This window comes from Tamandua tetradactyla, chromosome 1, assembly GCF_023851605.1.
Source record: "Tamandua tetradactyla isolate mTamTet1 chromosome 1, mTamTet1.pri, whole genome shotgun sequence".
Lineage (NCBI taxonomy): Eukaryota > Metazoa > Chordata > Mammalia > Pilosa > Myrmecophagidae > Tamandua > Tamandua tetradactyla.
Window position 1 is genome coordinate 201,545,551 of NC_135327.1, and position 72,089 is coordinate 201,617,639.

Genomic DNA, 72,089 nt, shown 5'->3' on the forward strand with positions numbered 1-72,089 from the left:
TGATAGAGGTGTTTTGTTTTTTTTTTCTCAGGCTGACATGGGGAAGGAAGTTTCTCCTCTGTTCTTCTTCTCCCTTCTCTCAGCCAGCCAGGGCCACCCCTCTAGGCCCAGAGGTCAAGTGCACAATTCCTACCAGGATGTTTAGGGTAGAGTCTCTTAGAGGAGAAGAGAAATGACTAAGGGTAGCATTTCAACTACTGTGCCAAGCAAAATGAGGGAGAGGCTTCACTCAACCTGCAAGTCTTTTTATGTCCTGTGAATTATCAGGATAGCCCTGAGGAGAACAGTGAATAAATGAAAATGGCTCAGTGGTAGGTGACATCGATAAGAGAGGAAACAAGAGCCCAGAGAACATTTCCATTGAAAATTGCAATCCCTGTTTCTGCTTCGTGGCTTTTGGTGGCTATTTTTTTTTTGTTTATGTAAGAAACACTGTCTCCTTCAAATTTTTGCCTACTAATGATGCCCATCACATTTTGGAACCTGAATTCTGAAATGCAGGCCTTTAACAATCTGTCTAATGTGATATACGAGAATATATTTTATCATAAAAGCTGGGTCCATTTGTAACTGACAAGGGCATAGAGACAATACTCTCTGCACCTATATTTAGCAGGAAATTAAATCGGTTTTTCTGAGCACTTACTAATTTTTTACTGTACATTGTAGAGGCTAAAGTTGGCTTTAGTTCCACAAGATTTGGATCACAAGTATGAAAGTCATCATCTAATACTCAATCTACTTTTTGATTTTTTAAGAAAGGATTATTCAGAATTACTTGACCAGAGTAAGGCTGTGGATGTACTGTGTACAGATTTTTCCAAGTTCTTTAAAAAACAAAGTAAACAAATACACGTGCACTTATGAGAAAAAGAGATAAATGTGGCTTGCAGAACTGCCCAGGTCAGTGCATTTGGATAAGGTTGGAAATCCGCAGAATGACCAATGGGTTATTATCAGCCTAGAGAGAGCTCCAGTGTAGAGCTCCAGGACTGTTCTCTCCAATACTTTTCTTTTGTGATGAATGCTGCTAGTAGCATACATGATGCCCATTCTATCCATTTTCCTTATGATTAAAATTCTGATTTTTTTGTGAAGAATAATGTTCTCTGCTACACACTCAATTTTCTAGCATCCCTTTCAGATCTAAACAATAGCATATGGGCAGAATGACCTGAGGCAGATGTGCTTTCCTCAAATATAAAGGAAAATTCTCACCAGGAGAGAGCCCATTACTTCTTACCATTTCACTTGTCTTTGTCCTTGGGTTGAGGCTGTAAAGCTTGGGCATACAGTGTTTATTTGTATCAATAGGACAATGCTCCTAAAACTAAAAACGACCATTGAAGATGGTTGCACAGAAAAAATTGAAACACTAAGTTCCCTGATCACCTCATTGCTCAGCCTTACCTATCACCACATCTCTTTTTGTGAGACAAAATTTTTAAAGTCAATGCCAGACAAAGTTTTTGTTATTTGTAGCCAAACCAAATTTTAACTGATTTGTTTCATAAATTGAATAAAGATATAGAATGCCCATATCTAAATCTTGAATAATATGGAGTTGGGGGGGTAGAAGATTGTGGTACAGGATGGATCCAGGATGCCATTAAAAAGGAAAACTGACAATTCACTAGGCTAGAACATAAGAATAAGCCTAGCAAGATGATGCATGAAAGGAATACATAGAATATACTGAACTTAGTTCCAAAAATTCCAGCTCTACTAGTATAAGAAGCAAGAGCTGTAGCTAAACAGCAACAGTGAAAAAGACTTCAGTGTTTTAGGTGTCTGCATTCAATGATTCAACAGTGTGGTGCAAATGCCAAAACGCTAATTCCATCCTAGGCTGCAGGAATGAAAACACAGTGATCAGCATAAGGCCATCAATGTGAGTTTTGTTCTGACCAGTCAGGCCACAGTGGGACATTGTGCACTTCTTTGAGCATCATAATTTAGGAGATACAGGCTATGGTGATCACCTAGTGGGCAGTGGCCAGAATGGTGAAGAAGTCTAAGTTTATACTGAGTGAGAACTCAGGGGACACCAAGGACTCTTGTGTGGAAGAGTAGCTGCATTCATTTTGTATGGCCTTATTGGGCAGAACTATGGCCAATAAGTGGAGATTAAAAAGAGGCAAACTGAGCTCAAGAAGGGGAAGAACTTTCTATCAGCAAGAGTTTTCAAATAAACTTGGAATATGTCATTGGTAACAGAGACCAGCAGGAGTTAGAAACAGGGTAAGATAATGGGTAATTGGAGCTGAAGGGATACAGACTATGCAACAGGACTAGATACAAAAACTCAAAAATGGACAGCACAATAATACCTAATTGTAATGTAATTATGTTAAAACACTGAATGAAGCTGCATCTGAGCTATAGTTTTTTTTGTTTCTTTGTTTGTTTGTGTCTTTTGTTTTTTTTCTTTTTCCTTTTATATATATATATTTTTTATTTTTATTATTATTATTTTTATTTTTATTTTTTCTCTATATTAACATTCTATATCTTTTTCTGTTGTTTTGCTAGTTCTTTTCCTAAATCGATGCAAATGTACTAAGAAATGATGATCATACATCTATGTGATGATATTAAGAATTACTGATTGCATATGTAGAATGGAATGATTTCTAAATGTTGTGTTAATTTCTTTTTTTTTTTAATTAAAAAAAAAAAAAGAGTTTTCCAAAATGAGAATGGGCTGCTTCAAGAAGTTGCATGTTTCTCATTGCTGGAGGCAGTTGAGGACAGACCATGTGATCCCATGTTGAGGGTGTTATGGAGGGAAATTCAGGCAAGAAATGAACGATGATACAGTGACTTCCAAAATCTAAGCCAAAGAATATGAGTGAACGCCAGATGCTAGGTCTGTGGGCTGCTAAGTGAGGAAGTATCATCAATTAATTATTTATGAGATTCGCTTAGATGCTGGGCCCTCTACTGGGTATGATTAGAAATACAAAGAAATACTAAACTTGATTCAATCCAATGGCATATCATACATAACAAGCTTAATTGTTCCTAGAAGTCAGAGGAAGGTTATTGCTGGGCTGGACGTAAGAAAAGAAAGACTTTTTGATAAGATCTGGGCTTGAAGAATGACTTGGTCCCACATAGAAAGAAAAGAAAGGAGAAGGCCTGCTCATAGGAGGAGAAGAGCAAAAACAAGAGAGGCCAGGCTGGACAGATGGTGTGGTATGTAGTCTATGTTGGCTGAGCATTTGCTGTTGTCCTGGAAAATCAGTTTGGGAAGGTAGGTTGGGGCCAAACTCTGAAAGGCCTCAAGTCCCAGATGCAGGTCAACAGTGTGAAAACAGTAAAGGGTTGTTAAATACTAAAGGTTCTCAGAGCATTTTCTCAGGGAAGAAAATAGACTTATCAAACTTAGAGTCCAGCAAAAGCTGGGATAATCTCCATGGTCAAAGTTAGGAGTGATCATTGTTTTCAAAATTTACAAAAGGGAATAAGGAGGAAGATGTGAGCAAGATTTAGAAAAATTTTATAGCAGTTCAGTTAAAGTATAATATCCATACCATACAATTCACCTGTTGTTAATGTACAATTCAATGATTTGTAACAAATTTATAGAGTTTTTTGCAATCATTTCTACAATCCAGTTTCAGGACACCTCCATCATCCCCCAAAGATCCCGAGTGCCTACTTGCAGTCGGTCCCTATTCCTACCCCCAGCTTAATCTGCTTTCTGTTTCCATAGATTTACCTTTTCTGGACATTCACATAAATTGGATCATACGATATGTGATCTTTTGCATGTGTCTTCTTTTACCTATCATAATGCTTTTGAGATGCATCCATGTTGTAGCATTTATCAATAATTTATTCTTTTTTATTGTTGAATAGTGATGTGTTATATGAATATACCACATTTTGTTTATCCGTTCATCAGTGGATGGGCATCTGGATTGGTTTCCAGTTTTGAGCTATTATGAAAAATGATGCCATAAACATTTGTGTACAAATCTTTGTGTGGACATATTTTCATTTTTCTTGAGTAGATACCTAGAAGTGCATAAACTGGGTTTTGATCAGCAAGAAGTGTTTGAAGGGGTGATGAGGTTGGAAAGGATGTAAATGGGAGAGGAATATAAGCCCCCACTGTGGAGGAGCACCCTCCAGTGATGGAGAGGGGGAGGCACAGGTTGGGGACGGGACAGCAAGGACATTGCAAGGCTAATGAGGTTGACTGGCTGGGGCGGAGCCTAATATCAGGCGAACCGCGGAAACCAAGAGCAGGTACTTGGTTTGATGGTATGAGATGTAAAGACTGTGTAGGTTCTTAAACAAAGATGTTGTATGATGAGAACAGTATTATAGGACAAGAAATTTGATACTGGGCATGGTGGAGTGAATGAGTTGACAAATAAGACAGAGACTAGTTAGGTGTTCACAACAGCAGAGGCACAAGAGAAAGAATTTAAGTCTAGTAGTAGAGACTGGAAAAGGAAGGATAAATCTGCAGCCAAGAGAGAGTGTGTTGAGAAAACTTGATGTGGAACTGTGGCTAAAATTAGAAAAATATTAAAATTGAATTAGTGGTAACTTAATGTTACATTCTAACTAAAAATAGTTTCCTTGCCTACAGAAAAGCACTTTTTGTTTCTTTAAAATTTTCTCTTTTACATATTACACTTGAAGACTTCTCAGAAATATCTATAAAGTGACAAAATATGAATAAACTGCTAAATTGGCAGAATAAAATCCACAAGGGTCCCTTGTGATTCTGACACCACATAGACAGTAAATGACTAAAAATTCTAAATGAGCACAGAAAACGTCTGTCATGTCAAAGATATCAATTCTAACAGTCTAATATATATACTTAATTAAAATAATGAAACCATCTGTCCAAAAGCTTCTTGCAACTTTAATTAGTTGTCTCAGTTACATTATGCAGCAAAGAGAAAGGCCTTAGTTGATTTCTTTTGAGCAGATTTGAAAAACAGGAAAGTGATACAAAAGCATTGCTTTTGGTGATGTTTGAGAAGAGAACACAATACCAATTTTGTTTTCTTATTGGATGCCTCTGCAGCTCCACTTCAGAAGAAAAATCGAGCTGTAGCCTTTATCATGCCTATCTGAGCAAACAGGTCTTAAGCTGGCATTAGAAGTTGTACTTGAATTATATTTGGTGGTTATATTTAAGGAACATTATTTCTTTAAAACAGTTTTTATTTTGAAATAAGTCCAAACTTCAGGTAGTTGTAAAAATAATACAAAGCCAGTACTGCAAACTCCAATACATCCCGTACCCAGATGCTCAGATTTGCCAACTTTTAACATTTTGCTGCTTGTGTTATATTGTCCTCTCCCTCTTCCTCCATATATCACTCTCTCTCTATCACTCTATCTATCTTAGTCCATCATCAATCTATATATCATCAATCATTTATTTTGTAAACATTTGAGAGTAGAATGTGTATATCATGCTCCTTGAACACTTAATGCTTCCATGTAGATTTCCTAAGAGTAATGATAATTTTTTGTAACTTCATTTAGCAAGTTCAAGAAACTTAACACTAATATAAAGCATGCAATCTATATTCCATTTTTTTTCAGTTCTCACTATAATTCCTTTTGGGAATTTTCTTCCGCATTATTAGATCTTATTTAAGATCATGCATCACATTTAATTGTCTTTGTCTCTTTAGTTTCTCTCTCTCTTTTGCTTTTAAATTGTAGAAACATGTATACACCCAAAATTTTCCCATTGTAGCCACTCCCAAGCGTACAATTCAGTGGGCTTAATCGCATTCACAGTGTTGTGTATCTTCACCACCATATACTATCTAAACCTTTCCATCACTCCAAACAGAAGACCCTTCTCCCATTATAGCATTAACTCCCCATTCCTTTACAACCCACCCCTGGTTATTTGGGTTCTACTTTCTGTCGCTATGAATTTGCATATTCTAATTATTTCAAATAAGACTAATCACACAATTTTGGTCCTTTTGGCTCTGACTTATTTCAGTTAACATGATGTCTTCAAGGGAACATTATTATCTCGTTTACGTAGATCTTTTTTAAAAATCACCGAATGACTTATAACAGAGATTCATCTTTCATTCAGGGAAACTTTCTATAAATCCACTGAAAAAGTGAGGCAAGCTCTCTAGCTCCCTTGCTGTTTAAAGTACAATTAAGATAAAGTGGTATAGTGGAAAGAAAAATGCAAAATAAACTACTATGGGCATTGGGAGATCTGGGTTCTCCAATAGATTGTCTATGTAGTTATGTAGCTTTGAATAAATCATTTTACCTCCTTGGGTCTTAGGTTTCTCATATGTAAAAAGGAAGAGGTTGAACTAAAGGATCTCTAAGGCCCTATTCAGCTTTAAACATATTAGGAGACTGACTTCTAATGGAAATGAATGAAAAAACAATATGGAGCTTGCATATACTTGCAAGATATTCAGAACGATTAAAACGATAGAACAAAGTTGAAATCAGGCTGTTTAGGGTGAGGAAAAGGCGGAAGTAGAATAATAAATACGCACAATGCCAACGTCTAGGCTGCTATTGCCATGTGTTACAACTGAAATTAGCTTTTCAGTGAGTTCTGACATTACAACATGACCTAGGACTGGAAATCTGAGTCCCATGAAACAGGTCACCATGTAAGAAAATGGAAATAGTTACTGCAGCTCCTTTCCTGGCATTTTATGGAATTATATTGTTTCAAGCCAAATTGGCATCCAAGGATTATTCTCCTCCATAAGTTTGGTATTGGAAAATTCCACCAGCCAGTTTCAGTTTTCTATTTGTGTAAATAATCTATTTGCTTTTTGTCAAAGGTACTGATATTCATTTTTTTCCCCCCATTTGTTGGGGTATTTATCATCCTTTCTGGTTTCAGGACAGTAGCAATAGCTCATAACTATTCTTAGTCCAGTACATAAAGATGATGTGATTCTTCAACTTTGCCACCCTAGGACGGACTGGAAATGTGTGATGAATGACAGCTGACGCGTGTTGTGCAAGTCAAATGTTATATAATTAACCCATAATGCCATACTTATATAATATCTTGTTTTTGAAAAATTCTGAATAATAAATCTGTGCTAGATTAGCTATTTTGAGTAAATTCTTTTTACTTTTCATGGATCCAAAATAATCCGTGTTTTCCCATTTTGCCAGAAGTGAATTAGCTTTTGACATGAATGCCTGACTAATGAATATAGAATTAAGCCTCAGAGGACAAATTGTTAAATTAGGCTAAAATGATGAACTTCTTACATGATATCTGTATCCATATTATATCTTATTAGATATTATCTACAATAACCCTCTGTTTTTTTTTTAGGATGCTGGAAGCAGTAACTGAATATAAATAAGGTAAACAAAAGGGGAATAAAAAAAGAGAAAAAAGCACATGATTTAATATGCAGATTGAATCTAAGCAAATGAATGTCTAGTCATGGATTTTCTGTATGGGTAAGTTTATCAGGAATGTAATTAACTGACTGAACAGAAGACATAGCATGTTCATTTATTTCACAAATACCAGACTGAATGTGAATTAATAATGTACTAACATACTTTTAACATCCAAATAATTTGGAAGTAATTGACTCTTTGGATAATAAGTTCCTGTGGGGGTCTTCTGGATCTCTTGAGATATCTTAATAAACATCAATTAGCATTGCACAGGTTTACAGTTGTAGATGAAAGTGATCTTCATTAGTTCTCTCTGTTTGCTGGAATTTTAGCTAAATTGAGTTGACTGCACCCACGGAGTAAGCAAACAGGGGTGTGCCCTCTCTTAATGGGACTCACCATATATCAATTACACTGGTTGCTCCCAGTTAAAAATACGTCGCATCACTCATTGTACTTTCGCCAATGAGGCTTTCTGGATAAATCAAGTCTTTATCCTTCTGACTTTCCTTATTGTCTTTTTCACAACTCTTTGTCCCCATACTTTTTGGCGCTTTATTTTTATTTGGATAACTTTGCATTATGCAAAGATTTATCTCACCAGCAAAGTGTAAACACTTTCTCGGAAATTATTTTGTGGGTAATCCTGGCCATGTAATAAATACTAAATAGAATGCTTATTGAGCTTTATTGAAACCGAGCAACAAGTTATTTTCCACATATGGAGGTTTGTTCTAGCAAGATGGAAAGGATGCCCTTTCTGTATTAGTTAGTAATTGTATTTGGCTATGTGTAACAGACCTTACTGCGGCATTTTAACCAAATCGGACCATAATGGTCAGGTGGTAGGTGCCCCAGGGCTTGGGTGGCAGTTCTGCCTGCTGGTCACACAATGCATTCTCCACCTCCCGACTGCAGATGAGGAATCAAAGGTGGTAGTGGATGCTTGTGATCACTATTAGGGGTTTTTCTTTCCAGGGAGCTGTGAGAAATGTGGACCATAATGCCCCTGAACCTGGGACATGTTGCTCCCAACCTGTGTCAGAGGCTTGCCCGAGGCTTCGCCTGAAAGTGCCCAGGAGGGAGCCATGAGGCCCTGTTTCCCCAAGACCAGAAAATACCGTGACTGCTTAGTCACTGACAGCGCTTCTTCCAAGCCAGACAGAGCTAGGAGAAATGCATCACAGAGAAAATAGGATTTCAGGAGCCCAGAACAACCAACCTTGAGCAAGGAGGATTAAAGAAGTGCCTGCCAAGTTTGAGCAGGCTGCCCCTCGAGTGTGGGAGTGGCCTATCATATGAGCAGGGATGGGTCACATTCACTAGGTTCAACCATCGCCCACTATCCCCCTGCTTAGGCTAGTTCATTTTGAGTCATTCAATTATCAAGAAGAAAAAGGACTTATTGAGTTTGGCCAGTGACTTCACTAAGCTTGAGAATACCAAGGAACTTACAGTCCAGCGGAGGGACAGACATTAGACAAAATAATTAATAAATAAGCAAACAATTACAAAATATGCTAAGGGTTAAGGTTAAGAGGAAGATGGTAACGGGAAGGTAACTAAAAAGGGGTTCCCTGGGTTGATATTATTTAAGCTGATACCACAAAGGACTCAGCCTTAAATAGGGAGAAGTTTGGGAGGGGTGAAGAGAACATCTGGGAAGATGAGAATGGGTTATGGTGAGCATTCCAGAAGTCTTAACTCCATCTCTTAACAATAGTCTTATTCTGGGAAACCAACCTCCACCAGGGAGTGCCTGGTAAAAGACCAAACTTACATCCAAAATCTGGCTGAGCTGGGGCTGCCAGGAAATGGGAAAAACATATTCTTTCTCTACTTCCCCCTAGTTACACCATTTTCCTCCTGCTGATAGTAGTTTGCATTCATTGGTGACATGGCAACTTTTGTTTTATAACAATATCTTTGTCCTGGAAAATCATGTTATATTGAACAGAAGGGCCAACACTGATGGGAGGAAGAAAGCCAGGGGAGGACAGAGGTATAGGGACTCATTTGGCCTTGTGGATGGGGTTGGGGCTTCTGCAACAGAATGAACTGACCTCCATTAGCCTTCTTGTGAAATTTTGGACAAAGACTAATGACTGAAAAGGGACTTTGAGACCCTCTAGGGACAAAGATAGATCTGGTTTTGGGCCTGAGGACAAACGTGGCCCAGGGACCTGTGAGACAGAAATGGCAGCCTTGGAGGGGATGCTGAATTCTCAGAAGGACTGAGACCCTGGGGCCACTGGACACGTTACCAGGGAAGAACGAATGCTGATGGCAGCAGAAGCACATGAAGAAGCTTAGGGAACAGGCTGTAGAGGCTGCATTTCAGACTGAGCAACTCCTGGGGGATTCTTTAAGGGACTACGATTCTGACACTAAGCCTGGTAGGGGTTGAGTACCATGATTTTTTACTACTTGTGTAGGTTTAGTGCTTATTACATGCCCAGCACTGCACACAAAATGGCTTCTAAACTGAGGAGGTTGGGTTCGGACCCTGACAAGTGTCATTATTGCTTGATGCAGATGGGGACATTGAGGCACATTTGATAAGAAAACTGTCCAAGGGTGCATTGCTTGTAAGGCAAAGCCACAACCAGAATCCCAGGTCTTCCTTTTTTACTGGATTGCTTTTTGGAAAACCAGATTATAGCAAGTTTCTTCTTTTTTGGCAGGAATTACTATTTCACTATTTTTGATGCAGTTGATCTTACACCTCATGAATTAATCATCCTTTTCAGTTCACAGCACAGTGTCATCATTTATGTGTGCAATGCTCCTCTCTTTATCATCTATCAATCTATCATCTATCCATCCATATCTATCTATGTATCTCTATCTATCTATCTATCTATCTATCTATCTATCTATCTATCTATCTATCATCTATCTATCTATCTATATCTAACTATCTATCATCTATCTATCTATATCTATCTATCTATATCTATCTATCTATCTATCTATCTATCTATCTATCTATCTATCTATCTATCATCATGTATCATCTAATTATCCTTTCCTTTTATCCCAAGGCCTCACTCCTCTTCCATGTCCCCACTAAAGAAATAATTATATTTACTTTGAAGGTAGTCAGTTCCTTTTGCAATCCTAGTTCCAGAAGGTGGTTGTTTTCATATTTACTGAAAAGGTCTTAGAATTCTTAGAAAGCTTTGTTTGTTTAATATGGTAATTTCATGCCACTTTTACCTTATTAAGGAGACAATGTGCTGACTTTCCCCCCAGCCTGGGTGTTGAAGCCCATGGCGTGATTTGAGGGATGCTGAGAGCCGTCCATAGCATCCTCTGCGCGCTGTTGTCCATACTGACTCACAGGCTATTGGACTTTTCTTTGGGCTGGAGGCTCAGCTGAGAGCAGGCTGCTCACATTTCATTGCTCCAGGAGAAGGCAAGGCAAGGGCCATCTCCGTGGGTCTTTAAGGACCCAGGGTGAATTGCTCTTATTTCCCCTCTTTTTCTTCCCCCTATCTCCAGGATCTTTCCAAATCCCTTTGGCTCCTGCATTTATGTATAATCCTCTTATAACTACTTCCTTGAAGAAAAAGTGAGATCAGGAGAGGTACCATACAGTATGATGGGGGCAATGTGGAAGAAGAGGGACACAAAGCAAACTTGGGCGAGGGCGATGGGGGATGGAGTTGCTGGTCTGTGTGTCTATGAGCCTCAGGCCTTGCTAGTATCAGCTGGAGTCCTACCACACATGGCTGTGCCTAAGAATCATCTGCAGAGAATTGCACATGTTGGGATTCCCAGGTCCAACAGAATGTCTGAATGGAAACTGGAGCATTGCATTTGGAAAAAGCTCTTTAGATGAATCCAGTGAGGTCTCAGAGGGGTTTGCAAACCAAAGACTTAAGTGACGAGTTTAGAGATGTTGCCGTGCAGTATCTTAGGGTTGGCTTTTGAGAAATTGAGCCCTTCCTCTAGAATACATATGTATGGGTGGGTATATAGTTAATGCTAAAATTAAAAAAAAAAAACAAAAAACTAGAGCCAGATACACAAGAAAATTGGTCTCACTATTTAATAATTTGTTTCGTCTCATCACTCATCTTATTCATCAAGTCATTTGAATATTTTATGATGGTGTTTCAAATACAGATATACCCTCAGAGGCTGAAAATTTGTTCTCCTTAAAGTAACAGCTGCAACATTCACTGCAGGTTTACTGTAGATCAGGCTGTTTCCTCACTCCCTTCCTGGGAGGTTGGTATTGCTGTGACCTATTTTACACAAGGGCAAACTATGTTGCCAAGCTAAGTATCTTGCCCAAAGGCAAAGAGTTGGTAGCTTGTTGGGCTGGGGTTCAAATTCTCCTCCAAACTCTCCTCTCTTCTCTAAGGGTTATTGTGGTAGACTGGCCAAGAAGATCATGTGGAACTTCACTGGAACCCATGTATATCCTCTTGATATATATTTTTAAGTATACTTGCTAAAAAGTCAGCCATATTATATTACACAATAAGTCAATCAATTGCTTTTGAAATTTTAACTTAATTTCAATTCTCAGAAGATATCTTCTAAGAATACAAGTACAAGTATCCTCTTCTTTTTGTGTTTTCTGAAATGGAGTCAAACAATATAAAACTAAAATTACTTAAATAAGGGTCATCTTTATAGTGTAGAGAGAGTTTGTTGTATACACATATACACACTGAATTGTGAATGTGTTTGTAAATAAATAAAAAATAAATATAAATATAGGTGTGTGTATAAATACATATATGTGCCTATAAATATATGTCTATATAAAAATATATATATATATATATATATATATATGCATTTACAAGAAAATCACTAACCTTTGTCTAGCCTAAGTTGCCCTCATCACTGCACATAGGACATAAATGTAGGTCCCACGTTTTGTGGGAGAAATGTAGTATTGCAACGACTCCCATCTCACTCCATCAGACACAAGTAACAACACTCCAGCCTAAGCAAGTTATGTTAAGCATAACTGTCACTTTCCCAAAGTCTTCATCGGTGCAGATACAACTGGGCAACTTAGAAATAGTTCTATTCCCAATCCAAGATTCTTAAGGTGAGATTCATTAGCAGTGCTTGGACATGCTTGTTGGAGGCAAATGCTTTGTCTAGGTATATTTTTGTTGCTGGAAGCTAAGACAAACTTACATGAAACAGTCAGCTCTGACGAAGGAAGAAGTTGGATGATTGTAACCTGAGGGGCTCAGCTCAGCGAGTGCCAGTGGCACCAGCCCTGTGGGGGAGGGGAATCTCAGTCTTGGCCAGAATTATGGAGAATGGTTCATGGAGGAGTAGTGTGGAATTGATGGGAGTCTTGAAAAGGGTAGGAATTTCATATCGTTTTGAATATCAACTTTAAAAAGTTATGCTTAGCTCTAGTTTAACCTGCAGTGTTGAGCTCAGTCATGCTGACTGTAGTTGTGGAAAAAACTACAGGAAACAAAATTAGAAATGACATGAGTTAGGAGGCTGTTACAATAATCCAGGTGGGAAATGATCCTGTCTTGGAGGTAGAAGTGGGTGGGGTGCTAGAAAGTGGTCAGATTTTGGACATAGTGTCCTTGGAGAGTAGAATTGGCAGGATTTCCTGATGGAACACATCTCTCCCATGAGTGCTTGCACCTCACTGCTTGACGAATCTCAAGTTTGCCAACCTAACACATAGTGGCCTATGCTGGTTTGAAAGGATATGTGTACCCTAGAAAAGCCATTGCTTTAATCCTAATCCCATTTTGTAAATGCAGCCATTTCTTCTAATCCCTATTCAGCACTGTATGTTTAAAACTGTAATTAGATCAACTCCTTGGAGATGTGATTTAATCAAGAGTGGTTGTTAAACTGGATTAGGTGTAGGCATGTCTCCATCCATTTGGGAGAGTCTTGATTAGTTTACTGGAATCCTATAAAAGAGAACAACAAGAGAGAAAGCCAAGAGATTCAAAGAGAGCAGAGCAGAACAACATAGCCACGAGAAGCAGAGTCCACCAGTCAGTGACCTTTGGAGATGAAGAAGGAAAATGCTTCCTGGGAAGCTTCATGAAATAGGAAGCCAGGAGAGAAAGCTAGCAGATGATGTTGTGTTTGCCATGTGCCCTTCCAGCTGAGAGAGAAACCCTGTCTGTGTTCGCTATGTGCCTTCTCACTTGAGAGAGAAAAACCCTGAACTTCACCGGCCTTCTTGAACCAAGGTATCTTTCTCTGGATGCCTTTGATTGGACATTTCTATGGACTTGTTTGATAGGGACATTTTCTCAGTCTTAGAAACTGTAAACTAGAAACTCATTAAATTTCCCTTTTTAAAAGCCATTCCATTCTGGGATATTGCATTCTGGCAGCCAGCAAGCTAGAATATGGCCCAAAGGAAGAAATGATCAGTGTTCCAATGATAGTTCATCCAGCCTGCTCTCGTGGTCTGGGGAACATGTCATCATTTTCATTTGTACATCTGACTCGCTTTTAGACTGTAGACCTCTTGAGGTCAGGGAATACATCTTATGTGTTGTTTTCACTGATTGCATACCTCCCTGGAGATTAACAAGCATTGGTACCCATTTCTAAAGGCCCAAAGTTGTCTTGGGGATGCTTGATTAATTGATTGATCCACCCTCAATTGTCATTTCTTCTGTATTTTTTTTTTTTTCTAGAGACAATCTTATGGAGGAGCAGTAAAGAAACAAACAAAAATCTTTGGGAGTGAGTGTATAGAACTTCTTACATTTGGAGTGAGAAGAGCCAAGTATGAAAAGGAGTGGGGATATTGAAAATTCAACCTTCCCACTAATAACTTACTTTGGAAGAGGTGACTTAAGGTTTCTCTCACCAGAAAGGGACTTAACAGCTCTAGACTTTGGGCCATATCAAGTTCTTTAAGGTGCCTTGCTGAGAAAAGATCATGAGTCAGAATTAATCAGAGAAACAATCAGGGATTCCTGCCTAAGCCACAGCCCTTGCCCTGTGCCTAGGCAGGGCTGACCTTGAGGAAAGCCCCTTTCTGTACCTTGTGGGGTTGAGGTAGAATTTTTACTATTTAAAAATGTGTTAAGAGCAAACACATGATAACTTTGGCGGTGATAATAATTATATGGACAGATTCTTTATCTATAGTTCAACTTTTCACCTACTACAGAGTTCAGCAAATAACTAAGGAAAAAAGGAACAGAGAAAGGGACAGAAAGCAGGAGGGAGGTATAGAGGGAAAGACAGGAAAACGAAGAAGCAGACATATAACTTCTAAAGAGTCCAATAATGGAGGCTCATGTTAAGCCTTAGTCATCAATAAACGGCGATATTTCTTGTACTCTGTTATAGAAACAAAGCAAATTTAGAGTGCATTTTTTTTTGTATGCTGTGGTGGGGGTCACATTTCATTTTTTTCTTTGTGACTATCCCTTATTGCAGCACCATTTGTTGAGCTGTATTTTGGGGAAGTGCATGGGCCGGGCATCGAACCCAGATTTTCCTGCATGGTAGGCAAGAATTCTACCACTGAACTGCCCTTGCACCCTCTAGACTGCATTTTATAATACGCAGTTTTTTAGAGCACATTTTTTGTATCTCCCACATATTAAAGACCGAAGAACTTATTGCGACTTACAGGGCACCCCTTAACTTGCTTCACCCTCACCCTTCCCTTTGCTCCCTCCACCCCAGCCACGCTGGTCTCCTCCTTGCTGTTCTTTTGAGAAGACAAGCATACTCCTGCCTCAAGTGTTTAGGCTTCCTCTTCCCTCTGCCTGCAGTGCTCTTCTCCGGAGATATCTGGACCTATGTATCCATGACAGCCCCTGGGTCTTTGCTCAAATATTTAGTAATCAGAGAGACCCTTCTTGCCACTATAGAATATCCCTTGACTTGGCACTAACCATGCTTTATCTTTCTCAGTAACACACACCACTTTCTGAAATACAATAAATTTGTTTCTTGCCTGTGTTCTCCCACTGGAATGTAAACTCCATGAGGGCTGAGAACACCTTATTTTGTAAACTACTATACACGCAGGACCTGGTACAAAGCAGGGCACATAACAGATGGTCGGTAAATTTTGTTAAATGATTGAACGTAATGATTAGTAACTTGTCACGATGCAGAGGGTCAATCATGGCCAAGTCAGATTATTGGTCTGCTCCATTTCTCAAATAGAACCTTTTCATGCAGTTTTTGGTAAATGGATCATGGTGATACCTACAGAATAAGTTCCTTTTTAAAACAGGTCTGCATGCCTCAGTTGCTGAGGCTGTGTGGCCAATGGAAGGAAAGAAGCAGAGCAATCCTAGGAGGGCCTAGGGTGTCTGGGTCTACTGCTTACTGCTTTGAGATATTAGTAGTATCACTTAATTTCTCGAGACTCAGCATTCTCACAGGTAACACTGAGCATGAGCTGTCTTTATTAGAACACTGGTTTGAGAATGAAAGGAAAGAATGTGTTTTACCAAAGGAGTTTGGCAAATATATTAGATGTGATACAAAAAGGTATTGTACTATTGCTGGGTACTGATGCATCTCATTGTCTGCCCACCTGCCTCACAGTCTGGTATGTTTTGCCTTACAAGTGCTTTCTAGAAGTACCCCAGAATGCCTCAGGCAGACTGTCAGACATTGGAACAGATGAGGTAAAGGAGAACTTCGATTTCCAGGAAATGTTTGAAAAAAAAGCCATTTTCATGAGGATTGTTTTGAGGGAATAATTTAGACCACCGTTTAATTAATGTCGCTTATATAAATTGCTTTGCTACAAAACACATCGCCATATACCAGAGATAATGGATGAGTAGCTCTTTAGAATCTAATTTTCCAAGTAACGTACCTAGAAAATCCTTTGGGGACCTGGATGTTAAAGAAACCTTAAGAGGCTCATCATGATATCACAGTTGTTGTATTTAGCTCTCTACTGTCAGAGGTCACTTGTTAAACACATATTGAACAATTTCTATGTTCAGATATTTTGTCACAAAGGATTAATGAAGCTAAGTACAAAAGAGAAATAAAGATAGTGCAATATTATTAAGCATGTTAACATTTATTTAGAAGTCTTTTTGATAAAGCACTGTTTTTTAGCCCTTAGGACAACACCAGGAGATAGACGCCATGCTTGATTGTTTGCAAAAGTAACATTCTCACTGTTTAGGCATCCTTGGGTAGTCCTCTCCCACAGTGAGGCTGAGCTTGGCCACATGATTCTCTTTGACCAATGAGACAATAGCAAATGTAACATGAATAGAGACTTAAAGAATACTTGGACATTGGGCTGATCCTCTCTTGCTGTCTTTGGAACCTTAAAGCCATATGTGAATGAGCATGATCTATCTCACTGGAAGCTGAGAGGCCATTAGCTAGAATAGTCCTAGCTAATATACAGCCAGCCCCCAGCCAACAACCAGTTGACACTAGATATAAAGTAAAGCCTTCTAGATCATCCAGCTTCCAGCTGACCATAGACACATGATTGAGTTCAACAGATGAAAGAACTGTCCAGCTGAGCCCACCTCAAATTGCTAGTTCATTCAATTGTCAACAAAACTTGATTTTTAAGTCACTATCTTTTGGGGTGGCTCACTATGCATTCTACTGATAAAAAGTCTGAGACCTTTTGAACTTAACTGTCTGTCTTAGTTTCCCAGTTGCTATAATAAATACCATACAAATGTGGGCTTAAACATTGGTAATTTATTGGCTTATGGTTTTGAGGCTAGGAGAAGTACACAATGGTGGTGTCAGCAAGGGGGAGGCTTTTCCCCCAAAGAATGTAATGTTATGGTGGGCTGCAAATCCTTGGGGTTCCTTGGCTTTCCAGTCATAAGGTAATGAATGTCCTCTCTTTTGTCTTCTGGGTTCCCACAGACTTCCAGCTCATAGCTTATCTTGCTGCTTTTTTCCCCTCTGTTTGAATTTCATTCTGCTTATGAAGGACTCCAGTAATCTGTATTAAAGTCCAACCTGACTCAGTTGGCTACACTTTAACTGAAAATAACATCTTCAAAAGGCCCTATTTACAATAGATTTTCAACCACAGGAATGGATTAAAATGAAGAACATTTGTTTTTCCCCCGAGGGACCATAATTCAATGTACCACACCTTTTATTTGGGAAAGCAGAAAGTAAACAGCTACACGATAACATGATAAGTCCTTTAACTCTTGGGGAAGCTGTGAGAGGAGATAGGAAGGAGAATCTAGAATGCTAAAACCTAATACTCTCCAGGTAAATGGTTCTGTGAGAAGATTGGGAATTTCCTGTGGGATTGAGATAAACCCAGCCTCTCGTTTAATTGATTTGGTCATAAAAGCAAATAAGTATAATTCTTTATCTACGTGGTTTTAAAGGCAGAGCTGACTATTAACTGTCTTGAAAAGAGGTAGATAGAAGTCCAACAATTTATTGAGTGTTTAATGTGATCAAAGTGCTGTGGTGGGTTTTTGAGAATACATGGAATTAAGGAGATATGACGTGGTCTGCTCTCAGTAGAAGGTGAAGTGGGCTAAGGGACAAATGGGAAATAGAGACCAAGTCTGATCAAGGTGATCATGTCCACTAAGATGCCACATGGGATATTATAATGGTGGGTGCTCTTCAGGAAGATTCAGTCTTAACCAATAACCTATAGAAGGATGTGAGAACTATGTTAATGCTTAATCAGTAAGTACATTTTTTTTTTTGTTCACTGACTATGTACCTCACTCTGTGCTGATAGCTGTGGGGTACCAACAAGAGGGTGAGCCAATGCCCACTTTGAGGGTCTCATGGTTTTCAGCCCCATTTAGGAGGAAATGGCGGATGTGGGACCAATGTGAGCACAGCCCAGTGTTGTGCTGTGTGGTGAATGAGAGATGATATTGGTCTGCATGATGTATGAGGGACTGTGACATGGGCTGACCTGGGAAAGATGGGTAGAATTTAGAAGAAGAAGTTAGAGAAGAGAGGCTTTTCTAGGATAAGAAAGCAACACTAAAACAACCACCACAACAACCACTGAGCCAACTCTAGAGGTATCAACAGATCAGGGAATGTACTAGGGCCCTATTGTTTTTTCTTTTATTTGTTTATGGGCCCTATTTTCATAAGTACATAAGGCATGTGCTTTTAAGAAGTGACAGAAACCCACTCACCTCAGAGTAGTTCCAAAGTTCTTGTGCTTGAAGAGTCCAGGGTACACAGAATTTCCCCAAATTGATTTTTTCCCTTTTCCTCTCTTGCCTTTGATTTCTTCTATACTTGATGTGTTTGCAGGCAAATTTTTCCTGTGGTGAAAAAGCCTGCAGTTCCAGGTCTTCAGAAGCCATACAACTTTAAACTTCAGTATGAGAAAGGATCCCTTTTTTTCTGGGATCCCTCTAAAACCAAGACAAAGGACTCTGATGGGCCCTCCTTGGGTGGCATGCCCATCTCTGGCACCATCACCATGTCTGTGAAGATGGGCTGCACTTATTGGCCAGCCTGGAAAATATACCTCCTTGTGAAGTGTGTGTGTGTGTGTGTGTGTGTGTGTGTGTGTGTGTGTGTGTGTGTGTGTGGTGGGGTGGGGTGGGGACTCCCTGGGCTTCCCTAATTGTCAGACCTACAGGAATCACATAGTATTGAGATGATCCCTTCCAAAACCAGGGATGTGAACCAGACAAAAAGTTAAAGCTGCCTCCTCTGAGGGGGAGTAATTTTGGTTAGGTGGGTAAGACTGGATCATGGAGTCTGAGAAGGGAGGTAAGACTGTTTGGACACAGCATGAAAGGGAGCTCCTCGGCATGGAGCAGAAGAAGGAGGTCAGAAGGAAGCAGCTTGTGAAGTCTTTGTGTCTACCTGGTCAGCAAGGCTGTATGTTAGCACTCCTAGGAGCAACTGCAATTTGAAAGATCAAAGAAGAGGAGGGCAATACCTATGAGAAAAGAAGGTTGTTGAAAGAGGAATTTCAAGCTTATGGTGGGTTAGGCCGATTGTATTAATGGTCCCAGTTCTTCAACCCTCCCAGTAGTTACCTCCTCTGTCATGTGACCTTGTAGTGCCACCCCCCCCCAACTCTGGGTTTGATCATGTTACTTGCTTTGTCCAGTGGGATATTAGCAAACTTGGCACAAGCAGAGGCTTGAAAAGTGCTTGTACATTTCCCCTTGTGCTCCTTCTCCTCTGCTATGGTCATGAGAACATGCCAGGGCTAGACAGCTGGGGTCTGAGATAGGTGGACTAGTGCTGAGTCTCATTGGTTGTCCCAGCTGAGGGCATCCTTTGTTAGCCACCAGTCAGTCAATCCTTGACATATGAGCAAGTCCAGCCAAGATGAACAGAGTCTTCTAAATGACCCACAGCAAAGGCAGGAGACAGCCCCACCAAAATGAGCTGAACCTGACAGATCTGTGACCTAAATAAATATTTCTTGTTGAATGCCACTGAAATTTTGTGTGGTTGTTTGTTTTGCTGCATTATTGCAGCAAAGGCTAACTTTTATACTGGCAGCCTTCAAATCATGCTGCCTTTTCTACCTGGATATCAATTTGGAATTTCAATCCTAGAGGATACTTTTAATGTTTAAAATCTTTCAAATGCCCTGATTGAGGGAAACAGTTTTCCTTCACAGATGAAGAATAATTGGGAATAGTAGGCTGGTTACCTTTTCATGATCAATTTCATTTTTTGATATCTCCAACACATATTTGACCTGTTAGAAGTGTACTTTGAAAAATTTGGATTTGGTGGCAGCAGCAAGTTGTAGAAAGAGCACTGACCTAGCAGTCTGGGAACATGAGTCTTAGTTGTGGTTTGTTTTGTTGTTATTTTTGTTTCATTCCGGAAAGTGTTGGATTGGATTTAATAGCCTGTAAAGTATCAATAGTGGTAGGTAGATGATACAGAAGGTCGATTTTTTATACTCTCCAGAAGAATTTGAACTGTTAAGAGATATGGCCTAGCTCCAGGTTATATCTAACAACCCTACTCCCAAAAAAGAAAATTAGTTCAGAGAGTAGGAATTTGTGACTTTCCCTCCTACTTTAGGCTTGAATAACTTCTAGCACAGTGCCTGGCAAATAAGAAGGCACAAGAAAATGCTAATTACTTACCTCTCTACCTCTCTGTTTAAAAGAAAATTATTCATCCTATAGCTTGAAACGCTGCTTGTCTGTGATCTCCATAGTTTGTCTCCTAAGGTTTATTAAAGTTTAATTTGTGGCAAAGTTCATTTATCCATTCACAAAACATTTATGGAGTGCCAGTTCTCTGAATAGCACAGAGTCCAATGGAAGAGAGATGTGAAAGCACGTGTTTGCCATACAGCAAGGCCCACGCTGTCAGAAATACGGAAATCAAGTGATGTATGAACACATCGTGTGTCTGGGGCCATTCACTCTCGAGGGACTTCATAGGCTTCCCATGGGTGGTAATATCCGCATAGATCTTGACGGGTGAAGATGAGTTTGCTAGGTGTCCAGGAGATGGAAGGGCATCAGAAGCCAAAGGACATGCAGATTTGATGGCCTGGAGGTGTGAAGGGGCACGGTGAGGGAGGGAATGGCCAGACAGGTTGATCCGGGTGTGGAGGGGTTCTCCCTTTTCCCGCTGCTCATGGAGAGACAGAGTGTATAAAAGCAGATTTGGAAAATGGTTGTCTGGAAATCTTTACCCACAAAGGGACTTAGGCCCTAGGTCTCCAGGTACAGAGGTGCAGGCATTAATGAAGCCTGGGAGAGGGGAGAAGCGTCACAGGGCAGACACTGCACGTAGGGAATGGGCTGCAAGGGAGGGAAGAGGAGAGTCAGGAAGATGCATGGGTCAGGTGTAGAATGTGTAGGGCTCGAACGAAGTGGGGATGGACTCACAAAAGGTCAGCCTGCTGAATATTATTTTTTCTGAAAAGCCTCCTAATGCAAAGTTTAGTGAGGAAAAGATGTTTTTCCATATCTAAAGTTAGGAGAATCATCACAGAGCTATATTCTTAGGGCTGAAAGATACACCCAGAAAGGACCTGCAGGCAAAGAAAGAATAGGGAAAACAGTTCTTCTGTGTCACATGCTCTCTATATGGTGTCTTATTTAATTTTTTATAAAAACCATGAGGCTGGAAATATTATTCCTGATTGAAGTTCATGAGGGTTATGTACCTTTCCCAGGATTACAAGCTCATTAGATAATACTGGAGCTTGAACTCTCATTCCAGTCTCCACAATTTTAGTTCTGTGGTCTCTCTTATTCACCAGGCTGCTATGATTATATATTAAAAATTTAATAAAGGGAGAAATCTCCCTGATCTTCAAATGATTGACATTCACTTTGGAATATGTCTTTATTATTAAAAACTTTTTTTAGGTTTAAAATTGATTAGATGATTTTAGCAGGTCATATGTTTCTCTGAACCAAGTAGAGACATTATTTGTGATTATCAGTAATTATTTTCTTATTAGTGAAGATTTCATTCTTTCCTATCTTGTAGCCTAGGAGAAATAAATCTTCCAATTATCTTCACTTTCAGGTCTTTTTTTTTTTTTTTCAAAATATCTCTAATTATCACTCTTGCTACAAGTATAATCAACTTGCATAAATTAGATTCTATTCTTAGCCTTGGTTTAGCTATCCCCCCATCTTTTCTCTAGCACTTTGTATGTTATGGTGACAAATCCTAAGCTAACACATCTACTTGACACACAACCCAAACCGAAAGGACCCAACCAAAATAATATATTTATATAGAATGTGACTCAGAACAGTCGAAACACACAGAAAAACAGATTACTTACTCTTCCTTATCAAACAGGCCCCTCTCCCCTATCATTCTCCTATAGAGTTATGCTAATTATCCTGACTCGCGTGTATTTCTCTTTCTGCTAACTGCTGACCCCAGTAATCATTATGATTGAGAAACCTGAATTCATTAATTTCTTTATTCACTCAGCATTTACTAAGTACCTAGATATGCCAGGCTCTGTTTCCAGGGGCATGGTGGATAAGAGGGTAGAAGGAGAGTCATTCCCTCCTAGGGTACTCGGTGTCAGTTCTGGGAAAACACTTAACCCCGTCCAAATGATTGACAGCAGTGTAAGGCAGCATGCCGTCCAGTGCTAAGTAGCGTGTACTGTAAATACAATGGGAGTGACAGGAGGACACAGATGCTGAGTCTGTGGTGCTGTGGGGCAAAGGAGGGAAGGGGACAGCACGGTCCTCTGCGGTCAGGGAGGGCACCTTTTGAGCTGAGTCTGCAAGGGTGGGGAGACACCCAAAGGTGGGGGCTCACCTGGAAGATATGATTTTTGTTATTGCAAAAAGAACCAGCATGACGTGGCCCAGTTCTATCACCTCTGATGTCTGTGGCGTTGTGTTCCACCTCAAGATGAAAACCACTGAGCACTACTTAGGGCTACGTGCAGAGTTCACTGATCTAGTAGCAGCATGTACTTCAATATGTAGAACATATGAACCAAACTGAACTGCTCCATAGATCCTTTGTTCTTAAATGTCCTTTGGAGGCTGGTTTCAGAATATTACTATTGAATTAAATGTGTTTAGAATTGGTCTTATGGAAAAATGAAGCAATTATAAGATTGTCATCACTAATAAAATGAATTACCATCAGGTATGTAGCACCTACTGTGTGCTCAAACCTCTGCAATGTCCATTACAGACACTACAGCTAATCCTTTTCACAGCCTTGAAGGGAGTTATGTTTATCTCTGTTTTATATTCCGGACTGCTGAGGCCCTCGGGGCTTAAGCAAATTTGGAGAGTGGATTTGAACACAGATCTGTCCCTTCTCCACAGCGAGCTCTGTTCATCATGCCGCCTTGACACAAGGCTGCTGCCTAATGCTCCCTCCCCACCCCCACCCCACCTTTTTGCGGTTAAACACTTTAGGAGAAGGATGAGGTGTTCTGGGGGGAGGGGTGTGCTTCACTGGCTGTAGCAGGAAGGCTAAGACATGGCTCACTGCTGCTGGCTGGGCCACACTGCCCTTAATTAGGAGCTGCCTAAGGAAGCCGCCGGACCCATCAGCTGGTTACGGCTTACAGGACAGCACAGCATCAATTACATCTCAAAAAGGATTTTTGTAGCTGGAAGGCATTTATCACGATTTAAATGGTTGGTCTTAAATTAGGCTTTCCAGCAGATTAGTTCATTCAGCTATTTGGGGGCACATTTTGCAACCAGCTCAGCTTAGTGACTTTATCCGTTTGCAGTCCCTAATGTCTGATATTATATAAGGACGAGGAATACAGTCAGCTGCTTCTACCCTAGAATATTTTTTATTTAAGCTGTGCCCAATGTTGGCCATTGGAATCTCTGCCTGGAAGCCCAGTCTTGAGGCTCCTACTCAAGGAGCCAATGGCCTTTCAGGCCATTTCAGGTGCCTGGTTTCTATGGTGACCATCTCCGTCACCCTTTCCTCTGTGTTCTTGAACAGAGTTCTTGCCTCATGTATGTATCCCTATTGCAGCGTTGCAGAACTTCTCGTGTGCCTGAGCCTCTCTCCCACCAGAGGGTGATGCAGCTAAAATGAGGGCAATAAAGTGTCAGACCCCAGCACTGAGCAGCACCTGATGGCTCAAAGGATGTTTGAATGGATGAATGTTCAAGCCGTGTTGTGGCACTTACGAAGACAGGACGTTCTTTAACTGAAGAACACACTGGTTCTAAAGCCATTTCTCTTGCCCTCTCCCCTCCTAAGGGTGAGATTTTTATCATAACTCTCACTACTTGGAAATTCCCCTTATTAAGATGGCTATTTAAAATGTGTAAGCCATGCCGTAATATTTGCAACATGGATCCGTCTGCAGAGCCCCAGACTCTAAAGTAATTGCTTGCAGGGCATTTTCACCTGGTTGTCACAGGACAGGTACAACCAAACTTAGTCTCTCTTTCCTCTCTGCTTCCGTTTCTTCTTTCCTGCCTCCATGCTCTCACCACAAATCACCTTCTCCTCTCCTCTCCACATTAATATCTGCACTCCTCTTTGCCTGCTCATTGCCCCAGCCAGAAACCTAAGACACCCTGGGCTCCTCCCTCTCCCTCAGTTCCTATGCCCAGCCCATTACCAAATCCAATGGAGCCTACCCTTTTGGAATCTGCTCTATTCTACCCTCCTCTCAGGGCCACCACCACTTCTCACCCAGCCTTTGGTTGTAGCCACAAATGTGTCCTCCTGTCACTTTTCTTGTCCCTCTGTCTCCATCCTTCACTGTGTATCCAGAAGGAGCTTCTAAAATGTGGCTTGTGTATTGTTCTTTCCTACTTAGGGTCCATCTACAACTTCCCTTTGCCTTCAGGTTTCACTTCTGTCTCTTGGCCTGGATTAGAGACCCTCGTGACGGGCTGTCCTTTTGGGCTTCCCACCCATGCGTCCCTGGTTTCAGGCTTAGTGCCTCCTCAGTTTCCAAAATGGTTGTGCTTTTCCTCCTTTTGAAATTCTGTCATTTTCTGACCTTCCATCTGACTCAAACTTTCTCCTTGGAGAACAGCCTCAGCCTCTTTTACTGAATCACTGATTAAAGTTACTAGGGGATTGTTAGCATTTTGAGGTAAAAAACAAACCTTACTTGGTTTGTATCCCCAATGCATATCCTTATCCCTTGGACAGAGAAGGAACCAAAGTCTTATTTAAAATAATTCCCAGGCATTCTACTATTAAAACTTAATTCAATCCTATAGAATATTAATAAAACCGGCTTTTCTAACTCATCATCCTAAGACCTATCTCAACACAATGTTGCACCCAAAAGAGACTCAAGTACGACTCCAAGAATCAGAAAAGAGTAATTTAGATCTAATTTTCTTATTGTATAAGAGTTTTCTTGAAGGTGCTCTGAAGGCAGAATCCTGCCACGTTAATACGCAGCAAGACTGACAGTGGAGGCTGAGCAAGCTGGCTTTGGAATCAGGTTCCTGGGTGTGAATTCAGACTTGGTTACTTTCTGCTGGACCTATGGCAGTATTTAAACTCTACCTCAGTTTTCTCATATGTATAATGGGGATAATACAAGTAGCTACCTCATAGTGTTGCTACGAGGATTAAAATGAAATCATGCAAAGCTCTTAGAACAGCTTTGGTAGAGTCACATGATTTTAACTCAGTTTCCTCATAGATACGTTTTCCTTTGTTAACAAAGAAATGTTGCTTTCTTTTCCTTTTTGAAAATTTGGTAAAAGAATCGCCTGTTTGAACTGAAATTTTGTGTCTTGTTTTTTGGCAGAACTCAATATTACCAAATATCCATTGTGTAGAAATGTTTGTCATCACAGATTCATACTCAAATGTAGCTTCAGGAAAAAGTTTTCTGTTTTGTTTTCTTGAGAGCAATTTTTATGTTTTCTTTTGGTTATAAAATAAAAGTTATGCCACTGGCCAAGTTTCTCTTTTTGCTTTAGCTGTCAGAAAACCCAATGCTTGATATACTATCAACTCACCTACGTCCCTTGCAACATCTGATTCTTGTCTTTGTTTGGTTCCAGGTTCACATTCTGGAGGTGCATTTGTCTTATTGTCCTCTAGTGAAATATTAAAAGCAGAATTATCTCAGGTAAGATGATAGATCCCCCTTCATCTCACACAGGAAGATATTTGCTTTAAGTCCCCACTTTAACATTCTAATCTCAAACACAGAAACCTACGCAAGTTTCTTCAAACTTTTATCAGACTCAACATAACTGGACAATCCTTTGTAAATACGAAACTGGCTTAGTATGTTTAGGCTTTACAATGCCGCATTTCAAAAAAATCAGTAGAATCCAGGGCTTAGACATTTAAATCCTATGCAAATAATTATGGCGAATGCATGAATCAGAAAAATGCACTTTGAGTTGGGCTGGCCACTCCTTTCAATATCGCCTTTTATTTGAAAATAGGCAAACAGACAAGGAATTATATCTATTTGCTTTTTCTGTTGAATATTTTAATGGTTTGTTCTGTCTGAGAAAACCTGATGTTTAGCTAAAGTTGACATAAACCACAAGTGGACGTGTCAAAACAAGCCATAGAAAGTTACTTTTGATGTGTTTTATTGAGATATCCATGGTACTTTCCAATTACTTTATGCCAAGAAAGGTAGTTCTTCACACACAAAATATGATTTCTTTTGAAAACCACAAGTGTAACTTGTCAAATCTTAAATATCGTTTAAATCTCTCACAGGGGAAAGTTCTAAAGCTTCCTGCGGCCTGCCCTGCTCCTGGCAGGAAGAAGAAAGCGTGAGGTTTGATAGCATTGAATGAAGCGTGTGCTGCTGCCTCTATAATGCATCTCCACCTGCACAGGGAGAAGAAGAGGGTGGCAGGACACAAAGCGCAGCTTCCTCAGCGTCTAAAGAGGAATTTGCCGCGGTTTGCATTGTAAACAGGCCTGCTCCCTAAAGGAGGAACAGGGCTAATGTGCAGTTCTCAGGTGTCTGAATTGTGGAGTGTGCAAAGAGCTTTGAGCTACTGAAGCCCGACTGTCTCTCTGGATTCAGAAAACCAGAGGTGGGGCATCCTGTGTTCCCAGCGGGGTGGGGGTGCACAGGAGACGCCAGAAAGGCCTCACTTATACATTGTGGTCTGGGTTTGAAAACTGATTCCTCCACCTCCCAGTGACTTAACCTCTCTGAGCCTGGTTCCTCTTCTTTAAAATGGGATATGCAGACTTCTCTTGCAGGGGTGAGGTGTGACTTAAAGAGGCGGTGCCTGCCAGGGAAACGCACCCACGCTGGACAGTGCCTTTTTGCAGGACCCACCTTTGAGGACCAAAGGCCTGGGTCATTTCTTTCGCCTGGCCCTCCACCTGCCAGACCGCAGTGGGTGTCGCTGAGGCCGGCTCTGCCCATGACTGTGTATTGAGGCCACGCGCACTCGCTTCCCGTCCCTGGTGGGGTGAAACCATCTGAATCCTTTGTAGACCCGGTGACTGTACACATGCGAAATATGTACTTTTCTAGGCACCAGTTTTTTTCTTAAGCTGACTTAAGAAATAGTCCACAAATACAAAGACAATGGGAAGGGAGGTGTTTTCAGATTAGAGCGAAACCACATGAAAGACTCTTAGAAAGAGGAGCAGAGTTTGAACTTGACTCAGAGGTGGGTGGGAGGCTGGAACCTCCCAGGGCCTCGCTGCTCGGGCTGAGGCGCCGAATGGCAGCGCGGCAGTGGCAGGATCCCAGGGCCTGGGTGGGTGGGGGGCACCTGGGCTCAGGGGAAATGGCCGGAAGTCACTGCATCCCCAGCCCGACACACTTGTCCCCCTTGGGATATGGGAAGAGCCATCTTCTCTCTCCATCGTCCTAGACCTAAGGCACCTTAGAGGTCATTGAGCTAGAAATACAAAATTGGGAAACTGAGGCAGGCCGTGGCGGGCTAAACGTTTTGTCTGAGGTCACACAGCAAGCTAGTAAGGTTTAGTAGCCCACGGCTGAGGGCTCATCACAGCTCTTTTCCCTTAGGACTTTACGCTGGGAACATCTCTTAGGGCTACCCAAATTTGTTTTCAAAAACGAGGATGAAGACAATGCCCACAAGCAAAATTATCTTTTTTAAGCAGACACCTCATAAAAGTATAACACTTGAAACACACAAGTGCACGAATCACAAATGTATGGCTTGATAAATTTCCACAAGCGAGCACGCCCGTGACACCAGCTCCCAGCTCAAAAACACAGAATGAGAATGATCTTTTCATTTGCTCTAGATCACCTGGCAGGGCCTATTTCAACTTGTGGCAGGCTTGAGATTTACACGTTGTAATTCAGATTGTGTAAACTTTATAGTTGCCTTATTTTCTCTAACTGATGCAAACTTCAGCAGAACGGTCATCTGACCGAGTGGGGAGAGAAAAGCAAACTTGCCAGGTAAAGGTTTGTCTGCTTCTTCCTGTTAAAACATTGGCTTTCAGTTTAAAACAGATTCCTTTGTGTAAACTCACTCTTTTTGGGGGAGATGCTGAACATTTCAGTGTTTCTTCTTCCCTCCTCCTCCTCAAGAGGGCTTTTGGGTGCCCGGAAGGCTTTTGTGTCCCCATGAAAGTGAGGAGAGGCAGCTGGTCTAGGGGTTGTGTCTGGGTCTTTGCTGGTCCCCAGGTTGGGGTGGGGGTTGGTGACTCTGGGCCCTGTCTGTCTGTCCTCTGTCCCTCTGTCTGTCCTCCGTCCCTCTGTCAGTCAGTCTTCAGTGAATGAAAGCCAGGGCCAGTTCTGGGCTGATGGAGGCAGTTGCTGACCTTCCTGATGTCTGGGGGCCAGACTTTGGGGCATCCCAAGTGAACAAACGGAACACAGGTTTGGGGAGAATAAGTGACTCTGGAACTGTGAGGACCAAAGGACTTTCAAGAGTCTACAGCTGTAGGAACATTAAAGCAGGGTCCTACATAGCAGGGAAACAGCGGCCAACAGCAATGGGGTGCCTCTTGGAAGGAGCTTGCATGCTGTGGTCATAGAATGGAGGCTGGGGTGGAGGAGCCTGGCGGAGGGGAAGACTACAGCTGGACTTGTTCATGAGCCCATACAAGTTGCCTTCAGCGTCCTCCCAGAGATAGATAGGCTGCATCACTGCTGAGGTCCTGTAACAGTGGGGGCTCTCGTCCCGGAAAATGGGAGAACTCATGGATGCTGAGCCTTGGGCATATGGGGTTATATTTATAAAAAAGGATTGTATAAGATTTTGTTATTTTCTGTATATGGCCATTTGCATCTGGATTTTGGTTTCTAGGGATTTTTTAATGGGGAAAGGATGAGAAGAATAGGTGTAGTAAAGTGACAGAGGACAAATAGAAACTTTCAATTTTATCCGTTACCTTGCGGTTAAATGGCATTTAAGACATTTAGAAAATGGCTTGTTAATTCATGAGTAAGACTGCCTGGGCTTGGATGTGGGCTCAGCTATTAGATGTGTGGCCTTTGGCAGCACCATTTAAACTGTCTGTGCCTCTATTTCCATATTAATTTAAAAATATAAAATAAAAGGAGCATCTTCTGGATCATCTAAGTGGCCAGCTGAACTTAGCATTGCTTTGCAATTTTTGCCCATGTTTCTGTTTCATAGTTTTATGAGTACTGAGCTATCATTTGAGCTTGTATGTGTGGTTTCTCAGACTAGGGTATTCTCAGGCATGGAACACTGCTTTGTGCCATTGACACAATTTATAAACGCCTATTGCTTGTTTCATTTAGTGGCCTCTCTTCCTTCTTGCTTTGCTTTGTTTTGTTTTGTTTGAGGTTATTATTCTTGAGGTCTCTTCCCTTCTCACTCCAGTCTGTTCCCACTGGGAACTCAATGCCACGGTTCTATTTACTCTTCATTAATGCCAGAAACTCCCAAATCCACATGCTCAGCTCTGGCCTCTCTCCTGAGTGCCAGGTCCTTACACATGAATATCCATCAGACACCAATACCTCGGTGTCCTGTGAGTATCTCAAAGTCAAAATGAAATGAGATTCACCTTCTGTCATGCCAGTAAGTCTTGCTCTCATTGTAGATGCTGCTATCTTCTAAGTGAAACACATAAAACTTGGAAGTCATCCTTGACACTTCCTTTCCTTCATTCTTTTTATCCATTCAAAGATGGAATGACTCCTGCCTCAAATGCCTCCTCCACCTGGGCTTTTTCACAGTTCCTGCTTCTCTTGCCTTGGTATGGGTATGCATTGACCCCTGTTTGAATCATTTCATAGCCTCTGATCTTCTTACCCATCCACTTCTCTCAGGGCACTTGGGTGGGAACCAGGTCTTACATCAGTCACCTCTTCCCTCCCTCATGCTCTTCTACACCACTGGGGATGAGCAGGTACCTGGCACATGGTAATCACATGATGAATGGACATGTCCATCCCACCAAAGAAGGGAAATGAGGCTTGAGGCCAAGTACTTTGGAAGGGCCTTGGGGTCCCATTGGAGGCTGTGAAGATCTAATGAGGGTGACTCCCCATGGAGAAGCACCTTTGGATAGGGGTGACTTTGGTGCTGCCAGTAATCATGACATTCTTTATAGGAGTGCTTCCCAAGCTTCTCACATGATGTGGCCCATGTGAAAATGGGCTATTCACATGGCATGATGGAGTGAATAGTGTGGGGATATTTACATGACATGTAGGAAGGAGTGAATGGTAAGGTCATTTCTGCCTGGAAATGACCAGCCCTGAGTTTGGCTGCCCTTTAACCCATTCTCAGCATTCCTGAGTGCCATGGCTTTTTGGGATGCTTCAAATTATACCTTAAGTCCTCACCACAATATATGGAAAAGAATTTCTTTTAGTGGGAATGATTTGCAGAGGAAAAAAACCTGATAAAGTTTCTTATTTGAAGGGTTTAGAGGTATCGGATGTGGCAAGCAGGCTGGAGCGAGCTGGGCCAATGTTTCAGATGTCTTGATTCTAATTCCAGCTCTGCAGTAAATATCTGGGTGATGTGGACCCGCCTCTGCCCCTCTCTTGGGTCTGTTTCCTCTGTAATGTGAGGGGGAGGATTAGATGGCCTCTCAGGCCCTTCCCACTCTAACATTCTATGGTCTCTGCCTTCTCTTCTTCCTTGCTTTCCATCATTCCTTTTTTTTTTTTTCTCTTTGTCCAGCTGGAGACAATCTGTCACCCTCTGGCTCCCCAGAGAATCGAATGGCACATGTCATTTCCCGTGGGTCTGAACATAATTGTCCCTGCAGTTAGCTTCCTTGCATCTCTGCCCTTCTATCAGCTTCTTTGTAGCTTTATCCTCTTGTTTCTCTTCTGTGATTTCTAAATGAGGTGCAGCTCAGCTGGTTGGTTCCAAAAGCTAGCTTTCAGAAATGTTCCAGCTAAAGCTGTTATGATGGATTAAGGGCACTCTTTTCTTCCACACAATCATTTATTAAAATGCTTTTTGCCTAAATCATACGTACATTTTGTCAAATGCTGCTTTCACCTGGAATTCTGGTATTTGCTGCTTAAGTCACCCTGCCTGTAGGATAACCCTGCCGCTGCCTACAGGCTGGGTTGGAACCTCCTGACTTGGAAGCAGCCCTGGGCTCAGGGGTTGCCTTCCCCCCACCCCCCATCACTGCTTTTGTATATGCCGTGCTGCCTGAGTCTACCTGGGTCTTCGCAGAGAAAGGAAAAACCCAGAGGCTTACCAATTCGTTGATGTTTAAGTGTGTGTATGTGTGTGTCAGTGTGCGTGCATGGAGCTGAGTGTGGAATTCACTGATTAAAACTTATGCAACTTAGACAGGGTAAGGGTGAGGCTTGGCTGGAGCAGGCAGCGGGCAGCACCGGTTTGGAAGTCAAATAAGGAAGCAGAATCAAGTTTGAACCTGACAGGCTGCCACTGATGTCTTGGCTGCAGTAATTATGCTTCTGACAATAGGAAAAACAACCCAAGAAAGGGTCAACGTACTCTGACAAGCAAAGAATGGCCACAGAAGGGTCTGTTGGCCATTCTTCTCAGGGCAGGGTTGGAAGTAGGTAGGAAGGTAGAGCTTCATTCTCTGGTATTCTTGGCTTACCTAGAGTCTAGCAGTGGCAGAGTTTGCGGTGGGGTGGAGTCTGACATTAAGGGAGTCTGCCGTGGGAGCCAACAAAAGCTCTCAAGTCACTGAGGCACCAACAGGGCCTCTGTGGGGCTCTTTTTCATGTGGTGACTTACCTGCTGCAGACAGTTCAGTGAGGAGAGAATTTGAAGGGTGTTAACTTATCTTGCTTGCTTTCTCAAAGGGGGTTTTTCTCCCCTCCGTTCTGAAATCCTCTTGCAGTTTTCCTATTCATTTTCCCTCTAGTTGGAGTCAGCCCTGCACCAAGAGGAATGGACTATGGATGGGTCAGGTGGGGTGGGATGGGCTGGGAGGTCAGGGATTTGGGGCGTAGTGTAGCAGCTTCACCCTAGGGCTTTGCCCCAGACTTTTCCTCCCTGAGCCTGCCAATGGCTGCCTAGTCTCCAACATGAGACTGGAAGGCTATGCCTTCCACGAATTATCAACATTCTCTTACTGTGCCCACTTTGCAGTGAGGGTGCTGCCAAGGCCCCCAGGGTGGGGATTGCTGAACATTACCTGAAAGCTGGGTGTTCTGCCTGATCTTTGGAGCTGTCTTCAGGCTTGGCTTTGAAAGAGTCTGTGATCCAAGTTCTCTGTTTCAGGAGCTCTGCATGGACCAATGATTATGGCATCTGGTGAATTGAGTAGTATCATAACTCAGCTCTGAATTAAGGGCCAAACTTCTCAAGCCCTCCTTATGCGCCTCTCCTTCCCCAAAGAAAAACTTGAAAAAAATTCAGTTTCGGAATTCCAGCTCTGTATCATTAGGCCATTCAGGCCTAAAGTAATATTTTCTCATTTTATAGTTTAATCTCCAACTCCCGCCTCCTTTTTTACAGTGTCAAAATAAATAATGAAACAATTAAAAATTCAGGTTATGGTAAGTAGAATGTTGCTACTCTAATTTACAGTTGTCTTAAGTCATGTCTAATCCTCACCATAGTATTTCTTGTAAACTTTAATTTTTAAAATACATTATGGAAATGATTGTGGTTTAAAACTGAGTTAAATAAACCCATACCTCTAAATACCCATGTACTTCGGGATAATGATGCTATATGTTTTGCTATGTTTTCCTTTTAAATATGTATCATTTTCTTACATTTAAAAATATATATTGTGATAACATATATACAACACAGAATTTCCCATTTTAATCACTTTCATATGTACAATTCAGTTATATTTGCAAGTTTTTGCTACCATCACAATCAATGATTACCAAACTTTTCTATCACCTGAATGGCAGCTCTGTACCCATTAAACATTAACTCCCCATTTTCCCCAGTCTGACCCAAGCAACCATTTGCTTATTCTGGGTATTTCATATAAGTGAAATCATGCAATATTTGTCCTATTGTGTCGGGTTTATTTCACTCAACATGATATCTAAATTCTATTGTGGCCTGCCATTCCTTTTTATAACCGAAAAATATTCCATTCTCCGTTTATACCACATTTTGTTTATGTATTCATCTTTTGATGAACACTTGAGTTGTACACATACATCTTTTAAAAACTTTTTATGTTGAGATAACTGTAGATTCACTTGAAGTTGGAAGAAATAGGGTATACAGATAGATTCTATATACCCTTTACCCAGTTTCCCTGCAAAGTAACATTTTGTATAACTATAGTAGAATATGACAATGAAGAAATTGCTATTGATGCAATCCATTAATCGTATTCAGATTTCACAAGCTTTACATGCACTCATTTGTGTGCATGCATGTGTGTGTTTAGTTCTACGCCATTCCATCAATGTGTAGATTCACGTGCTCACCACCAACACACAAAATAGTTCCATGGACACTTTTAGAACCACAACCACCTCCTTCCATCCCCCCTCACTAACTCTTGGCAACCACAAATCTGTTCTCCATCTCTACAATTTTGTCATTTTGAGAATGTTATATAAATGGAATCTTATGATACGTAACCTTTTGAGATAGGATTTTTTTTTCACTCAGTCTGATTCCCTGGAGCTCTATCCAGGTTGTTGACTGTATCAGAAGTTTGTCCCTTTTCATCGCCTCATAGAATTCCACAGTATGGATGTGCCATAGTCTGTTTAACCATCACCTGTTGAAGAACCTTTAGGGAATTTCCATGTTGGGCTATTATAAATAAAGCTGCTTTGAACATTTGCATGCAGGTTTTTGTGTGACCCACACTCATATATTTTCAAGAAGCATGAAATACTAAGTAAATTCCTAAGTAACTCATAACGAGGGCAATGCATATTTCACAATGCATATTTCACAGTCTGTTAAAATGAAATGATCTGATATGTGCTAAGCACTTATCACAGTGCTGACACACAGTAGGTCTTCAGTAAATGGTGTCTAAGGTTCTCCCACTATTACTGCCTAGAATGTCTTCAACACTGCCTTGGAAGTAGAAAGGTGACACCTCCCATCTGCTCATGGGGCATTTCCACTTCTTTGACTTCTACCTGCCTTCCTGCTCTGAGGACTGCTCCCCCTAACACAGCAGCCCCTCCTGCACCCCCGAAGTCTCAGAGGTGACCTCCTGGTAAAGATTCCTGCACTTATAAAACGTGTTCTTACTCATTTTATTGTTGTTCTTATCAAAAAGCACCACCCACTCAACTTTAACTTCCTAACCAGGATTATTTCCTTTTTCTTCCTAAAGCAAAGACACTACCCTGCCAAGGCAGGGACATTTTTATGGCTCATTCGAACCCAAATGTATCATTTAGATTTATAAGAAACAAGCCCAGTGCCAAACCCTTAGGGTACATGTTCCAAACAAGGGGGTAGGGGGGAAGATGATTAACAAGCAAAAAAGCTTCCCTGACCTCAGCTCTCTGTTCCTTTTCTCCCCACACAGTGGGAAAGAAAGGGGCTGCTGAAGAAGCCCCCTCAAAGGAAAATCTAGGTTCAGCCGCAGGAACTGTGAGCTGTAAAGTGCCTGCTGGTGCTTACGAGCTGCGAGGAGGGCATGTTGGGTGAGAAGTGATTTCTGGGGTAACCAGGACGCACCCCCAGCTCTGCAGAGAGCCAGCTCTATTTAATTGTTTTCTCCTGGTGCTGTTCCCTGGAAAGGCAGCCTTTAGGTGCTCTGGAGATGACTTGGCCACTTTGCAGCGACTGAGATGACCGTGAGCAGCATTTCTAATTACAGCATGAGGCTCAGACCGTGACCCTCTGAGGCCAGGTCTGGCTTCTGCAGATCAGTATCACAGCTCCGTTTCAAAAAGATCTCCCATCGCAAACATGCCGACTGGCCAAATTTTGCTTTTTGTTCCAACTGATGAATGTGCTAAGGAACGGAAAGAAGTCAGGGTGTCTTGAGGCTTTCCACGTGTACTTTTCAATTTTAGAGTATTTTTATAGTAATTTTGGCAAAATGCAACAGCAACCGATTTTCAGTGCAATAGCATAAGGAGGGAGGGAAAAAAAATTCAGAGCCAGATTTCTGTCCCCAGCACAGATCAGCTGCTCCAAAAAAGCAGGGGCCAGGGAAAGCAGATCTTTCACAATTCAGTGAAGGGGAGAAGGTGGCCAGCAAGGAGGGAATGTTTGGATGTTGGAATTAAAGCATCGGAGATGGAAAATGCCCTTTTTGAAGTACATGCTTGGAACCTGTGCTTTCAGAAGAATCTGGGGAGTTGGGTAATGGTACTGGAACTTGTTCATTTGTCTTTATCAACTGTCTGCTAGGAAAGAGGGTGAAATGACTCCTTTCACACCTTAAAACAGATTCTTCTGGCAGGGTGGGAGCTAAAGAGACCTTAATCTCACATAGAGAATGGTGGAGCCGTAAGCGTCCTAAGAAGTAATTTGTGGCAGCCCCTTCAATTTACAGATGGAGAATCTGAGCCCCAAGGGACATTAAATGCCACCCCCACACCCAGATCTCACAGCTCTGGTGGGGGGGCAGATCTGGAGTTATTAGAAGCCAGGTCTTTTAATTGCCCCCATTTTTATTCTCAACCTCAGCACACTGCCCTCAATTTTCATAGCTGTTATTTTTTTGGTAGACTCAAACTTGATGTTAGATGCTCAGAGTGTAGAAATACTAAGGAATCCACGTTTTTGTAGCTGGAATAGCCATAACACTACTTATTGTTATGGTACTTTTCAGGGTTCCCAAGGATACAAATGTTGCACTTAACCAAAGCCTGGTTTGAATGATTCAGAATACCTCAGCAAACCATGGGTTCTCTTTCTTGGCAGCGTACTAGCCAGAACACAGAACCAGAAAATAAACTCAAGTCTGGGAGTCCAAATCTGTACGTTTTACTTTTCAGAGACTTCCTGGGAACTCCTTACTTCATTAGATGCACAATCCTGGTCATGTGGTTGTCTGGGTTCTGGAATACACGACCTCTCAAGGCTAACTGTAAGCAGAGAGTCTGTTAAAAGATAACCAACCACAAAGTTCCCTTTCTGGATCTGGGGCTCCTCATCCTGAAATGAGGCACTCAGTGAGATATTCCCCTCTTCCTAGCAGTCTGTGATTCTAGAGTGGAAACCCTTGCTGTAAGACCTGAGAAAAGGGCAGAGCCCTTGGGTCAGCCAGGGATGCACCAGGACAGGGATAATGATAACTAACATTTATTCTATGTGCTATGCAAACAGCACTCTATTTGGTCTTCCCAACAGCTCTCTGAAGCAGGTGTCATTGTCTCTACAACTGAGGAAACTGAGGCATAGAGCAATAAATAGTTTGCCCAAACGGTGTGGCTTCTAAATGTTTTAAGTGGAGGCAGTGCAATTTCTGTTGCCGTGTGCTTAACTGTGCTACCTGGTGGCATAGGAAAGAGGATTGCTTGTGCCGTCTTGGGGTCATTCGTTTAATTTTGTGTTGGTAGAAACTGCACATGCGTAGTTAAAAACGAGGTGAGCACAGTCTGTGAAGCTGTCATCCACATAGTGAAAGTCTAGTTGCATACTGGGCTTGGGAAATGTCCATGAGCTTATGCCTGTTTCGAATGGCTAAAGCTGTCAGAATGCAATATACCATAAATGGTATATTAGGGATTTTACAATCAAGATTTATTAACTTACAATTTAAAGTTCTTTGGCCATGAAAACGTCCACCTCAAGGCATCAACAGGATCGTACCTTGATGGGCTGCCAGCATCCAGGACACCTCTGTCACATGGAAAGGTACATCGCTGGCGTCTGCTGGTCCTTCTCTCCTGTTTTTCTTTGCTTCAAGTTTCTGGCTTCAGTAGCTTTGTCTCTCAGCTTCTGTGGGTGTGGCCTTGTTTCTCAGCTTCTCTGAGTTTTCTGGGCTTTTTCTTATCCTCTTATAAAGGCCTCTAATAAGACCCATGTTGACTGAGGTGGGTCATATCTCAGTTGAAGTAACCTAATCGGAAAGTCCCACCTACAACAGGTCTGTACCCACAGGAATGGAAGAAAAGAACATGAACTTTTCTAGGGTACATAACAGCTCCAAACTCCCACATGGCATGTGCTCAGGGCACAACCTTGGATAACCATTATATTCCCACGGGTGAAAGACAGGTCAAGGGACAGAGCTTTTTTTGGTTTTCTTTAACTGGCACGGAATGCAATTCCCCCTTTGCTGTGAGAACTCAGACTCTGTAGGAGTCACGATCTGTACCTTTATTACATATTCTAAGACAGTTTCTAACATTTTATTCCTGCTCCAAGCTTACCAGGTGGAAGAGGGGGGCAATTTTTGAGGGAGCCTGGGTGAATAACTACTGGAGCCTTCTGACGTTGACTACGTGTGTTGAGAAGCTTCCAGCAGCTGGAAGAAGTCACAACCCAGCAGATGGAAACTCCTGATAATTCAGGATTCTCAGCCTCACTAGGGCCTGCAGCCATGCCCAGCAACACCTCTGTACATGTCCTTGGTCAGCTCACTCCTCTTTTCCTCAAGTCTTCTCTCTCTTCAACTTTCATATCTCTCTCTGAGCAGGTCACCTATGTAGAGGAGAAAACCCCAAGCATTTGTGAGGCTCTCCTCCAGTGTCCCACTGTACAGGCACACAGCGTCCAAACCTTTCCTAATCTCTTTGAAAATGGGTCTCATTGCACATCTAAGGCCAAGCCTCCATTTATATGAGGGATTCCATTTTCCCTCCCACCTTTTGAGTAACCCTCCGCAGTTGACTATATTTTCCCAGTTTTCTATTTCTCAGAGCATTTGATACAGCTGAGCAATCTTTTCTCCTTAAAATACTCTTTCCTCAGCTTAGGTGTCACCAGTCTCTGTTGTTTTCCTCCTATCTCTTTGTACCTTTCTGCTTGTTTTGCAGGTGCATCTTTCTCTTACTCAGCAGTTTTCAAGCATCTTGGTTTCAAGACCCCTTTATATTCTTAAAAATTATTGAGGACCCCAAAAAGAGCTTTTGTTTATTGTGTTGGAAAGCAAAGCTGGAAAAACTTAAAAATATTGATCGTTTCCCTTAACAAGAACAAGAGTAATTCCAGTACCTAAATAACTTACCTTTATGAAAATAACTATATTCCGCACCCTCCCCTCCCCAAATTAAAGAGATGAGTAACACTGGTTTATGTATTTGTAAACATCTTTAATGTCTGGCTTAAAACAGAGATGCTGGATTCTCATTTTTGCTTGTGTATGCAATATTTTCTGTTTAAACAGGCTTATTAGGCTATAATCCATACACCATGCAGTTCACCTATTTAAATTGTACAATTACAAGTTTTTTAGTATATTCACAAGGTTGTGCAGCCATCATCACTTTCAACTTTAAAACATTTTTACCAACTCCCGAAGAAACTTCATACCCCTTAGCAGTCACTACTATTTCCTCCTAACCCTCTCAATCATAGGCAAACTAATCTACATTGTCTTTATGTTGTCTTTACAGCTGAATAATATTCCATTGTATGGATATGCCATATTATGTTTATTCATTTATCAGTTGATGGACGCATTTTTTTTTCACTTTTTGACTATTATAAATAATGCTGCTTTGGACATTCAGGTACAGATTTTGTGTGGACATATGTTTTCATTTCTCTTGAGTATATACCTAAGAGAGGAATTTATTGATCATTTGGTAACATAATATTTAACATTTTAAGGAGATGCTAAACTGTTTTCCAAAGTGACCACGTCACATTACATTACCACCAGCAATGTTTGAGGATTCCAATTTCTCCACATCTTTGCCACCATTTGTTATCTGTCTTTTTTTATTATGGCCATCCTAGTGGATGGAAAGTGGTACCTCATTGCAGTTTTGATTTGCACTTCCCTAATGATTAATGATGTTGAACATCTTCTTATGTACTTACTGACCATTTGTATATATTCTTTGGAGAGATGTCTATTCAGATTCTTTGGACATTTAAAAGTTTGTCTTTATTTGGATATTTGCCTTTTATCATTAAGTTGTAAGAGTTCTTTGTATGTACTGGATACCAGCTCTTTACCAGATATATGATTTGCAACGATTTTCTCCTATTCTGTATACTGTCTTTTCACTTCTTGATGGTGTCTGTGAAAAACAAACTTTTTTATTTTGATGAAATTCAAATTACCTATTTATCCTTTTGTCACATGTGCTTTTGTGCCATTTCTCAGTAAATATTTCCTAAGATCATAAAGATTTACTCCAATGTTTTCCTCTAAGAAGTTTGTATCTTCAGCTGTTAAATTTATGTCTATGGTCCATTTTGAATTAATTTTTGTAGATGGTGTTAAGTAGGAATCCAATTTCATTCTTTTTCATGAGTATATCCAGTTGTCCCAGGACCATTTGCTGAAAAGACTTCCCACCCACCCCAATGAATTGTCCTGGGACCCTTGCTGAAAATCAATTGATAGTAGAAATGTGAGTGTTTAACACTGGACTCCAATTCTATTTTGTTCATCCATTTGTGGAACCTTATGCAAGGACCACATCGTGTTGGTGAATGTAGCTTTATAGGAAATTTTGAAATCAGGAAGTGTGGGTCCTCCAATTCCATTCAACTTTTTCAATATTGTTTAGACTTTTATAAGTCCCTTGCATTTCCTATGAATTTTAGGTTCAGTTTGTTAATTTCTGTAAAAAAAAAAAAGATTTCTGGGCTATTTATTGTGTTGTGTTGAATCGGTTTGATGTTATCATCTTAACAGTATTAAATATTCCAATCTATCAACATGGGCTGTCTTTTCATTTATATTTGCCTTCTTTAAGTTCTTTCAACAATTGTTTGTAGCTTTCAGTGTAAAGATTTTAGATTTTTTAAATTAAATTTATTCCTAAATATTTATTTTTTTCATGTTATTATAAGTGGAATTGCTTTCTTAATTTTGTTTTCAGATTGTTCATTTTTGGGCATAGAAATACCCAATACTGAAACTTTGATAAAATTGTTTATTAGTTCTAATAATATTTTAATGGATTAATTAGAATATACTATGTACAAAGCCATGTATTCTGAAAATAGAGGTAGTATCACCTTTTTTTTTATAGTATTCCTTTAAAATCCTCTTTATTTCCATAAGGTTGGTAATGATCTCTTTCTTTCATTCCTGATTTTAATAATTTGAGTCTTCCTTTTTATCTTTGTCAGTTTAGCAAATATTTACAGATTTTTTTGAGCTTTTCAAAGAAATAACTTTTGGGTTTGTTAATTTTTTCTATTGTTTTTCTCTTGTCTATTTCATTTACTTCTGTTCTAATCTTTATTGTTTCCTTACTTCTGGTTGCTCTAGGTTTAGTTTGTTCTTCTTTTCCAGTGTCTTAAGGTATAAAGTTAGGTTATTGATTTGCTATCTTTCTTCTATTTCTAAAATATAGATTTATAGGTATAAATCTCCATCTAAGAACAGCTTTAGCTGCATCCTATACGTTTTGTTTTTTTTTGTGTCTTCATTTTCATTCATTTCAAAGTATTTTATAATTTCCCTAGGGATTTCTCCTTTAGCCCATTGGTTATTTAGGAGTGTATTCTTTAATTTCCACATGTGTGAAGTTTCAAATGTCTTTCTGTTACTGATTTCTGATTTCTAATTTCAATCCATTGAGGTCAGAGACCATTCTTAGTATGATTTTCATACTTTAACACTTATCAAGGCTTTGTTTTATGGCCTCACATATGGTCTATCTTGGAGAATGTGCCATATATGCTTAAAAAGAATGTTTATTCTGCTTTTATTTAATGGAGTGTTCCAGAGATATCTCTGAGGTCTACAGTGTTGTTAAATTCTTCTATTTCCCTGTTTTTTTTCTGCCTACTTGTTCTGGCCATGATTGAAAATGGGGTATTGAGATATTTAACTATTATTGCTGAATTGTCTATTGCTCCCTTCATTTCTGTCAGTTTTCGCTTTGCATATTTTGGGGCTCTGTATTAAGAAAATAAGTGTTTATAATTGTTATATAGTCTTAAAGTGTTGTGCTTTTTATTATTATAAAATGTCCCTCTTTCCATTTTTTGTCTTAAAGTTTATTTCGTTTTATATTATTATAGTATTCCAGCCTCTTTTATGGCTGTTATTTGCATGGTGTATATTTTTCCATCATTTTACTTTCAACTTATTTGTGTCTTTGAGTCTAGTGTGTGTCTTTTGTGTACAGAATAGTTAGGCTTTAAAAATTCAGTTGGACACTTTTTGCCTCTGTTTTTTTTTTTTTTTTTCATGGGCAGGCACCAGGAATCAAACCTGGGTCTCTGGCATGACTGGCAAGAACTCTGCCTGCTGAGCCACCGTGGCCCGCCCTCTCCACCTTTTTATTGGATTGTTTACTCCATTCACATTTAATGTTGGTATTGATATTGTTGGATTTATGGCTACCATTTAGCTTTTTCCCCCTTATGTCTTATATCCTTTGTTGTTCTTCTGTTTCTCCTTTACTGCTTTCTTTTGAACTGAGGATATAATTTCCAATAAAATATTTTAATTCTTGTAATGATTTTTTCACTACTTTTTTAGTTATTTTGTTAATGAAGGCTCTAGCGCTTACAATATACTTTCTTTCAGAATCTACTTCAGAGTTATATAAATTTAATTCCAGTGACATATAGAAATATTACTCATATAGCTCTGTTTCCTTTTTCCCCTTTTTGCTATCATTGTGTACATATTATATATATATATGTTATAAACCCAACACCATAATTATTACTTTATACAAGTGTATCTTTTAAAGAAGCTGAGAGGAGAAAGAAGATAAAGTATATACTTATAAAGTTTGTTATATTAATCTTATTGATAATTTCTGGTTCTCTTTATTTCTTCCTGTGGGTTTGAGTTACTGTCTGGTGTCATTTGCTTACTCCAGTGTAGATTTGCTCTCATCTACCTCCTTTATGCTATTGTTGTCAAATGTATTGGCCCAACAACAGAAGTATATACATATTGTTTTATACAATTTCTTTATAAATCACAAATTTATATGAAGAACAATATGTAATTATAATGTCTTTTATAATTACCTACGGCATTGCCTTTACCAGTACTCTTTGATTTTTCATATGGATTTGAATTGTCATCTCAGTTACTTACTTTCAGCCTGAAGAATTTCCTTTAGTATTTTTTTTCATAAGGTAGATCTCTGCTAACAGTGAATTTGCTCAGTTTTAGTTTATATGGAAATATTTTTATTTCTCCTTCAGTTTGCAAAGCCAATTTTACTAGAAATTAGTGTGGGTTGATGCTTTTTTTTTTCAGTCCTTTTAATATGTCATCCCATTGCTTTCTGACATCCATGTTTTGAAAAGAAGTTAGCTGCTAATTTCATTGGGGTTCCCTTGTATGTGATGAGTCACTTTTCCCTTGTTGATTTCAAGATTTTATCTTTGGTCAATCTTTCTACTATGATGTGTCTGAGTATGGATCTCTCTTTGTTTTTTCTACTTGGTGTTTGCTGGGCTTCTTAGATTGTTATAAAATTCAGGAAGTTTTCAGTCACTATTTATTCAAATATTTTTTTCTGATCTTTTCTCTCTCTCGCTCGCTCCTCTTCTTCTGGTCTTCTATTATGCCTATGTTGGTATGTTTTATCATGTCCCACATTTCTCTTTTTCCCCATTATTTTTTTTCTCCTTGTCCTTCAGATTGCATAATCTCTATCAATCTATCTTCAAGACTGCTGATTCTTCTGCCAGCTCAAATCTATTGCTGAGTCCTTCTAGTGAAATATTAGTCTGACTGTTATACTTTTCTATTCCAGAATTTCCATTTGGTTCTTTTTATCAATAACCAATATCCACTTCTTTATTGATGTTTTCTATTTGATGAGACATTGTCACCATATCTTCTTTTTATATCTTTAAACAAAGCCTTCTTTAGTTCTTTGAACATAACTTGTGATTAGCTATTTTGAAGTCTTTGTCAGCTAAGTCTGATAGCTAAGTTCTCTCAGAGCATCTTATCTTGCCTATTCTTTTCTGTTTATAGGCCGTGTATTCCTGTTTCTTTGCATGTCTCATAATTTTTTTGTTGAAAACTGGACATTTTAGATAATATATTTTAGTACCTCTGGGTACCGACCTCCACCTTCCCCCAAGGCTGATGGCTGTTGTTTTTCACTTGTTTATTTGTGAAATGACTTGTTGGGACTATTTCAGTTAAATCTATTACCCTCACAGTGTGCAGCCTCTGATATCAATCCTTGGAGGGCACAGCCTTGGACTTGTTCTTAGTCAACTTAGGATAACAGCAGTTTTAGAAGGACTTTCTTTTTTGTTGAAACAGTTATATAGGTTTACAAAAGCATAATTTAGGAAGTACAGAGTACTAGGGCTGTCTTTGTCTGTTTCCTTGATCTGCCTGTTAAGCTGGCTGCCTCTGTGGTATCACAGCTAGACATTAAGCTTTACCTCTTGAGCCTAAATTGTTCTACAGTCTGTTTCAATTAAAAATGTGCCCCTTTGCAGGCATAGTCTTTGAGACCAGACTCTAAGTCTTGTTGTGACCTCAGGATAGTTGTTCTTAGCTGTCTCTTTCCTTGGTTCTTTCCGTTAACTGCTACTTGATTTGCAGTCTAGTTTATTGTGCTAATGGCACTATCAGTCTCCTTTGGTAATGATTACCTCTAGTATTGAATACCCAATACTAAAATACTAAAATCTCCATTGTTTTTGGTAATGCCCCTTGCTTCTATGTCCCCAAGCTCTGTTCCAAACAAAGTCAGTTCCCTTGGGAAGATTTACAGAACTCTCTGTTCTTAAGGCTTGCTTCTTCCTTTGAACAAAATCTTTATACCACTTCTTTGGAGCTGGGAATGGGGAAAGTGGCCCATTTGCTTCAAAGCAATACCCCCGCTTTATGAACGTGTAATGGGTAGAGGCAGTAGGCTCTGATCTTTTCAGTTTGTCTCACCTAGGGTGGTTCCTCTGCCGTATAAGCATGTTGAGATTAGGGAAATCAGGGTTCAGTATTATTGACATGTCATGCTTGGGATCAAGTGTCTATCCCATGAGGGGGTGAGGGTGGCTGGGTGAAGGAAGGGAGCCACAGATCTGTCATCTCTTCTGGCCTAGAATAGAGATTCTGCTATATGAAGTTGGTGTTTTTGAGAAATGCTCTGTCTGACCCTCTTGGGGCGAATGTGTAATCGTAGCCCAGGAGCGATGGGGAGCAGGACCCCTGTGTTCTTGACTGCACATGTCAGGAGGAGAGCTTCCACCATGCTGACCTGGAGGGGTGGGAGGCTAAGTGTTGTGGTATAAATACCATGGACTCTCACTGTTTTTACTGGGATTTAACAAATTTTCTTCAATGAGTGCATCTCTATTTGCTAAGTGCCCTTAGAGGAATTTCCAGAGATTAAGTGATTTTTTTCCTTAAATCCTTTTCACCCATTATGGTTTCCCTGGGGAGAGGATCTGTGCAGTGCCTCATACCATCATTCTAGAAGTTGACTCTTCTTTGTACCCAATCTTGCAATAATGTTGTGAAGCAAGGTATCATGAAGCCTCTGTGCACTTTTGAAAGAATGAGTGAAATAGGTAAGGAATGTCTTAGTAATATTTGGAAAATAGTTTTTAGCTTGTGCACTCCTGAGGTCTTACTGAACCCCAAGCATCTTTAGATCACACCTTAAGAATTGTTCCTCTAACTAGTTGTTAAAAGTCTGAATTTATCTCAGCTCTGTTCTAAGATCTCTTTTCCATGCATTTTTCTTAGGTGAGTTCATTCACCCTTGGTTTACTGCCCAGATATCTTTGTATCTTTAATTTATATCTCCAATTCTGAGTTATACGTCCGTGGTTTAAGACATCTCCATTCGGATTCTTACAGATTCAAGTGCCACATGTACAAAATGATCTTGTGGTCTTCTCAAACCTAGTCCTCTCCCAATGTTGCCCATCTCACTGTGCAGGCACCACCATCTCTTGAGGTGCTTAAGCCAGGAAATTAGATTCATTCCTCACATTTCCCTTTCCCTCAACTGTTCTTATTCAATCCAAAAGAAAGCTCTGGCAATTTTACCACTGGGATCCATTTCTCATCATCTTTATTATTACTCCCCATGTTCAGCTGCCATTATCTCTCATAAGGACTATTGCAATAGCTTTCTGATTCATCTCTCTGTATCTCCTTGGTCTGCCTACAATTCATTCTTTGCACTGCGGGCAGAGAGGTCTTTTAAATTAGAATCCAATCACATCTCCCTTTTGCTTAAAACCTATCAATAGCTAACCATTGCTTTTAAGATAAAAGCAAAATCTGTAAACATGGCCTGGTGTAAGCATGATCTGATTCCTACCTATTGGCAGACTTGGCTCACACCACTCCCCCTCATTCTTTGCACAGCAGAAACACTGGTTTATCAATTCATTGAATGTGCCATGATTCTGCCCACCTCAGGGCCTATAGACATGGTGTTCCTTTGGTCTGGAAAACTTTTTTCATGACATCCTTTTGTCTTTGACTAGTTATCTACTCCCTATCCTTCAGATATTTATTCAGAAGTCTTTCCTCAATCTTTTGTACTAGATTAAATCATCAAGATATCTGCTTTGGGGCACCATAGACATTTGAACCATTGCATTTGGCATGATTTTGAGTGTGTTTGCATAATTATTTGATTAATACATTAGCATATGACTGAACCTTAATTTCCTTTAGGGCACTTTTGTGCCATTGCAATCCCAGTATTTAGCTCATTGCCTGGTTTACACACAGTAAACAATGACTAGCTAAATTTTACTATTATTACTAGTAGTACTATAGATGCTTGATAACTATTTGTGGTAGAAAAAAAGTAACTGAATGGAATGAGAAGAAGGTATGAGTTCCCCTCTGCTGGAGTTCATCAAGTGAAGTCTTAAGGGTTTTCTGATTTGGATAAAGCATTGACTGAGAGGTTGGATTGGGTAGTCTTCGAAGTCATTTTGGATGATTAGACATTTTTTGGGTGACTCTTCTTTTTCAATTTTGTTGAAATATTCACAGACCACAAAATTATCCAAAGTATATAATCACCAGCTCACAGTATCATCACATAGTTGTGCATACATCCCCATGATCAATTTTAGAACATTTTCATTATTCCAGAGCAGAAATAAGAATAAAAATAAAAATAAAATCCTCCTATACCTCTTATTCCCCACTATTGTTGATTCCTAGTATTGGTATAGTAAATTTGTTATTGTTGATGCAAGAATATTAAAATAGCACTGTTAATTATAGTCCATAGTTTGCAATATCTTTGTTTTTCCCAATAGACCCCTCTATTTCTATTTTTTACATTTGTAGTAGTTCATGTAAGAATTTTATTTACATACATCACTTTAAACAACCACTTTCAATCAAATTTACAATACATCACTATTACTTATAATCTCAATAATGAGTTACCACCATCTCTATCCTTTCCCAAACATTTACGTTCAACCTTGTTAAATAATTCTGTACATATTAGGTAATGGCTCCCCCTTCTCTAGCTTCTGTCTATTTCTAGGTACTCTATATTCTGTATTTTAAGGTTCTTAGTTTATGTGTTTTAGTTAGTTCATATTAGTGAAATCATACAATATCTGTCCTTTTTCTTGGGCTTATTTCACATGGCATTGTGTCCTCAAGTTTCATCGTGCTGTCACATGCTTCAGGACCTCATTACTTCTTGTTGCTGTGTAATATTCCATTGTGTATATATACCACATTTTGTTTATCCACTCATCAGTTGATGGACTCTTGGATGGTTTCCAACCTTTGGCAATTGTGAATAATCCTTCTATGAACATTAGTGTGCAAATGTCTGTTCATATCTCTGCCTTCAGATCTTCTGGATATATTTACTGAAGAGCAGAATTGCTACTAAATTTTGCATTCATTCTAAATGCAAAGTTATAAATCCATCTGAACTGGGCATTTGAGTAATGACTTCATGTTAATATAACTTGATCCTCTTTAACCTTTAGCATTAAGTGTGAAGGTAATTTTCTTAGGGTGCCTAACCCTCTCAGGTTATCAGTGTGACATTTTTCTAATGGTAGAGTCACATAGACATTTCAAAAGACAGCACTTGTGTTGTTATTTAAAAGTTTCCAATTTGAAGCAATGGCTAATGTGCTGTGATAGTGTGACTTTATATAGAGACAGAGTGACATGTGAGAGCAACTGAAGACATCTCTTTGGCATACTACCAGCCACACAAATTAATCCTTCTCAATTGTGCTAACATGCCCTTAATCAAACATTTTCCCTCATGACCTGCATCTTCCCTTTTTTGGCTCCATATAAAGAGGAAGCATTATCCCTTTGGCAAAGTGAGTAGCCACCATTTGGTGTTTGGTGGAGGATCAGGCAAACTTCATGCTCACAATGGCTCTCCGGTTGAGCACTAAAATTCTATATATTATTAATTTTTTTGTACCAGTGCTGCCAGAAAGGAATGCATTTGTTCACATAGGTTATTACTGCTAAGATTAATTCTTTCAGTAAGCAAAGACTTTCTGTTTTGATTTTAGTAAAATGGGAAAGAATTATATTTTAACTTTCAGATATGTTTTCATTTCATTTGTCTCATACTACACATCAAAAATTGGCAAGGATTGTCTCATTTGTTCCTATACCCCTAGTTGAATGAAGGCAGGAAAAAATGAATGAGGCTCAACAAATAAATACATCTTCCCATGCCAATAGTTTTGCCTTCTGTTTGTTCCTTACTTATTACAGCCAGAAAGAATAGTGAGAAAATTCAGGGCTCTATTTATGGTTCTATTGTGAAACATAATTATTTATCTTCCATCAGATCTTTTGCATTGATTGAAAGTGTCAATATGTGAAAATATCGACTATTATTCATGATGTGACAAGAAGGATATATGGAATGCAGACACATTACCTTTCAGTAACAGTCACTAATGAAGTAAGAATGGCTTCCTTGAAACAAATGATCACCCTGATTAATAGAAGGGTGTCTTGGATCCTAATGAATGAATCAGCTAATTAGTCATCAGCCACCTACACTAGTATGGTGAGGATGTGATGTGAGTTTGGGCAGGGAGAATCTTTGGTCACTTCAAGGATTTTAGAATTCTAAAATATAATGGCTTGTGGCATCTTGGACTAGATCCTGGAATAGAAAAAAGACATTAATAGGAAAACTGGTAAAAACCCCAAAAGAGTCTATAGTTTAATTAATAGAACTGTCCCAATGTTAACTTCTTAGTTTTGGCCCATGTAACATTAGGTGAAGCTTAGTGAGGGGTTTATGGGAACTCTCTGCACCATCTTTGCAACTTTTCTATATGTCTAAAATTATTCCCAAATAAAAAGTTTATGTAAAAATACAGACAGCTCTAACGTCTTCTTAGAATGAAAATGAAAGCTAATATTATCTCTTTTATCAGTGAAAACTGCAACTGCTACATAATTATCACATACAACCAGGGAGAAACAGAATGTGATTAACAATGATGGAATCAGAAGATCAGGGTCTCAGTCTAGCCTCTGTGTTTAGGTAGTTCATGTGACCTTGGGCAAGTCAACTTTCCTCTGGCCTCAATAGTCTCATCTGCAGAGAAAGGGTTAGACTCACTGGGTGATGGCTGAGGTGTTTTTCTGCTTTGACACTCTGATGGAATGTGGACAAAATTCTCTTTAATATCATACTCTTCTGTAGAAATCCATCTAGTTCACTTTAACTGGTGGCAAAAATAAGATGTTCAAAAACCTACTAGCACTATCTGGAGTGCTGCTCAATAGAAGGGAAGAGTGCTAATTAATCTTTTTGAATTGCTAATTTGGGATTTAGTTGGCTAGATTGAGGGTGATGAGATGAAAGCTGGGTTTTTGTTCTTTTCCAAAGGTAGGAATCCTCTATAGATTCCCACTCTGGGTATTTTAATGTCCTTGTGAGCAAAATGCAGAAAGTGACACGTAAAATGTGAAGTCATTTCAGCTTAGTGCTTGTTTTAGTTTGTAAGTTGCCAGAATGCAATATACCAGAATTGGAACATCTTTTATAAAGGGAATTTCATAAGTTACAAGTCTATAGTTCTGAGTCTATAAAAATGTCCAAACTAAGGCATCCAGTAAAAGATAACTTAATTCATGGAAGGCCAAGGGGTCAGGAACACCTCTGTCAGCTAGGTAGTCACGTGGCTGGCATCTGCTGGTCCCTTGCTCCTGGCCTCCATTGCTTCAGCCTCTGTTCCTGTGGGGGTTCCTCACTTCGCTTCTCTGGGTCTGGCTTTCACTTCTTGGCTTCCCTTGGCTCTTTCCAAGGTTCTGGCTTGCTTAACATCTCATGGGGATGTCTGCTGGGCTCCAAGCATCTCCAAACATCCATGTCTCTTTTCTCCAAGTGTCAGCATCTGTGTCAGCTCTGCTCTCTCCAAAACATTTCCTGTTTAAAGAACTTCAGTAAACTAATCAAGACCCACTTAGAATGGGAGGAGTCACATCTCCGTATAATCAAAAGATCACATCCACAATTGAGCGTGCCTCATCTCTGTGGAAATAATCTAGTCAAAAGTGTCCGCTGTGCAATTTTGGATTAAGATTAAAAGAAATGCTGCCCCCACAAGATTGAATCAGGATTAAAGCATGACTTTTCTGGGGTATATAACATTTTCAAACTGGCACAGTGTTCAAAAGATTGTGTCTCAAGTCTGGCCTCTAAAGACACTCAAATGAATGACTCTCTCACCTACTATCCATAAGAAATGTCTTTCATGTGTGTGTGGTTTGGGTTGCTGAGTTGCACTGCTGCTGACCAAGACATAATGGTAAAGATGGAGCCAAACACATGAAGTGATGATGTTCCCTCCAGTACTGGCAGTTTCAGAAGAAGAGTCTGAAGGTATGGAAAGTGGGACAAGAGGAGGAATAAGCAGCTGCCTGGTGATTTCAGGTATGCAGAAAGAAGACCTTCTCTTCAAAGCATCTTCTCCAGTGGCCTCCCAAGTGCTTGGAAACTCCTATCTTGCTCTGACACTCTGGTGGGTAAGGTTAGTTCCTATCAAAATAGCCACAGGAAATAGAATTTATTAAGTTGTTATTTAACACATTCATCCTGATGTGAATTTATAATTCCTTTTCAACATGTCAGGAGGCTAGGAAGATTGAGGAAGGAAAGGAGACAGAATCTGAGGACACTATACTCCCAAAGGAGGCACTGGAAGACAGTGGGAGGTTCTAGAAACAAACTTCATTCCACGGTTTCTAAGGGTGAAGACATATGTGATGCCATATTATTGCATTACCATCAGCCTAGCCTCTTACAAAAGGAATTCATATTTATGTGGGTCTTTGAAATCTGAAGATGGAGAGTCTCATGTTGGGCTCCCTGTACTCCTAGCAATAACTGATGCTTCACTAGGCTGTTATCTTCATGGCAAGGTTGGGTCAAAAATCCAGTTCTTTAGAGACCTAATCAGCTAGAGGAATAACAGCAAATGGTCAAGAATGGCCCTGGACACATTTGAAACAATAAAATTTGTCATGTATCTTTTCAAACCTTCTGTTGGAACTCATTTCCCTTTTGTATAGTGTTCTAATACCTCTTTATAAACTGCCAGTGCACTCAAGCTACCTGCTTATTGCCTTGAAGCCCTACCTAAACCTCTCCTCAGACAGCCTTTCAAGCTTCCTTTCTCTCCCCTTCAAATCATCACCACCTCATGTCTCATTCCTTGTCTCTGCTAGCTAATTTGTCAAATTTATTTGGGATGCTGTAAGCACATAAACAGGCTCTCTCTCCTGAGATTAACATGAAGCATTTTTAACGTAGTAAAGCATTTCACATCTTTTATCTTGATGGAGTCTCATAGCACCCCAGAGTGTTACATGCCCTATTATTGGCAGCAAAACTCTGAATAGACCTCGGCCCTTTCCACACACCACATGGTTTCTATATATATATATATAAATATGCATGTATTTGCTTTTCATCAAAGTTCAGTGAATGATTTTACTCCGGAATCTTGGGACATGTTTTGGGGCAGTCTCTGAACAGCCTGAAGTCCTTAAAACCATAGCCTGGAGCCACATGGCTATTCTGTCAGGAGAGTAGGGTCAGATTTACCAGCATGTAGTACTTATTTCTGCCACTTGCCTTCTCAGAAAATGAGACCTTCAAAGGGTTTTGCCCAGCCCTGCCTTCTCTATACATTTTGTGTCTTATTTTGGTCTCTTGGGTCTTGTTGTTTCAATGTTCACGCTTCATCTTCCCAAGAAGATCACAAGATCCTTGGGGGTCTTCTGCCTTGCTTGGTGCACTGTGCTGGCTGGTTGGTACATAGCAGATGCTTGCCAATATTTGCTGAACTGAACAGAATGAATTCTTGCTGGAGGAGTCCGATGGAACCATGCTACTTTAAAACATTCAAAAGGTGATAAATAATGTCACGGACAGACTTTTTATAAAACAGACATGAAGGAAGTTACCATCCAAATTAAAGCTTTGCCCTTGATAGGGATCACTATGGTAAGCCGTATGTTTACCCCCCACCATGCTCCAGCAAGTGGGCAAATCCTCATGACATTCTTGGAACTCCTCTTTTGGAATTGTGTTGGCATCTCTTTTGGATTAGGCTCAATATTGGGAAATCTTCATCTTTTAAAGGAATACTTGGATTTTGTAAATAGCTAAGCCATTTGAGCCAAATCTTCTGAAAAAGGTGAATAGCCAACCTTGATAATGCTGCTTTTGATCATATAAAAAGAAATAATTAAATGACTCTAAAGAAATTAGATTATTCAATATACTTCATATACTATTTCTTTTTTAAAAAATTTAATGAGAGAAGTTTTAGGTTTACAGAAAATCATGTAAAAAGTACAATGTTCCCATATATCCTCCTATTGTTGACACTTTGCATTAGTGTGGAACATTTCTTACAAATGATGAAAGAATATTAAAATTTTACTATTAACTATAGTCCATTGTTTATATTAAGTGCATTTTCCCCTGTATACTAGTCTATTATTAACACATTGCATTAGAGTGGTACACTTGTTATAATTCATAAAAGAACATTTTTATACTTTTATTGTTAATTATGCAGTCTGTTGTTTATAACTGGGTTTACTATATTATACAGCCCTATGTTTTACCTTTTAATTTTTATTCTAATAACATACATATAACCTAAATTTCCCCTTTTAACCACATTCACATATATAATTTGGTACTGATAATTACTCTCAAAATATTGTGCTACCATCACCACCATCTATTTTCAAAACTTAATCTAATAGAAAATTCTGGGCAAATTAAGCATTGACTCCTCAATCTCTACTACCAGCTCAGCTCCTGGGAATCTATATTCTAGATTTTCACTCTGTGAGTTTGCTTATTCTAATTATTTCATGTCAATGAGATTATACAGTGTTTGTCCTTTTGTGCCTGACATTTCACTCAGCACAATGTCTTTAAATTTCATCCTTGTTGTGGCATATATTAGGACTTCATTCGTTTTTATGGCTGAATAATATTTCATTATATGCATATATCACATTTTATTTATCTGTTCATTGATTGATGGACATTCAGGTTGCTTCCATCTTTTAGCAATTGTGAATACTATCACTATGAACATAGGTGTGCAAATACCTGTTTGAGTCCTTGCTTTCAATTCTTTTGGGTGTATATCTAGTAGAAATATGGCCAGGTTATAGAGTAATTCTATACTTACCTTTTTAAGGAAATGCCAAACTGTCTTCCACAGCAGCTGCACCATTTTTCATTCACACCAGCAATGAATGAGTGTTCCTATTTCTCCACATACTCTCCAACACTTGTAATTTTCTGTTTTTTTTTTTTTTTTAATAGAAGCCATTTTAGGAGGAGTGGAATGGTATCTCATTGCAGTTTTGATTTCATTTCCCTAAAAGTTAGTGATGTCAAACATCTTTTCACGTGCTTTTTAGCAATTTGCATATCCTTTGTGGAGAAATGTCTATTCAAGTCTTTTGCCTATTTTTAAATTGGATTGTTCATTTTTTCCTCATTGAATTGTAGGATTTCTTTACATATTCTGGATATTAAAACCTTATCAGATGCGTGGTTTCCAATTATATTCCCTCATTGAGCTGGTTGTCTTTTCACTTTCATGATAAAATCCTTTGATGCACAAAAGTTTTTAATTTTGATGGGATTTCATTTATCTTTTTTGTTGTTGTTGTTTGTGCTTTAGGTGTGAAGTCTAAGAAACCATTGCTTAACACAAGATCCTAAGATACTACCCTATATTTTCTTCTAGGAGTTTTATAGTCCTGGTTCTTAAACTTAGGTCTTTGATTCATTTTGAGCTAATTTTTGTATATGGTGTGTGTGTGCTGGTTTGAAAGGATTATGTCCTCTAGAAAAGCCATATTTTAATCCTGATCCATCTTGTGGAGATAACCATTTCTTTTAATCCCTATTCAGTACTGTATGTTAGAAACTTGATTAGATTATCTCACAGAGATGTGACGTACACAATAATGTTTGATTAGATGCTACTCCACACATTTCCTGGTAGGTCTTGATTAGTTTATTGGAATCCTTTAAAAGAGGAAACATTTTGGAGAAACTTGACAGCCATGAGAGCGACAGAGCCCATGCAGCCACAGACTTTAGGAGATGAAGAAGGAAATGTCCCTGGGGGAACTTTATGAAATAAGAAGCCTGGAGAGAAAGCTAGCAGACATTGCCTTGTTCACCATGTGCCTTTCCAGTTGAAAGAGAAACCCTGAATGCCATTGGCCTTCTTGAACCAAAGTATCTTTCCCTGGATGCCTTAAACTGGACATTTCTGTAGCCTTGCTTTATTTTGGACATTTTCAGTCTTAGAACTATAAACTAGCAACTTAATAAATTCCCTTATTTAGAAACCGTTCTGTTTCTGATATATTGCATTCGGCAGCTTGCAAAGTAGAACAGTGTGAGATAGGGTCCCGCTTTATTCATTTGCATATGGATATCCAGTTCTCCCAGCACCATTTGTTGAAAAGACTATTCTTTCCCAGTTGATTTGACTTGGCAGCCTTGTAAAGATTCAATTGACTATAGACGTGAGGGATCTATTTCTGAACTCCTAATTTATCTATCCTTGTGCCAGTACCATGCTGTTTTGACCAGTGTAGCATTGTAATAAGCTTTGAAATCAGGAAGTGTGATTCTTCCAACTTTGTTCTCCTTTTCCAAGATTTTTTTGGCTATTCAAGGCCCCTTACTGTTCCAAATAAAACCTTATTGTTGGCTTTTCCATTTCTGCAAAGTAGGCTGTTGAAATTTTGATTGGGATTGCATTTAATCTGTAAATCATTTTGGTTAGAATTGACATCTTAATGATATTTAGTCATTGTTTTTATTCAATCCATAAATGCAGAATGTCCTTCCATTTACTTAGGTCTTCTTTGATTTCTTTTAGCAATGCTTTGCAGTTTTCTGTGTGCAAGTCCTTTGAAACTTTGGTTAAATTTATTCCAAAATATTTGATTTTTTTAGTTGCTATTGATCTTGATTTTCCCTCATATTGCTCATTACTAGTGCATAGAATCACTACTGATTTTTGTGTGTTGACCCTATACTCCCCACTTTGCTGAATTCATTTATTACCTCTAATAGTTTTGTTGTAGATTTTTCAGGACTTTCTATATATGTGATCATGTCATCTGCAATAGGGCAAGTTTTACTTCTGCCTTTCCAATTTGGATATCTTTTATTTCTTTTTCTTGCCTACCTTTCTGGCTAGTATTTCCAGTACAATGTTGAATAATAGTGATGACAGTGGGCTTCCTTGTCTTGTTCCAGATCTTAAAGGGAAAACTTCAAGTCTTTCACCATTGAGTATGATGCTAGCTGTGTGTTTTTCATATATGTCCTTTATCAGGTTGAGGATGTTTCCTTTGATTTCTATCTTTGTAAGCATTGTTATCAAGAAAGGATGCTGAATTTTGTTAAATGCCTTTTCCACAGCAATCGTGATGATCATGTGGCTTCCCCCCTTCATTCTGTTAATGTGATATATTACATTACTTTATGTTTCTGTGTTGAATCACTCTTGCATATCTGGAATAAAACCCACTTGATCATGCTGTATAATTTTTTAATGTGCAAATGAATTGGATTCATTTGCAAGTATTTTGTTCAAGATTTTTGCATCTATATTCATAAGAGAAATTGATCTACAATATTGTTTTCTTGTAGGACTTTTTATCTGGCTTTGGTGTTAGGGTAACACTGGCCTCATAGAATGGGAAGAGTTTGAGCAGGGGTGGTATTAATTCTTCTTGTAATGAATGGTAGAAGAAGTAATGAGCACCTGTGAAGCCATCTGTTCCTGGGCTTTACTTTTTTGGGAGATTTTTGATGACTGATTCAACCTATTTAATTGCAATAGGTTTGTTGAGATCTTCTGTTTCTTCTAGAGTCTTTATAAGTTGTTCATTTATTTGTAGGATTTTGTTTATTTCATCTAGGTTGTCTAATTTGTTGGCATGCTGTTCATAGTATCCTTTTATGACCATTTTTATTTCTGTGAGGTCAGTAGTAATGACCCCTCTTATTTCTGATTATATTTATTTGCATCTTCTCTCTTTTTTCATTGTCGATTTTATTGATCCTATAAAGAACTAACTTTTGGTTTTGATGATGTCCTCTGTTGTTTTTATTCTCCATTTCATTTATTTCTGCTCTAATCTTTATTACTTCTTTCCTTCTGTTTACCTTGGATTTAGTTTGCTGCAATTTTTCTAGTTCCTCCAGTTGTGGAGTTAGGTCTTTATTTTAGTTCTTCTTTTTAATGTAAGTGCTTAGGGCATAAATTTCCCTCTTAGCACTGCTTAAATTTTTTTTTGAGCTCCGTTTTAATATGTTGTATTCTCATTTTCCTTCCTCTCAAGATATGTACTGATTTCCCTTGGAATTTCTTCCTTGACCCATTAGCATTTAAGTATATGTTATTTAACTTCCATTTATTTGTGGCTTTCCCTGTTCTCTGCCTGTTATTTATTTCCAGTTTCATCATTATGGTCAGAGAAGGTGCTTTGGATAATTTCAATCTTTTAAAATTTATTGAGATTTGTTTCATGACCCAACATGTGGTCTGTCCCGGAGGACAATCCTTGTGCACTTAAGAAGAATTCACTTTCTGTTTCTTAAAGGAAGATAACTGAGTTAGATATGCTCTTTGGGGCACAGTTCTTGGCTCATGGTCCAATAAAAGATTTCAAATAAATGAATGAATGACCTTGGGTACTGTGTTAGTTAGATTCAGTTGTCAACTTGGCCAGGTGAGCATACCTAGTCTTGTTGCTGCGGACATAAGCCAACAGTACCTGAACCTCATCTGTTGCCAATTACATCTGCAGTCAGCTAGGAGACATGTCTGCTGCAATGAGTGATGTTTGACTTAATTGGCTGGTGCTTAAATGAGAGATTGCAATGTAGCACAGCCTAAGCAGCTCGGCATTCCTCATCTCAGCACTAGCAGCTCAGCCCAGGCCTTTGGAGATGCAGAAAGAAGTCACCCCGGGGAAAGTTGTTGGAACCCAGGGGCCTGGAGAGAAGACCAGCAGAGACCATCTTGTGCCTTCCATGTAAGAAAGAACCTCAGTGGAAAGTTAGCTGCCTTTCCTCTAAAGAACCAACAAAATAAATCCCCTTTTATTAAAAGCCAATCCATCTCTGGTGTGTTGCATTCCGGCAGCTAGCAAACTAGAACAGGTACATTATTAAAAATTGGTATATTTTATACTAGTGTGTATGCATTACTCTTGTTATCTAATGCTGCATAGCAAATAAACTTAAAATCTAATGACTTAAAACAGCAACCATAATTTTTTCTCTATCACTAGCTCTTTTGGTCAGAAATTTGGGAAGAATTTAGCTGGGCAATCCTGACTTGAGGTCTACCATGTAGGTGGAATCAGGTGTTAGCTAAACTCTGGCTGAAGCTCAGTTTAGTCAGTTAGCTAAACTCCAAGGTAGCTCAGTCACCTGGGTGACAAGTCATTGCTAGCTGTTCTTCAATTTTTCTGTACATGGATTTTTTTCATAGACCTACTTAAGCATCCTCACTCCACGGTGGTTGTCTTCCCCCAGGACAGGTAATCCAAGAGACTTAAGCAGAAGCTATAGTGTCTTTTATGTCCTAGCTTTGGAAGTCTCACTCTATCAGTTGTACCATATCTTTTGACTATTCTATGGCTGTGGCTATACAGGGCCAGCCCTGATTCAAAATGAAAGGGGACAACACAACGGCTTAAATATTAGGAGTTACTGACCATTGGGGCCATCTTGGAGGCTGGCGACTTCTCTTATAATATATATTTATTCAACACATTTATTAGTACTTAGTAAAATTGACCAAGTACTAAGTTTTAGCACTGGTAATTTAAAAGTGAACAAGTCATGGTCCTATCCTTAAGGACACTGCTGTCTACAAGGAAGACAGTAATCATTGACTATAATATATTCAGGTCTTTGGCTGGAAAATGCACAGGATCCAGGGAGACCCAGCTAGATTGGTCTGTGAGCTCACCAGAACCCTGAGGGATTAATATGAGTTAGTTGAAGAAAGATGAAAATGCAGATTTCTTCAGGAGAGAGAACAGTCTGGGCAAGAGGCACAGAGACATGTAAGAATTTGCTTAGGGAAGTACAAGAGTTTGACATGACCAGTACCAAGAGACATATGTGGGGGAACGGCAGGAGATGTGGGGGGAGGGTCAGCTGGGGCCAGATTAACTGAAAGATTTGGAGCAGGGAAGAGATAGGATCTGATCTGTGTTTTAGAAAGTTAACACTGTTAATAGGTGAAGAATGGATAAAGAGAGACTAAATGAAGATTGGTGGTGATCTGTAGAAAGAATCCAGGCCAGACTGGTAGGGACCTAAACCAAAGCAGTGGGAGTGACTAGACACTGACGAACTTGAGAGATGTTAATGAAGCAGAATTAACATCTGCTTCAGAATTAACATGAAGCAGTCACCAGACTGGGTGACTGTGCATGTGGAAAGCAAAGTTTTGGATGACTCTGAGGTTGGGCTTTTGGGACTGAATGGATTCTGGAGCCAATCCCCAAGATGGAGGATATGGTAGCTGAGAGCAAAGTATGATTTAAAATCAGCATATACTTTCTTGTCAGCAAAGTGAATGGTATTTTCTATTTCCACCAAACCATTTCGTTTCTACTTTTAGATAACTGCCTTTCTCAATATCTAAGACGTGAGTAATTTAAATAAAGACACTTATACTTTAAGGTTTTTCTTAGTACTTCCAAATAGAAACATATGTTTAAATGCTAAGCAGAAGTTTCTAATCAGACCTTCTCACCTTTATAAGGTTCTTCATTGGATGAATTCACTGTTGTTTTTGCCTTTTCATCTCACCTCAAACAGTGAGGCTTTCTGGGTCCAAGACTAAATGTAAATATACCACTTAAGTCCTGGGAAGTGTTGCCTGATTTAGAAAACAAAAATACAGAATGTTCAGATAAATTTGAATGTCAAATAGGCAAGTAATAAATTTTTGGTGTAAGTATGTCCCATACAATATTTTGGAAATAGTAAAATTTATATGTTCTTTATCTAAAATTTGAATTTAATTGGATATCCTATATTTTATGTGACCATCTTAGTTATGGGATTTTCCATCCCAGTAACTTCTAGACAGTCCCTGTAACAATCTATTACTTCAGGTCTTTTGAGAAACAAAATGGAAATGTGCATAGCATAATGCTAGGCATACAGCAAATTCTTGAATAATTATTAGGAGTTTTGAGAAAACAATTTCCCATTTCTAGGATATATCAACAGCTACTGCAACCTGGACTCAGTCACAACCTTTATGACTAACCAAAAATTTTGACCCATTTCCTGCTGGAGCTAACCCTTTCTTAGAACCATCCCCCATAGGAGTTTCAATCCTTCTCTCAGGCACAAGCCTGAATAAGCAGATGAGATATGTTCTTCACCTTGAAAGTCAATGAAATCAGGGACTCTGTTGGCTGGAGCCACTTCCTATGTGGTCAGGAGTTCTCTGGTGACACCTCCCAAGTGCCAACACCAGGAGTTTCCAAGTGGGCTCAAGAAGTCCTAAAGGGGAGAAAGACATATAAAGACAACATGAAACATCACAGATTAAAACTAGCTTCTTGAGTTGCACTTTGAAGCATGCTAGAAGCTGGTGCAAATGGTGTATTCTGATAATTGACTGAAGCCATCCCCTGTATCACAAACTAAAGTTACTAACCCACCCCAGAGCACTTTCTGCTGCTTTGCCAGTTGTGAAAATGGGCTGGGTTACCTTCATTTCTTCCCTGTTCCCACAAGTACTGGTGGGAACCCTTATGAGGGATGGCTGGTGGACATTGTCTTGGAGTAAATGAATCAAGAAAGTTTGCTCACATGCCTTTGACCTTATTTCTCTAATCAATTGAGGCAAATTATTTCACAAAACTTAAATTCGTTGTACCAAGAGATCCAGACCAAATTTCTATGGAGCAGTGTTATTATATATTCCCCATTGTTTAAATCCTTGCTGCTCAAAATGGGGTTCAAGGACCTGTAGCAATGGCTTCAGCTGGGAGCCTTTTAGAAATGCAGAATCTCAGGCCCTCACTTCAGACTTAAAATATGAGACTTTGCATTTTAATAAGATTCCCATATGAACAATGTGGGCATTGCTTCTGATTGCTTTTTAGAAGTAGGATGGCTGGGGGCACTTAGCACTCTACCATACTTGCAATGGATGCAGAAATTGCCATATCTCTAAAGGTCCTTAGAAAGCTTGTAACCTAGGATCAGCAAATGTATAATATACATGCTGCCATTCTTCTATCTAGTTCTATGGAACACATCACTAATCAACCTTGGCCCTAGTCAATCAGGCCTCACCATCCTAGGTATATTTCAAGCTCCTCCTTTTATAGATAAGAAAATTGTGACTTGGAGAGAAGATGTAATATATAGCTAGCCAGTGGCAAATCTAAGGCCAGAACACAGATTTTCTGACTCCCACTCCAATTTTCTTTCTTCTCTGCCTAGATAAAAGGAGATACCTAGAATGCAACCTTTCTAGATGGCACCATCAAAAGTGCCATCAAAGGGGGTCTTTAATAATGCCCTGAAGTAGAGAACAGAGCTTCCCTTATATGCTTAGTGGGCCATACAAAGAAAATAAATATAACACTTGAGCTCAAAATCTCGTGCTTAGGTCACTGTTGATCATGTAAACTTTCTCATTCTAATGTGAAATAGCAAACTGATAGTGTGTACATTAGTTTATACAGCAGCCTTGTTCTTGAAAAGTATGCATAGAAGTCATCTCATTTTAAAGACATTGCAAGATTTGACTGTTATTTCACAAAGTGGGAAAGCTTTTGTAAAGAGGATTACTCACCCATAATTCTTTGCATAAGAATGACTGTAGATTTGGATTTTCTTGAACTGAATTGGGAATAACATAGGACATAAAGGGGAGAAGGAAGGGGGAATTTGGTGATAGAAATAACTACTGCTAGAGCACCATTAACTTTCCAAAGCAGTTTCTGAGTTTTATATTGTTTGTTCCCTGATTTTTGGGGATAATGAAATAGAGGCTTCAGAGGGCTCACATGTGTTCTGAAAAACTGGACAGAATTGTGGTTTTCTGAGCCCAACCCTGAGTTCTGCCTTTGGGCCTTTCTTAACTGGAAACTTCTACAAAGTTTCAAAATTCTACTTTTCGAACTGGTCAGACAAGTTTTAAAACTTGTAAACCTACTAATTGTTGTTAACACTCATTCACACAGCTAATTTTTTCTTGCTCAAGTGGCACCTTGTGCAAACAGTGCTAAATTGCGGCTGTACATGCGCCATGTTGGTCTGAGGCCCTGTTTTGCCTGCAATGTCCCTTGTCTTCACTCATCCCCATTTTAAGGGTCTTCTCACATTCCTTGCTCACACCCCCAGCCACTCCTTGTCAGCTGGGAGATTGCTGCTTCTTGCCTCCTTTGTGAGACTTAAAAAGCTTCCTATTCTTCCTTTGAAATGGAGGAATAAGTTCCATCTTGGAGTTTCTTTGCAAAATGAGCGAGCGGCCCCTTTCAAAGGCCTTGGAAAAGCTTTCAATAGAGGATTTAGGGCAGGACAGAGGAGTACATGTGATTCTGGGCTTAAGATGTTGTCTTCGGCATTAGGCCTCAAGAAATCCAGCGGATATTTCCATTGTGTTGGGGAAATTAAATGCTTTAGCCTCTGCCTATGAAAAATATTTGCTTAATTGAACTAAGTTACTATTTGGGCAATGCTTTCTGGGAACCAATGTGCTAAATCTTTCCTGAGGACTTTATTCTGTTAACAATAAAGAGTGTTGTCTTGAAAGTGGTGTCCTGGGTAGTATGTCTGATCAACGGGGTACCATCTTAACTTTCTTCTGAACAGAATGAAATGAAGATTAAGGCAAATTCCTAGACCCATAATCTCTTAGGTCCCTATGAGGACTGATGCTCCCAACCCACAGATTTCTACATATAGCATTGAACACAGCCACTACCATGCAAGTACCAGAGCATTGCAGAAGTATATATTTATCAACATATGAATTTATAAGTATATATCGAACATCTATAATATAGGCAGTGTTAAAGACTTTGGGGATGATTGCTATTATATAAGATATTAATTGCAAGGAGCTTATTGTGGTTAATTGTTAGACAAAAACACAAGTGAAATAATAGGTAAATCTGCTAACAAGTCAAATTGTATGCTATGACTATAAAGTCAACGTATGGATAAGTTCTGTACAGGATACAGATCATCTAAATTAAGGGTCGGAAAACTTTTTCTGTGAAGGGCCAGATAGTAAATATTTTAGGCTCAGTGGGCCATATTGTCTCTGTCGCAACTACTCAACTCTGCTGTTATAGTGTGAAAACAGCCATAGGCAACACGAAAATGAATGCATGTGGCTGTGTTCCAATAAAACTTTATTTACAAAAACAGGCAGCAGGCTGGATTTGGCCCATGTAGGATTGCCAGACTTAGCAAATAAAAATATAGCATGCCCAGTTAAATTTGAATTTTGGGTAAACTACGAATAAAGTTTTTGATATGTCCCAAATATTACACTGGGTATAAGTATATGGGGGTCAAGTATTTTTATCTTGCAACCCCATAATTTGCTTATTCCTGATTTAAATCAATGAATATTTTGATCAACTCAGTCAGAATTTTTGTCCTTGAATCATCTCTTCTCAAACTGGAGAGAAATTAAGGAGATTTTTCTACTTCAGCCTTCTAGTTCTTGTATGGGAAAACTGCGTCCCAGAAATGAGAAGGGATTTGCTCAAAGTCCTAAAGCTTGTCAAGTCGGTTGTAGAGTCCATCCTCTGGACTCTCTCAGTCTCAAGATCTTGCTCCCTGGAGTAGACAAATCCTTGAGGTCTCACACAGTGTTGGTGCTAGAGAACTGCTGCACATCCTGTTAAGAACATTTCACAGCTTCTGTGCAAAGAAAAAAGACCTTCCCAAGTGAGTCTTCTAGCAACTCTCTGTGTTTCAGGCCATTTGTCCCTTGGTATTTTCAAGGATAAAAATTGGTTTATTTCTTGATAATGGGCCAAATGCTCATCCTTCTGTCATTCTATGGCACAGTGCCCAGAGAAGTACAGAAGATGGGAATCTGGCCCAATGGTACTAACCTCCAATATATATATTTATATTTAACCTCATACATATGATATATAAATAAATAAAACAAAATACATCTATATATTTAATTTGACATATATATAAAATTTAAATCAGGCTTCTATTCTCAAGTACTGTGACACACAATGCAGAGAGTTTATCAGGAATACAGTTAGACTGAATTTGCTTCATTCTTAATGAGTATTCTGCCAGTGGAATGAAACATACGTGGGGTTCAATTGAGAATTCCAGGTTCAAATTCCAACTACCCTGTTTGAACTTTCTTAGAATTTCAATTTTATCTTCTATAAAATTGGATTAACAGTGTGTTCCTTGCAAATGTATAGAAACTCCTGGCAAGAAATGCGGCTCATGGCATTGAATATATGCATATCTCCTTTCTCTTCCCCTTTCATGCCTGATGATGCCATGCACAAAAGCACTTATTTGCCTCCAGGCAGGTGGCACATCATTGTGTTTTGCTCAAACAAGCAAACTGAGGAAGCTTTTCTTTGGTCTAAGTTGGCATTGGTTGACCCATAGCTGGAATGCTGTGTAACATACATGTGCTAGGGATTGCAAATTTAATAGAATTGGTAAGCAGACACTGAGTGAGGAGGGGAAGGAAAGAAATTAAACATCTACTATGTACCACATTTTATCAATTTCACTTGATGAAGAAGGAAACACGCTCAGAAAAATTAAATAATTGGGTCAAAATTAAGGATAATTAAACTTAAAAAAAACCCTCAATTTTTCCTTTTCAAAACATTTGTAACAGTATCGCTTTGTGTTTTCAGTTAAGACAAAGTTTTACTTAAGTGAGTGTCAGAGATCATTGTGTTTTTCGTATTTGATGACTGTAGCACTATTAACCATTTAGAATCCTTGCCAGTAGTTGCACTTTTCTATTATTGTTCAAAAACTGTTTCCAGGGCTTTGTCAGTTCGGGAGATAGTAACACTTGGGAATGCAAAATATTTGGACCTCCTTGTTTGATTTTCTTCTTTCTGCCAAGCCTTCTCTTTCCTTTACATTCTTCAAAGGATAAAGGGCACATTAACAAGCTCTTCACTGATAGTGACAATTAGGGTGTAATTTGTGAACTAAAATTTGTCAATTGCCTTCATTACTTTGGAATTGACAGTTTCCTTTTCATTCTTCTTTAAAACAGTGTTTAACTTAAAGTCTGTGGGACTTGCTGGATGGAGGGATTTTTCTGAATTACAGATTCATCCTTAAAATGGTGAGCTGTGATGTGGTGGATACTTGTCAGAGAAGGAAAATAACCCCCCAACAATTAATACATTTTGACAATTTATTTCCATTAGCAAATTAGAGGCACGCATGCAGTGATCCATGAACACTTTTTTATTTGCATGGAAAATAACCACAAAGCCTTGAGCCAAAATGAATGACTGGGAGGGGATTGTCTGTTCTAGTAATAACAAATGAACTAACTAACTCAGTACATTTTGTTTCTTTGTTAATCGCTAACCAGCAAAGCATACAAAATCATGTGAATGATCAGGTGTTGGAATTTAGGAAGTACCAATATGATCAACTAACTGATTCAAGAAATCCCTTTCTTCTCTCTCTGGGCAGTGAATGTCTCATGTACCTCTCCTTTAGTTGGTGCTTTTCTCTCAATGATTTGTAGAACTGTGCAAACAGCTAGCTCTAGCTTATTTGTTCTTTATGTAACTCCATACATTGGCTTTGGGGCTTGATTGGTTGCCTTTAATCACAGTATTTATTTTATTGCACATTTAATTGTCTCAAAGTTTCATGTTAATCAGGTGGGATCTTACCTTTCAGAGTGTCTGGGTCCTCACCAGCAGCAGACTTAAGCACACTTAATTCCCGTTTGAGATCCTCTAACACTGGCGACATGAGATCAAATAACCAACTAATTAAAATTGATGTCCACCTTCTATTGAAGTCATCATTCACTTTCTCTTGAGGAAGTAGTTTTCTGAATGTGCAATCTCTGGGGAATATTTTTGCTCCTCAGATAATGCAAGTGTGAAATGTGGAGAATGAATTTCTTGTCTCTTTTCTATGGCAAAGGAAATTGTTGCAAGATTTTGTATTCTCAGTCCTGCTATCCACAAATATACAAGCTTATAGATTCCTGCTAAATGCCTCTCTGTACATCAGTGTACAGATGTGTTAATGGCAAATGTGTTAATGGGCATGAAAGCTTTCAGGAAAATGACCAATATTCATTTGTAGTGCTGAATTCTTAATACTTTAGACAAAGGCATTTTTCAGAGTTGGTATACGTGTAAGTGTTTGTGTGTATGTGTGCATCTATTTATATGTGTGTGGGTTGCTGCTGAAAGAGACAGAATGCTCTGTGTGTGTGTGTGTGCGTGTGTGTGTAGCTATAGTAAAATACTGCTCAGTAGCAGCCGAATAGCCACTATTTACCTAAAGAGTTAGCTAACGATCGGTGTTTAGTGCTTACCCCATTCCCAGAAAACAACATTTTTGGGTAAAAAGATGCTCAATTGTGAGGCCATTTTTCTATTAAGGGGTAGATATTTTGAAATGGCCACACACTTTGGAGGAAGTTATTTTTCTTTTGCCCTTCATTCAATGTTATTTTTTTCAAACTGCCCTGGCAATGAACTGAATATATTGAATACAGGACACTGGCTATTATATGCCATAGTTAGAAATTGTCTATGATTGAGATCCTGTGCTGAGGCCGTGGGCTACCCAGAATTGGATTTTCCCTACAATCTAGTTGGTTGGGAAGACAGGCTGTACATATAAAAGGGAGTTAGTCATCTCCAGGTTCATCTAATAAATGGTGGATGATTTGGGCAGACAGATTTGAGAGGTAGAAGTGATGAGTGTGGACTGGGCCCTGCTTTGACCATAAAGACTGCAATTGGGTCCCATTGTAATTCTTTCTCACTGAGGGAAGCCCTGCATTGTCTTTTGGAGGCCTGCTTGCAGGAGCCTTTGCATACGTGGCACAGAAATTTCTCTGAGGTCACTGAGACTGACATTTTCATTGTATTGGGTCCCCTTAGTAGTACCCCTCAGTTCTTCAGGATTTCAGTAGGTCAAGAGTGGGCTGTCAGAAATGCTCAGCATGCATAGCAAAGCCAAGCTACCCTCAGGAAGTATGTCTTCTTTAGAAATATTGCTTCTGTCTGAAGCAACCAGTGACCTGAAGCTAAAGAGCTGTTCTTCTCTCGGGGGCCAGGTGGAATCTCAGTGGTTTCTTGCTGTGATTGTGAGGAGCTGGCACTCCATGACCATGGTAGCCAAGGGGTGCTGGACCACAGAGGGGACCCTCAGTCAACAAGGGCATCAGCTCCAGGCATGTCAGTGGGGCTGGAGTGTGCGGTGGTAGTGGTAGCAGAGAGGAGAAGGTAATGTAAAGGCAAATGAGATCAGGTAAAGACACAGTTCTACATGTTAGCACAGTATTGAGGTTGGCTGGACACAGAACTGACATCTCCTGTCATGGACACTCTCTGGGCACCTTCCAGAATCTTCTTTCACCATCACTATCCTAGATCACCGATTTTCTATTGGCTTCTTTCAATTCTTGGCTTCCGCCAAGAACTTCTCCTTCTTGGTCTAGGCCAAACAGAGTACAACCTCCTAGCAGTAGCACAAAAAGCCCCCAGTGGAGACAGAGGAGATCTAATCACCTCAGGGTTCAGTCCCAAATGTGCTGTGAAGCCCTGATGATTGGGTTATCTCAGGTATGGCAAGTCATTTTATCTCAAGAGTTATCTCTTATAAATAATTACAGATTCCTCAAGGACTATGGAGAAGAATTCTGAGGTAGAGTTCAAGCCCAATGGAAAAGAATGTTGTGATATATTAGTAATGTCCATTAGTGTGTTTCTGCTATATATTTGCTATTCTGGATTAGATGACCTCAGAGATCTATCTGGAGCTGATATTTTTCATTATCTGGTTAGTTCCACATTTCCTTTACTCTGCTAATGTGGAAGCACATTATATTTTAAATTTTAGCCAACGTTTTTCTGTCTTCCCATTATTGTCCCCTATCAGCTGATAGATAGGTCATTTAGCATTCACTGCTTCAGAGTTATTATACCAGGAAAAAATACATTTAAAAAATCACATCTACAAGAATGGTAAGAAAGTGCAGGTACGTACTGGGTTGTGCCTGCTAAAACAGCGTGTGTCCTAAGCAAGTTGTTTCTTGTCTCTGGACCTCATCATGCATATTTGTAAAATGAAGTCATGTGCTTATTGGTGATCTAATAACTCTTTTTGATCTAGCCCTCAGAATGGTTGTCTAGAAACAATCATGATCCTATATGTGTATGAGAAAGGCAAGTGGAGGCTCTCCTAGAGTGGATGTAAATATTCCCATTCTTTCAGTTTCTTGTTAGGCTTGCTTACCTATATTTCATTCTCTGACTAGCTCTTAGACATCTACACCAGACACCTCTGCTGCCTTTGTGCTAGGACCTCTTTCGACAAGATGAGGGAACACAGATTTGATAATATTGGATTCATGGACAACAAATAGCCAGAAACAAGGCTTATCTGTATTGCAGAAAAAAAGAAAACACACACACCCAATGAACTCATTGGTTTAATAGTCACAGTAATCATTTTCCTGTCTTTTAACTGATCCACATTCTTACCAAGATTCAAGCCCCTGATATCTACCTGGAAAACCCTCCATTCCTTCAAGTATTTATTCAAAAGTGGGCATAAGTTCATATAGAAAATATGCAAGAAATAAATAATACCAATCCTGCACAAACTCATTTAAAGTTAGAGGAGAAGGGGACACTTCCCAATTCATTTTATGAGATCAACATTACACTGTAGATATATAAAAGGATAGCCAAAGACATTACAAAAAAAGAGGAAAACTACAGACTAATATTCCTCATTAATGGAGAGGCAAAATTGCTTCACAAAATATTGGTGAAGGATATTAGCAGCATATAAAAATGATGATACACCAATACTATATGGGGCTTATACCAAAAATGCAATATTGGTTTAAAAATTTGAGAACCAACAAATGTAACTCGTGTGTTAACAGAATAAATAACAAAAACCATAAGCTCATCTTAAGAGATGCAGGAAAAAATTGGAAAAACTCAGCACCCATTCATGATAAAAAATTTGGCAAAAAAAAAAAAGAAAGTACTAGAAGAGAAATTCTATTTCCTTTGTAAGAGAATCTATGAAAAATCTACAGATAATATCATAATTAATGGGAAAAAACTGAATTTATTTCCCATAAATATTTATTCCACTAAGAATAAGGCAAAGATGACCATTCTCACTTTTGTTTTCAACATCATACTGAAATTTTTAGCAAATGCAATAAAGCAGGAAAAAGGTATACAAAGTTTACAGATTGGAAATACAGATGTAAATGTGTCTCTATTCACAGATTACATGACAATGTACTTAGACAACCCTAAGTAATCTATAAGAAACTAAAAAGTGAATTTATACAGGTTCCAAGATACAAATTAACATGCAAAATATCCATTCTACTGCTATGTATTACAATCAACAATTGGAAATTGAATTAAAAACACAATTTCAAATAGCAACAAAAGTGTGAAATACCTAGGGATAGATTTAACAAAATATATGAATATCAGTACATTGAAAATGACAAAATATTGTTGAGAGAAATTAAATAAGACCAAATTCATTTGAAAGTTATACTATCTTCATGGATCAGAAAACTTGCTATAGTTAAAAGTTCAGTTCTCCCCAATTTGATTTATAGATTCAATACAATCCCAATCAATGGCCAACAATGCTTTACTTTTGTAGAAATTGACAAGCAAATTCTAAAATTTACATGGAAAAGCAATTAAAAATATTTTTATTGACAAATACATATAAGGACCATACATGGTGCACAACAGTGGCTCACAATATCATTACATAGTTGTGTATTCATCATCATGATCATTTTTTAGACCATTTATATCACTCCAGAAAAAGAAATGAAAAGAAAAACTCATACATCCCACATACCCCTTACTCTTCCCTCTCATTGACCACTAGTATTTCAATCTACTCAATATTTTTACTCCTTATCCCCTCTATTATCTATTTTTTTAGCTCATCTATCCATATTCTGGATAAAAAGAGCATGAAACACAAGGTTTCCACAATCACACAGTCACACTATAAAAGTTATATTTATATACAATTGTCTTCAAGAATCAAGGCTACTGGAATATGCTCAACAGCTTAAGTACTTCCCTCTAGCCACTCCAATACACCATTAACTAAAAAGAGGTATCTATATAATGTGTAGGAATAATCTCCAGGATAACTCCTCAACTCTGTTTGAAATTTCTCAGCCTCTGAAACTTAATTTTGTCTCATTTGTCTCTTGCCTCTTTTTGGTCAAGAAGCCTTTCTTAAACCCTTGATGCTGAGTCCCGGCAAATTCCCAGACTTCTGTCCCACATTGTCAGGGAGATTTACACTCCCTGGGAGTCATGTCCTGTGTAGAGGGGAGGGCAGTGAGTTCACCTGCTGAGTTGGCTTAGAGAGGCCACATCTGAGCAACAAAAGAGATTCTCTGGAGGTGACTCTTAGGTCTAATTTTAAGTAGACTTAGCCTGTCCTTTGCAGGAATAAGTTTTATAGGGGTGAATCCCAAGTTCGAGGGCTCGGCCTATTGATTTGGTTGTCCCCACTGCTTGTGAGAATATCAGAAATTCTCCAGTGGAGAAGTTGAATATTTCCTTCTTTCCCTCCAGTCCCCCAAAGAGACTTTGTGAATACTTCTTTACTCACTACCCAGATTGTTCTAAAATACATTGGAGCATCGCACTAACCTGGACAAACCAACGGGCTCTCACACCCTATTCAAGATTTCTGTACTTATAGTGCTCAACTAAACTGGCCATATGAGTTAAATTAGGAAATGCACTACCCAAAATATAAATTTTGCATCAAATGAACATCTCTCCCTTTGGTCTCCCACAGAAGTTGAAGTTTTAAAATACGGACCATATCATCCTTTACCCTGTATTTTGATCTACCTTAGTTCCATCCACATCAACTTCCTTCATATTTCTAGATCCACTTGGAAAAGCAGTTTTGTAAAAGAAATATAGGTTTCAAAATCTACTTATAAGGCTACAGTAATAAAAACTGTGGGATTGGTGTACAAATGGGCACATAAATCAATGGAATATAATAGTGTCTAAAAATAAACCCACACATATAGAATCAATTAATTTTTGGCAAAGTATCAAAATAATTCATTGGGAAAAGAGAATCTTTTCAACAAATGGTGCTGAAACGGTAAATACCAAATGCAAAAAAAAATAAATAAATAAAAGGAACCTCAATCCTTAATTCACTCCACACACACATAAATTCACTCTAAATGCATCAAGGACAACACAAGCTAAAATGATCAACTGAATAGAAAAAACACATTAGAGAAAGAATTTTCAAGACTTTGAGGTAGGCAAAGATTTCTTTAGATACACAAAAAGCACAAACCAGAAAAGAAAAAAATTAACAATTGAGCTATCGAGATTAAAAATATCTGTGCTTCAAAAAAAACCATTAAGAAAATGATAAGGTAATTCACAAGCTAGGAGAAAATATTTGCAGTATATATATATCTGATAAAGGACTTGCATCTAAAATATATAATGAATTCCCTAAATACACTTATAAGACAACAAAAATCTCCCAATATATACAATAGGCAAAAGATTTGAAGAAACACTTAACAAAAAGTATATGAATGTCTAATAGCACATTAAAAAGTGCTAAAAATTATTAGTCACCAGGGAATTGTAATTTAAAACCACAGTTAAGACACCATTACACAACCATTAGTATGGCTAAAATTGAAATAACTGATAATATCAAGTGTTGGCAAAGAACACTTGTACATTGCTGGTGATACTTTGCAAAAATGTTTTGCAGTTTCTTATAATTTGAAACATATGCTAAGTATATTATCTAAACAATTTCATTCTTAGGTATTTATCCAAGGTAATTAAAAATTGATGATCCTAGAGATACTTTTCACATATGTTCATGGAAACTTTATTCATAATAGCCCACAATAGGGAAAAATCCAAATGTCCATCAACAGGTAAATGGATAAACAAATTGTAGTATTTTCAAACATAGAATATTGCTCAACCATGACAAGGAAAGAGCTACTGATATCACTAAAGACTTGAAAATATTGAAATCTTGAAAATATTATTCTGAAAGAAATAAGCCAGCCCCAAAGGAGTTCATACCACGTGATTCATTTGATATGAAACAGATCCATGACTGCATGAGCCTGAAGGGATGGATTGGTATGGAGCGCGAGAGATTTTGGGGGGATGATGAGAATATTCGGTATTTTGATTGTGTGGGTGGTTACACTGTTGATTAAATTTATAAAAATTCATTGAACTTATACTTAAAATGAGTGCATTTTATTGAATATGAATTAAATCTCAAAGAAGTTCTTTCTAGACTTCGACTGACTTGAAAATGAAAAAACAACAACAGAGTGGATGCCTGAGGGAAAAATTGTGGGCCTAGAATTTACCTGTTTACCAAGGCCTTCCTGGACAACCCATGTACTATGTCAACAGTGCCACCCCTCTAGTCCGTCTCATCTTTTCCTATGTTAGGTTTTTTTCATAACCATTTATAACTTCCTAACATATACATTTAACTTATCTTTTTGATCTATCTCTGTCACTAGCATATAAGACAAAACATTTTTGTCTTGTTTCGTTCACTATTAACCTTAAACCCTGGATTAATAACTAGTATATAGTAGGTGTTCAAGAAATATTTTTACATGGATGAATAAATGTTCTATGGCTTAGTCATTTGTTTGATACTTGTATCCATACTGCTCTTTGCAATTTCCTGCAAATTCAATGGGAAACTCTTCCTTTTTATAGGACACAGAGTGAACACCTGAGTATATTCATTTGCAAATCCATTTGAAGTTATTGTACATCAGTCTTCCAGATCTACTCTTTTCTTTTTCCTTCTGCATGTGCAGGCACCTGGAATGGAATCTGGGTCTCCAGCATGGCAGGCAAGAACTCTATCTGCTGAGGCACTGTGGCCTGCCCAATCTACTCTTAATCTAAGTTTTCATACATTAAATTGACATTAACAGCACTGAATTATATATTTGAATATGGTTAAAAGGGGAAAGTTCAGGTTGAATACATATTTCTAGAAT

At 39.1% G+C, this 72,089-nt stretch overlaps 1 long non-coding RNA gene across 1 annotated transcript; it reads left to right on the forward strand.

Moving 5' to 3' along the window:
* The first annotated feature begins 7,325 nt into the window (after positions 1-7,325).
* Positions 7,326-32,108, forward strand: LOC143687868 (uncharacterized). Its single transcript, XR_013177712.1, has 3 exons — positions 7,326-7,359; positions 25,833-25,900; positions 26,512-32,108. It is a non-coding gene; the product is annotated as an uncharacterized LOC143687868 (long non-coding RNA).
* The last annotated feature ends 39,981 nt before the right edge of the window (positions 32,109-72,089 follow it).